The 67,584-nt window shown below is 44.7% G+C and overlaps 1 protein-coding gene across 1 annotated transcript; it reads left to right on the plus strand.

Annotated features, from left to right (window-relative positions):
• Window positions 1-8,031: 8,031 nt before the first annotated feature.
• On the plus strand, window positions 8,032-60,265 carry ntng2b (netrin g2b; the record flags this gene model as incomplete). The annotated part of the gene is made up of 7 exons (XM_080018210.1): window positions 8,032-8,244; window positions 21,897-22,540; window positions 39,720-39,892; window positions 42,838-42,867; window positions 56,479-56,646; window positions 58,916-59,050; window positions 59,969-60,265. 7 exons carry the CDS (start codon window positions 8,032-8,034, stop codon window positions 60,187-60,189), a joined length of 1,584 nt encoding a protein of 527 aa, XP_079874336.1. The 3' UTR covers window positions 60,190-60,265.
• Between the last annotated feature and the right edge of the window lie 7,319 nt (window positions 60,266-67,584).

Genomic DNA, 67,584 nt, shown 5'->3' on the forward strand with positions numbered 1-67,584 from the left:
GTGAGTTAGTGAATGGATGAGTATGGATGAGCGAGTCAGTGAGTCAGTAAGTGGGTCAGTGAGTGGATGAGTCAGTATGTGAGTGGATGAGTGGGATTGTGAAGAAGTGAGAGGGTACATTGATGGGCGAGTGAGTGAGTGAGTGAGTGAGTGAGTCAATCAGTCAGTCAGTCAGTCAGTCAGTGAGTCAGTGAGTGGGTGAATGAGTGGTTAGTTAGCAAGAAGTGAGTGTCTGAATGGATGAGTGAGTGAGTGAGTGACTGAGTTAGTGAGTGGATGAGTTGGATGGTGGGTGAATACAAACGTTAGTGAGTGATTTCGTGACTTTGTGGGCGAGTGAGTGATTAGTGAGTGAGTCAGCCAGTCAGTGAGTCAGTAAGTAAGTCAGTGAGTCAGTGAGTGAGTGGATGAGTGGGATTGTGAAGAAGTGAGAGGGTAAATTGATGGGCGAGTGAGTGAGTGAGTGAGTGACTTTGTGAGTGGGTGAGTTAGTGAGTGGATGAGTAGCAGCATCAGTGAATACAAAGGTTAGAGGGTGAGTGAGTGAGTGAGTGAGTTAGTGAGTGGATGAGTGGGATTGTGGGTGAATACAAAGGTGAGTGAGTGAGCGAGCGAGCGGGTAAGTGTTGTTACAGTAACCTTCGGTCAGGACAGGCTGCGTTGACTGTGTGAAAGGCACCTCCAGAGAGCTGCATCGATCACCAGATCACACGAGGACACTGAGGAGGTGCGGCGGAGCACAGGCAGCTGAGCCGAAAACAGGCCACGCCGCGCAGACTCTCATCCGTCTTCATCACGTGACCTTTGTTTTTGGGGGCGCCATATCCCTGGCTGCCCTTCACTACGACGGCAGGGAAGGGAAAATCAAGGCGTCACCAAGTATTTGCTAAAACTTGCGTTTGTGGGCATGCACATCTATTTAGCACACAATCTTTCCCCCTTACGCCGGTGAACGTCGAAAGGCGTTTAAACATAGCGGTTTAGGTTAGCGCTCTGAGCCAGCCGGGGGAGCTTACGTGATATAAAGTGTTTACTGCGCAGTCCAGAGCGTTCCGTCGGCTTCCAGTTGTCCCTTCTGATTGCAGCCAACCATTTTATGCGACGATCAGGGTCTTTGGGGACACAATGAAGTTGCATTTTTGGCAGCGTGGTTCGACAGTGACGTCAAATGACTCTGAGGAATAGAGCCTGCACACACATACACACACACACACACACACACACACATACACACACCCACACGCAGTGGAGAGAGACACAGGTATATGTCTCCGCAACTTCACAAAACTAGCCTTTGTTAACCTCCATCCAACGTATGATATGTGGGATATGTAATATACACAAGGAAACGGAACGATGTGATAATGCTGGCGATTGCGACACCGGACTTCTCCTTTAACTGGAAGACTCACATCCAGAGTCCTCGAGTGCTCCAGTCCTTCCAGCAAGGAAACTAACCAAGACAGGGTCAACTCACCTCACCAGTGAATGGGTATATAATACACAGGAGAGGAAAGAGAGAGCGCGGAGGAAAAACTGCCTTGTTATAAAGGGGATGGATAAGGGGGTTAGTCGTGCTTTGGAGGAGAGAGGTGAAATGTGCCTGTGTTTCAGGGTCATCACAGGGTTATGGCTTGATTCCCCAGTGGGCAAACACCTGATGAAAGTGAAAAGAGCATTGCTCCCAAGGTAGGGCCACAAACTAGGGATTGCTAGGAAACCATGTGGTCTGTGTGTGTGTGTGTGTGTGTGTGTGTGTGTGTGTGTGTGATTGTGCGTGCGTGCGTGCGTGTGTGTGCGTACGTGCATGCTATATTTGTGTGTCTACTCATTGTTTGTGGGACCCAGCTGTATGTACCTACGCCTGGAAGTGTATATGTCCAAAGGGACAGGTGTTCCATAGTTTGATGCCACACAAAGGGCCTATTGGCTTGAAAAAATAAATAGCAGGTGAACTCATCTACACCCATAAAAATATACATGAAAGATGAACACATGTTGACGGTCATATAAAAATTATGATATCTTCATCAGTAGCTCAACCCATTAAATCATTTGTTCCCCCAAACAGTACAAATAGTATACTGTATGTTTATGCATGTGGCCATAATTGGATTTCTACTTCCGGGGACAAACCATGGGGTTAGATAGTTCATATTTAAATGATGTGTTGCAAAATAAAATGTTTTGCAAGAATGTACACTATACGCTTAGAGCTTATTGTGCGTAACCACCAGGTGTCATGACATTTCACTGCATATATGTATGACCGTAATAATAAACACATAATACCATATGAGTAATAATAATACACATACGGACATCAACAGACAGATAGATAGATAGATAGATAGATAGATAGATAGATAGATAGATAGATAGATAGATAGATAGATAGATAGATAGATAGATAGATAGATAGATAGATAGATAGATAGATAGAAAGAAATAATCTTTATAATTGTCTATTTAATGTTTGTGTAAAATGACTCAATATTTTATTATTTACATGTTAACACTGTAAATAATTTATCGACTTTGTTTCCATGCGTTTCTATGGCGACACGAGTCACCATAAATAGTTTTTGGGGATCATACAACAGTCGTTGGGCACCCACATGAAGTTTGAAACTGATTCTGTCGAGAGGGTGTCTCCCGCACATGTTGACTTTTGTGTCACAAATAAAATCGGGAGAGAATAAAGAGCGACGGCAACAGAGGGAGCGTGACAAAAGAGACAGAAAGACGGAGATTGAGAGGGGGAGGGAGAGAGAGAGAGAGAGAGAGAGAGAGATGGAGAGATAGCGAGAGAGAGAAAGAGAGATGGGCCCTGCCCTGAACCTCGTCCAAACTCTGCAGGCTGCCACAATGAAGGGTATATGTTTCATCAAGGTCTGCCAGCCGGGCTACTTCAACATTCCCGTCCCCTGCCAAAATACAAACACATATAAAATGGGAGGGGGCAATAAAGTGTTAGTGAGAGAGAATGGCAGGAGGAGTGTTGTCATCTGCTTATGCCACTTACTGACGCTGACCATTTCGTAAAACTTTTACGTCCCTCCAGGGAGCCCCTCTTTAAAATAAACCGGTAGATTTGGACGAACAACACTTTTCATGATCAACAGCGAAATCAAATGAATGGAGGCTTCCGAAAGCTAATGGCTAGGTGTGCTCAGAGGTATCACGCATTACCACTTTCGGTGGAACGCAGTCAAATTGTTAATTCAGTGCAGATCTAGTGTTTTACTGCACAGCATGTACCGAGCTATTAGTGGGGACAGGCTGCTCTATTGTTATTGATGCTCCTGTTTAGGTTGGCATAATTTAATTCCAAAACGCAATATCACTCATTCATCATGTTCAGCTTTGACATTTCTACCCAGCTATTGACGCCCCTTTGAGTATATATGTATAAACTATATATATATATATATATATATATATATATATATATATATATATATATATATATATAAAACAGTCACCGGGTCAAATATTACTGTGATTTTAACCCATATCAAAGTGCAATTACTGAATTATTGCATTAAATGAGTTATGATTGAGATCTTTTTTTTTTTACATTTTTAAGTTAAGCTTTACAATTTCGATTAAAAAACGGAATCACATCATCATATCATCATGTGACCATCACTGGAATTTCCCTTTGGAGATTAAAGTATATTTATCTTATCTTATCATATCATGTGATGACTTACCAATTCCAATCAGCAATGAGCCTTAGTTCAGAACCATATATTATTTCAAGAAATTACAAACATAATAGCTGATATAAAATGACTGAAAACAATTTTTTACACGAATGCCAGTTGGAGCTTCTTTTTCTTTGGTCAAATTCCGTAATCCTCTTCTCTCTGGCCCTCTCCATAGTAAAGGCATCTTGTGTGGTACAGCAGGCCTCAAGAGCCGTTTATTGCATTTCATTGTGAGTCATTGCTCCCTGAGTGGATTTGTCTTCTGGCCTGCCCTCATCTACAGGTATGGAGAGAGGGATCTGTAGTACGACAAGGGTTAAAGCTCATCTCTACAATGCGAAAATAGAGAAGGCACGGCAAGGACAAACCATCGATCCGTTCCCTGGTGTATCGTCAGCGCCGAGGCCCACGGTTTCCCCCGAATGGTGTCTCTCTCCCTCAATCCATCTCAAAATTTCATGACAGAACACCCATGATGCCATAGGATCAATATAATAACACATGAGTGCAAAGTCAAAAAAATAACAAGTTACCAGTGTGTGTGAGTAAATTAAGTAGTGAGTCATTTGACACACACATTGAATGGGAAATAATTGATTGATTATTATCTATCTATCTATCTATCTCTCTCTCTCTCTCTCTCTCTATCTATCTATCTACCTACCTATCTGTCTGTCTGTCTGTCTGAACTGCTGAACTACTATGCTATAAGCTGCGTTATATTGTATATAATACATGTAATCTAAATACAAATATATATAGGCCTGTTTTAAAACCTCTATCTTGATATGGGCTGCTGTGAACTGCAATTTCCCACTGGGGAAAGAAAGAAAGAATGTATGTATTGTATGTATGTAACAGTCTATCTACTGTATCTATCTATCTATCTATCTATCTATCTATCTATCTATCTATCTATCTATCTATCTATCTATCTACCTACCTCTCTGTCTGTCTGTCTGAACTGCTGAACTACTATGCTATAAGCTGCGTTATATTGTATATAATACATGTAATCTAAATACAAATATATATAGGCCTGTTTTAAAACCTCCATCTTGATATGAGCTGCTGTGAACTGCAATTTCCCACCGGGGAAAGAAAGAAAGAAAGAAAGAATGTATGTATTGTATGTATGTAACAATCTATCTACTGTATCTATCTCTCTATCTATCTCTCTATCTCTCTATCTATCTATCTATCGATCTTTAAAGTTCCAAAATGTTGAGAGTAGTAGAGATTGACGTGTGCGCATGGGTGTGTGTGGGTGTGTGTGTGTGTGTGTGTGTGTGTGTGTGTGTGTGTGTGTGTGTGTGTGTGTGAGTGTGTGTGCGTGCGTGTGGGCGCATCAACGTGGAGAAAACCCCTTTCAGCACCATTGTGCACGAGCGAGGAGGAAGGTCCCGAACGCTGCTATTCAGCCCGTTCATCATCCTAAACGGGTGGAAATACAACCGACATGCCGACAGGATCCCCGCTGATCGAACAACGACCCGCGTTGAGATGTGCGGATTTGACGAGTTATGCCACACCGTTTGCATATCTACCAAAGTTAAAGATTGAGCCGGCGGTGCATCACTTAAACCGACGGTAATCTCGACTAAAAAGCGGCTTGTGTGTGTGTGTGGTGGTGTTGTCGTGGAAGGGGGGTGAGGCGGAGGGTGCATGCCCCATGACCTGTCCGCGGGTCCTTTAAGGGGGAAGCTGGACCCGGGCAGGGAGCGCGCGCCGGCCCGGTCCAGGGAGGGCGCAGGAGAGGGGTGGAAGCTTGCACCGCCCGGTCCAGGCGGCAGGCTAGCAGATAAAAGCTCAGATAGTGATTGAAAGTGATGGTAAAAGGATTTAGCCCGGGCATTAACTGGGGAGAGAGAGAGAGAGAGAGAGAGAGAGAGAGAGAGAGAGAGAGAGAGAGAGAGAGACGGGGAAGGGGGGGGGCAGGGAGAGAGTCAAAGGGAGAGAGAGAGAGAGAGAGAGAGGGATGGAGGGGGAGGGAGAGAGAGAAGGGGAAGGAGGGAGGGAGGTAGAAATAGTCAAAGGGAGGGAGAGCGAGAGAGAGAGGGAGAGAGAGAGGGATGGAGAGATAGAGGGAGGGAGGGAGAGAGGGGAGGGAGGGAGGGAGGTAGAAATAGTCAAAGGGAGGGAGAGAGAGGGCGAGAGAGAGAGAGAGAGAGAGGGAGGGAGGGAGGGAGATAGACATAGAGAGAGAGCGCCGGGGAGAGAGAGAGAGACACACAGGGATGGCGAGAGAGGAGGGAGGTTTTCCATAAAGCTGTTGTTTTTTTTCTTTTTTTTTTTCTTTGTGCCCTTGAGCATCCCGGGCAAACCCGAGCTGGTAAAGTAGCAGGGCGGGCTCCTGCCCTTCCCCAAAAACTCAGTCCCCTCCACTTTTCGCACTCCCGGACGGTGGATCCAAGCTCCCTCCTCCTCCTCCTCCTCCCCCCATCCGCCGCCGCCCCCCGCCGCCCCCACGAGCCGCTCCGCATCTAGGACACCGCTCCGCCCTGCCGCCATCCTCCGTGCGGTAAAAAAAAAAAAAAAAAAAAGAAAGAAAAGTAACGGGCGGAAGAAAGGAAATAGAAGAAGAAAAAAAAAAGAACAGCGAGCCGCTGCTGCCAGGAGAGCGGGAGTAGGCTCCGGTGCACCGCGGCACCGAAACCGGACCGGGACCAGCGGAGGAAGCGGGGCGTCGCATCCGAGGAGGGACGCCCGCGCGGCGGACAGCAAAGTGCCGCTCCCCTCGGAGGACCGTCTCAAGTACCGGTAAGTGTCTCATCTCGCCGCCACGGAGGCTCCGCGCTCCGGCGTAACGGGAGGTCTGGACTCGCGCCCCGAGCGAACGGCAGAAGTTCTCAACAGTCGCCGTCCCGGTGTTTGCGCGTGAAAGCGGATCAACGAATCATTTCGGGCGGAACGGAGTGGGATCGGACACACCCCTACCGCGGGAGAAGGGACGGGAGGCGGGTGTGTTGTTGTTGTTGTTGTTGTTGTTGTTGTTTTTTGTTTTTCTATTCGGTGAAATAACTGGAGACGTCAACTCAGTGATGGAGTGCGGGAGATGCACGGGATGATCACTAACACCATCCCATAAAAAAAAGACATGTGTCTGCGGAGTGAGTTTTGAGGCTTGGGATCAGCTGATACAAAGGGAGAGGGGGAGAGAGAGAGAGAGACAATTACAACTCTCCACAACACGTGTTTGTACGCATGGGTTTACCAACGACGCGCAGCCTTTACTATTTGACTTGTTTCTACTCGTATTTATTTTTACTGTTTTTTTTGTTTTTTTTACAGGTAACTAATTCAAATACAAACGTCATAAAATGTGTGTCTTGCGGGAATTAAAGGTCTACTCTTCACGAATTATTTCCTGTATGTCTTCGGTCAAGAAGTCGACATCGTTCACCCCATTTTCTTATTTCTAACGCTTGTTATTGCTTGTTGTCATTCATAAGGTTGCTACAAACGAATGGCTCAAATATGATTTCACTTTATATGATGAAAAGAAAAGAAATTATAGGGAAATTAAATTATTTAGAAGTATGCCACTGCAAAAAAAAAAGTTGTTCATGTTAGATTTAGTATATTATAGAAGAACAACCACACCACACCACCATGTACAAAACTGTTAATCAGATGCCATTTGAACCATTTGGCCACATTTCTGCAACAGAAAATGTAATGTTATTTACAATAGGTTCGAGTAAATACAGTAGAAAATACTTCAGACCACCTTGTTTTTTTAACTCAATTATTTTTTCCACCCTTTTTTCACAGGACAATCAAAAGACTTCGATCCAATGGATATACCTGAAGACTGTGTAACCCCTCTATCAGCCTTTCCGTCCAGCTTTACCTTCCCCCTGTGGGAAAACCATCTCAGAGACATGGATTTGTGTTAACAGCTTGAGCAGCCCCACGCCCTGCATCACTATGGTTAAAGTTGATGCAAAGAACCTCTCCGATATTTTATGCCTCCGCATGCACCACTCTCCTGCAAATCGGTTGTCGACGCATGAAAGCCCAGTCTCTATGGGAAGCCATAAATATCTCTAAAGAGAGACTTTTGAGAGAATAAGTAATACCGTTTCCTTTCGTTTTAAGGAGTTGTAAGCCCTGGGGCTCACTGTGCCATTATATCTTCACTTTCCAGTTTACTTGAGCGAAGGCCGGCAGCAGCATGGCGAGGCTACAGATGTTTGGCGTCTCCTTATGATCGAGATTTGCGTTCCATGCACCTCACTTCGCCTCTGAGTATTGTGGCCCCCCTCGCCCTGCGCCGGACCCCACTACAATCACTCCTGTGGCTTCCCTGCCTGCCATGCTCCTTCAGGCTGTGTTGCTGCTGCATTGCTTGGCCTTGACATTGGGCCAGTATGAACTGTGCAAATCCCTGGTGAGTACGGATGATGGCTCCGTTTGGGAACACTATGCCTGCCAGCCGAAAAACGCTTCGATGAAGGACTACATGCGGATCAAAGTGGATCCACCAGGAATCACCTGTGGAAACCCTCTCGAGAGGTTCTGCACCCTGGTAAGTAAAAAAAAGCACTTTTACACCTTTGGAACCGATAATCTAGTGTCAGAAAGTTTCTACACTGCAAACTCTGAACTGTGAAGTGTTTCACTAGCATCTTCTGATGTAATTGACCTAGTCCCGCCCGCTCATAGTCCACGGTACCCTAAAAACCTATGTCAACTTGTGTCAAGAGTTCCAAAACTCTTCATCTGAAACCAGTTGGAGTATTGTGTTGTGCATTTTTTTACTGGACAGTGACATTGTGAAAAGAACTGCACCGGATGCAATTCCAGCTACTGTATGAGTGGAGAAATGGAATTGATCCTATCAGGCGACCCCTGTTGTTTTTATTGGCTTCAAAAGGAATGACACTAACTAAATGTCTTGGCATGGCTCAGCTTCCTAGGGAGGGGTCTGGAGGTGTTGTTTACGTAGGTATAAAGTTGGCATACTTTCATCCGGTTTGATTTGGGTTTCCAGAGGCTTTCATATTCCATTTAATAAAAACGGCATGTAGCGGGACCTTTATAGTTCAAGGACACTCCGCTCGAGAGGGTGGGGAACCAAGGGACAGTCGGATCTACATGCTTGATTTAATATATTTTGGCCCATAGGCCAGGTCCCATCTCGGCTCGAGTAGTTTTAAATTGAAAAAAAAAAAAAAGTGCAATAAATTAAAATAAATGAAATTAAGCTTCTCTGTCCCCTAGTTCTGGAGTTTGACGCGAGGGTTGGTACACAATTATTTTTGAAAGACAGAGAATAACGTGGCACTCTTCCACTGAGGGTCCAGTTTGTCTATTTGATGCTTCATTTTCAACAATTTCCCAACAAGAAAGTAGTGAACTACCAAAAGTGTTTTGGGAAACGGGAGAGGGGCAAAAAGAGAGAGAGCGAGAGAAAGAGAGAGAGAGAGAGAGAGAGAGATATTATCACTTTGCAATAATAGTAGGATGGTAATTAGGTGTTTTGTTCTGTGTGTTTCATGTAATTTGGGATTTGCATGAAAGCTGACCTGCATCTCAACATGCATACAAATTTAGCTGTACACACACTGGCATATACTGCATGTGTGTATAGGCCCAAGCACACACACACGCATGCACGCCCCTCATACTTGCAAAAGCCTCGGTCCTACTCATTGAGACTAATACAGACTCTGGGTCATTGACAACAGGAACGACAACGATATCTAATGGTTAATGATTTGTTTAATGTAGAAGTAGCGGAAACCACCGACGTCTTGAGAAAGCCTCTCCAATGAGCGAAGGAGGGAGGAAGAGGGAGGGAGAAGGGAAGAAATACACTTGCTGCCATAACATATTGACGTCTGCCCTCTAATGGTCCTGGCCTGGAAACTTCTATAACTATGTTCCTGAGCGAGCAATGATGAAATATTGATGGGTCCATAATGGGCTTCCTTACAAGGGTTGGCCAGCGAAGCGCCGTCCAAAGGATCCCGAATGTGCTGCTCGACCAAAAGAAAAAAAAAAAACAAAAAAAAAAGAAGGTGGGGGGGGAGGAAGAGAGGAAGAGGCTGGGACGGGAAGACGTTCGGCCTTAGTCAGCACTTTCACCTCGAACAGCTTCCTTACAGCCGAGAGTTTCTGTCTCTGCTCGAAGGGTCGATGGCTCTGAGCATGTAGGGATTCAAGGGCGTTTAGATATCAGCTGGGGTTTCAGAGACTCGGGAAGTTTTTGCGATGAAGGTTTACTCAAGCGTCCCGTTAAAAAGGACGCTGAGAGGGTCGCAAGATTCAAATTGTCATAGGGCGCGTTCAAGTGGGAAGGGGGAGGTAAGGGGGAGCTGAAGAAATTAGTGTTTGAAAATTAAGATTTAACATTAAATGATGTTCCACAACTTTATGGAACAACACAAATAATAATAATATTGTATTTTGTGAGTTAATATATTCTAATAGTCCTCTTATGTAAATTAAGGTAGTTCCCTATGACAGTGAATTTGCCCGTCTCTAGGACGGTGTCTCTCCTCCTCCCTGGCTCTTTTCTTTCTTTCGGGCTGACCTAATGTGCATAAGGTTTGGCATAGTTATTGGTATACAGATCATACTTCTGCATTTTTCTCCCCTGTTGACTCTGGGTTTGGCAGCTTTACAGGAAAGCTGGTTTTCTTATCTAATTGGTGTAAATTTACATTCACTCATTCAGCAATCCCAGTAGTCAAGAGAAAGTCAGGCTACTCAAAAGAAAAAACAAAACAAAAAAAAAAAAAAAGACTGCATTCCCCCAATGCGCAGAGCTGTTCATCCTTAATAAGACTTGAGACACACTGCGGAAGTTGCAGGATCCTTTTTTCCCCCCCTCCTCACACAATATGAACGCCTCAGTAATGTTACCGAAACTATGGATCATTTCGGCGTTTGGCATGTCGCTGCTCAGGCACAGTTTCCCTCGGCTGCGTTGGTTTACAGTAGTTTGGTCCCACTATCTCCTGGGGGGGGGGATTTCATTTTTTTTTTTATACTTTATTTATCCTCCTGTTCCCGGGGAATGCAGCATTCTTTCTCCTCTGCCAAACAGGCCGGCGTGTTGGCTCCTTTCGACATGACGGGCCCCCGCACTCCACTTTGAGGATGATGCTACAGTCACTAGTTCTCTGTTAGGAGCATCTGTAGTTGGTTAGCAGTCCCCCACCCTCCCCTCCACTGAAGCTCCGTGGTTCTAGTGAGCTGCCGGGAACGCTAGAGGATGGGGGTTGGGGCTACAGAGGAACGTGTGTTGCAGAAAAGGAAAGCTAATGATGAGGGAAGGGTAAGGAAGATCCCAGCTTAGCTAAGCAGAAAGATGAAATCAGATCAGTGTTGCAAAGTAGTACACACGCTGTCTTCACAGGAATGCCGCATTAAAAAAAGGCCTCACGGTACCGTGCGTGCGTGTGTGTTTGCTTTTTTCATATTGAACCGAAACCATCAATCAAACTTTTCCCCTTTGTTTTAGAGCATACATTACACTTCGTAAGTGGCCCCATACATGCATGAAGGCATACGTACAAAAAACACACAGTGACAAAAGACCGATGAGAAATTGTGAGGCATAGTATGTTAAACATGTGCATTAATTGGCCCGAGTGTATGTATCAGTATGTGTACGGAAGACAACAAACGCACCTTCCTGTTCCACAACAGATTTGCCCGTTTTAGATGGTAGAAATCAGCCAGACCTAAAAATAGACATGAGAGAAAAGAGAGAGAAGGTGCAGCAGTGGAAGGGGAGGAAGATGGCAGCTGGTAGCGTGGATCAGTGCTTCCCAGACTGGGCCTATAGCCATGCTGCTACTCCCTACCCAGCGCAGCCCTGCCAGGCCTGGATGGCCTGCCCTGCCCAGCGGTAGGCCAGCCAAGGCCACGCGCAAGGGCTCCCCGCACCCAGCGGTGGCGGACCCCTTGTGCACCCTCGCCCGGGGTAAAAGAAAGTCGAGGTAGCCAATGTCCTAATGATACACCCTTGGAGGGGAATTTGGACTCAGCAAGAGTCGCGACGTGAGCGCGGGGGCATCATTAACCGAGGGGACGGAGAGAATAAAGGGGTTGGAGAAAGTGATATTCAGGTAAGGGCTTTAAGTGTGTTAATGGTACATAGGAGACGGGGGTGTGATGACGAGCACAGCCTTGAAAGTGAACAGAGGGTGTTTAAGACGTGTTGGCAGGACAGGAGGACAGTTATAAGTGAGACTTATCCCTGACGAAGGTGATACTAAGAGGGATTGGCCACAGGAGCTCAGACCACCCGGGGCGAACAGACAGCACGCTTTAGCCAAACACGTCGGTTCTCAAACTGCACCGTCTCTTTTTCACTCATCAAGCAATCATTGAGCGATACATGCAACGAGGGACGCATATCACAAATGACATTATACACATACACACAAATACATTACACACATTGGCCTGGTATAGTATATTTAAAAGCATAAAGACGGAACCTTTGCAACTTGTGACTGTGCCCACATTTGTCCATATGTGTGTATGTCCATAAGCACGGATGTACATACACACACACACACACACACACACACACACACACACACACACACACACACACACACACACACACACAGAATCCACACTCATGTACAGTATACTAACAGGATCGTCCGGTATGATGAAAAATACTTAAGACAAAATAAAAGATTAACGTTAAAAGTGAAAATGCAATATATCGCCCTCTCTTCCCCCTCGTGGCCTTTTTAATGGGGAGGTCATTTCATTTGATGGTTTCCCCCACAACAAAATAAATTGTGTTCTCGGACTGTGTGTGTCCGTGTCGCTCGCTTTATTCCCCTTGCTGGTAATATAACTTGGAAACTTCCATCGGTGGAAGAGGGGCTGCTGGGGAGGGAGAAAAGGGGGAAAAGGGGGGACGGGCGCCGGTGGAAAAGGAGGGATGAAGATATTTCACTTCAGTCTGAGTGTAAGGTGTTAACGAGCGTATCTAATGTTGTGCATGTTCCCTGGATTCTGCGCGAAACAGCTAAAAACGGCAAAAAGAAATATTGTGCTTGTAAGGCAATTTCAGATGGATTAAAGACCTTGCTAATATTTTGTTGTTTTCCCAAGATACTGCATAGATTACACAAATATGAATATCTTTACATACCCTTATGAGACACACTTAATTGGAAGACTTACTGATAAGTGCTCAGAGTAACACCGGGATCCTTTAGGTGTGTGTTGTTGTTTTGTTGGAGGGGCGAAGGGGTTCGCCCCCCCCCCAAAAAAAGTTTATTAAAAAGAATAACCGAGGCACCCACTCATCGCGGAGGCCGTTGTCGTGGAGACGAGATACGAGCGCGGATAATTGCTGGAGGGGCTTAGCGGTGCGGGCCACCTGCTGCAGCAGTTGGCCGGGATCTGTGTGTGTGCGTAGCCCGCGTGTGTTTGCGGGTGTGTATCCAGTTGGAATATGTGGGACAGGGCGAAGTGGAGTCAGGGAGCGGAGCAGGATAAAGTGGACAGGGAGGCACAAGGGGCTTAGGCGCGACCTCAAGTGCAAGCGTACCCACAGAAAATAAAATGTTTCCACCCTGCAGCGTATATCACGCGTGCGGTAATCCCACCGGGCTCAGAGGTCGGAGGGTCTGCTGCTATCAGCAGCACAACCCTTTCATTTAATCATCGAAATGCAACTAATTGATAATTACATGGGGGGAAAAGTAGCTACTTTACCGTATATATTGCACTGAGTTGGATGCACACACACACACACACACATGCACACACACACACACACACACACACACAGACACACACACACTCTACGGGTTTCATCAACTAGTCGACTAGTCAACTACTATAACCACGAGTCAGCGCCGTTGGCAGCAGTTGACTAGTCGTCGACCAGATTTACAACAATTTATTAAAATAGGTGGAGGCGCTGGATTGAACAGTGTCGGTAATGCCTGGAGCGAGGAGGCGCAGGCTGGTGACGTCAGGGCGAAGGCGACGACGTTGCGTGGAGAACGAGAGGATTCCCGATGCCGGCGGGAATGTATTTCTTCCCTTCTCCCTCCCTCTTCCTCCCTCCCTCGCTCATTGGAGAGGCTTTCTCAAGACGTCGGTGGTTTCCGCTACTTCTACATTAAACAAATCATTAACCATTAGATATCGTTGTCGTTCCTGTTGTCAATGACCCAGAGTCTGTATTAGTCTCAATGAGTAGGACCGGAGGCTTTTGCAAGTATGAGGGGCGTGCATGCGTGTGTGTGTGCTTGGGCCTATACACACATGCAGTATATGCCAGTGTGTGTACAGCTAAATTTGTATGCATGTTGAGATGCAGGTCAGCTTTCATGCAAATCCCAAATTACATGAAACACACAGAACAAAACACCTAATTACCATCCTACTATTATTACAAAGTGATAATATCTCTCTCTCTCTCTCTCTCTCTATTTGCCTCTCTCCCGTTTCCCAAAACACTTTCGGTAGTTCACTTCTTTCTTGTTGGGAAATTGTTGAAAATGAAGCATCAAGAAGACAAGCTGGACCCTCAGTGGAAGAGTGCCACGTTATTCTCTGCCTTTCAAAAAGAATTGTGTACCGGCCCTAGCGTCAAACTCCAGAACTAGGGGACACCCGCGGAACGCACCGGCGGTCGTCGGTAAAGATACCGGCTGTTAGACAGTGGATGTGTGCCCGGTCAACGCGACTGAGCTGAACAGCCGTCTACACCGTTGAAATTTACGTTTTTTGCCCCGGACAATGGATATTTGAAGTGCGTGTGTCATTGCTTTTTAAGTGTTTGTGATTCGCGCTGTCGCAACGGGAAAACGACAGTGAGTGCGTGCGCGTGACGTCGCCGCTGATCGGACCGCCCTTGCCCGTCACCTAGAACTCCTCCCTCTGCTTCTCTCTCACCGTAGATAACAGGTTGAAGACAACGACTCGACTTCTGTGATGAAAAACTTGGCAACTAGTAAAAATCAGTACACACACACCCACACACACACACACACACACACACACACCACTATGGAATCTATCCTACGTGGTATTTGCACTTACGTTTATCTGGGACAGTATGACGGTGTGATCATTTTCAATAGGATTTGTAGGTCGAGGGTTATCCCCGGAACAACATTCTACTAATCCATTCCCGTGTGTGTCTAAGGTCAGGGGCTGCGCTAATGGAGGACGGCAGCACAGCCAGCAGCGCTACTGTACGATTTCTCCGGACTCATTAGGGGAGCAGTTCCCCCCCCCATAAACATCGCCGGTTCTCATTATCAGCTACAATGTTGTGCTGTCTGATTGCCGTGACAGTGATCGCTCACTGTCACTCTCTCTCTCTCTCTCTAGCTGTGTGTGTGTGTATGTGTGTGTGTGTGTGTGTGTGTGTGCGTGTACATGTGTGTGTGTTGTGTCTGTGCTAAGGAAGCCATTGGCAGAGATAATTAGGTTATCAGACAGGGAACAAGGCTGCCATGTCTCTCCAGTGAGGAGAGAGATAGATGGTCTGTCGTCATGGTGCTAAGGACATTAGAGCTTCGCAGTCGCATGTTGCCGTATTCCTCCTATGCCCTGTGATTCCCCCTATACCGTGGCGCCGCTGCGCCGCGCAGCTTTTCTACCGCGCAACCTCAGCTATTGCTTATGTTTGGACTTTTACCCCCACCTTGCGATGTCACCATAAATCAGATGATTTATAATCTCAGGCTCGCAGGAATGAAACTTTTGCTTTTGTTATCGGACCACTAGGGTGGTTTTGAGTGACTGCTTAGTCTCTGCGGCACAGTTCAGTGACTCTAGTCAAACAGCAGCACCGTCTGCATATTGTCCTGCGTGGGCACAGAAATGGGGGGGGGGGGATTTTGCGAGGAAACCATGAAGCGGGCTCCACGCCGGCGAGGGCAACGATCTCATGCAGTGATTTGACGTCCCACCAAATTTGCATTGTATATGTAGCCGGTCTGGCCTGGCACTCCATTTTGCTACCAACTCTGCGTTGTGCTTATGAATGGTGACGAAGGAGGCGAGGACGACTGCTGCGTAAAACACAATAATATCAGTACAGCAACTTCAGCGACCGGGTTTCTGCATGCACAGCTCTCTCCGGCAGGGCCTGTCGCCGACTGACTGTATGACCGGCGTGCCGCTACATTTGCCACATTTGGTCTTCCATTAAATCAATAAAACAAAAAACATCTCCTTCTGATCGTATAGTTACAATTCCAAGTTTCCTTTAGCAATTTTTGTATTTCATGAATTAATATAAACTTTAAAATGTGAACGTCATGGAAATATGCACTATGTGTATGAAAAGAAATAAAAAGATCAATACAAAACACATTTACATCAAAAAATAACAAAGAGGGAGCTCACATACCTGTGCAAAACACAATAATATTGGTACAGCAACTTCAACGACCGGGTTTCAACGCACACCTTTAAAGGAGGAAGGGAGAGAACAGCGGACGCATGAGAAACCATCCCCGTGCTCCGTTTGAGCCTAGCTTGAGATCGGTAAGCTTGCATGTTACACAAAAGTGCTGTACACGATAAAAAAACGCATATATGCGCTGAAATAAACATTACGACAGCAAAGAACAGCATTTGTGACCTCTCTCCAGCAGGGCCTGCAGCCGACTGAGGAGAATAGCGCAAATCTACAGGAAGTAGCATGGCCAAAATGTCAAAGGTCATGCGACAAAAATAGAATTAACAAAATTAAAGCTCCCCGAAATAAATATACACAGAAACAAGTATATACAAGGAAAATAAGAATAAAATGTGAACAGAAATGTTTTGTTGAAATATAAACCTATTTCATGAATACACTGGTTCAGGAGTACAAATCCTGCCTATCATTTCTTCCAGTAAGTGTCCAAATTCCCAGGATCTTTATCGTTGAAACTCGATTAAAAAATGTACATGAAGGATAATCAGTTATGCTCTTTGGTTCAAAGCAATGTTTAATATCACAGGTTTTATTATATTTTCATTAGTTGAATGTAAAATGAGCTCTCTACACCAAGAGAAATCTCACCTACTGAGTGCATATTAATTATCTACCCGGTTTAACACCTGGCTGTGAGTAAAGCATAAAGCAGAATAAAATGTGTGTGAGATTGAAAAAAATATGTGAAAAAAAATCTGGAAAATATAAAAAGCGTGTATGTGTATATACATGATCAACCACAACATTAAAACCATCGCCTAATATTGTGTAGCTCTCCTTTCGTGAGAGAGCTACAAAAGAGCTTGTGCCGCCAAAAGAGCTCTGACCCGCCTAGGCATGGACTCCACAAGACCTGTGAAGGTGTCCTGTGGTATCTGGCACCAAGACATTAGCAGCAGATCCTTTAAGTCTTGGAAGTTGCGAGGTGGGGCACCCATGGATCGGGCTTGTTGTTCCAGCACATCCCACAGATGATCGATCGGATTGAGATCTGGGGAATTTGGAGGCCAATTCAACACCTTGAACTCTTTATCATGTTCCTCAAACCATTCCAGAACATTTTTTGCAGTGTGGCAGAGCTCATTATCCTGCTGAAAAAGGCCACTGCCATCAGGGAATAGAGTTGCCATGAAGGGGTGTACTTGGTCTGGAACCATGTTTATGTAGGCGGTACGTATCAAAGTAACATCCACATGAATGCCCGGACCCAAGGTGTCCCAGCAGAAACATTCCCAGAGCATCACACTGCCTTTGCCGGCTTCTTCCCATAGTGCATCCTGGTGCCATCTCTTCCCCTGGTAAATGATGCATATGCACCCAGCCATCCACATGATGTAAAAGAAGACGTGATTTATCAGACCAGGCCACCTTCTCCATTGTTTACATCGTCCAGTTCTTATGCTCACGTGCCCATTTTAGCCGCTTTTGGCAGTGGACAGGGGTCAGCACAGGCACTCTGACCAGTCTGCAGCTACACTGCTGCAGCAAGCTGCGATGCACTGTGTGTTCTGACACCTTTCTATCATAGCAGCATTAACCTTTTCAGCAATTTGTGCTACAGTAGCTCTTCTGTGGGATTGAAACAGACTGGATAGCCCTCGCTCCCCAACGCATCAATGAGCCTTGGGCGCCCATGACCCTTTCGCTGGTTCACTGGATATCCTTCTTTGGACCACTTTTGGTTGCTACTAACTAGGGACGCAACGGTACACGGAATGCCCCCTACAGGGGTATGTCCCCTACGGTTCAATACGCACACGTGAACCGCAGTATTACGGTATGACGGTAGAAGTCGACTGGACCTGCTGTACGTAGATGCTTACTTTGATATCCACTGTTGGAGTACCACTGGCCACGCCAGCTGCGCAGAGTGCGCGTGCAGCATTTCTCTATTATTGTGCAAGAGGTCGATTTTTTTTTCAACTGCGCCCGGCTACGCAAGCCTTATTAACAGAAACACATGCAAAAACTACATAGAAATATTTTTGTAAAGAGTGCAATCAATCAAGGTATCCAGTCGGAAAATAAACCCCTTGAATGACTGTGTCTCTCTTTATTACAAACTTCTCTTCAGACACTCTCTCACTCACTTCACTCGCACAAGGCACTTGTCTCACTTCCCTGTCTCTCCTCTCCTTCCACATTCTGACTCTCCACCGAGAACCCGCCCCCTAGACACCTGGGCCAATTACCCGTCATCCTGGGAACCTCCTCTCCAATCAGAAGAACTTATGCAAATTTAACTCACCAATGAACTTGAACGCCCCCCCCCCCCCACAGTTTTTCACCTTTTAGCTATTTTTTTGCTATTAATTTGTAGAAAAAAATACCGTTGCTATGGCCCCAGAACTGTGATACATACAGATTTTGGTAGGTACTAACCACTGCATACAGGGAACACCCCACAAGATCTGCAGATTTGGAGATGCTATGACCCAGTCGTCTAGCCATCACAATTAGACACCTGTCAAAGTGGCTCAGATCCTTACGCTTGCCCATTTTTCCTGCCTCGAAACACATCAACTTCGACAACTGATTGTTCACTTGCTGCCTAATACATCCCAACCCTTGACAGGTGCCACTGGTACGAGATGTGCAATGTTATTTACTTTACCTGTCATTGGTTTTAATGTTGTGGCTGATCTGTGTATATATCTCTATCTATACTGTATATAAACTGTAGCAGTTCCCCTGTCACAGGGGCTCCCTGACACAGAGACACAAGCAATGAAGTGAAGGACAAACCAGTTTATTGGCAAGATGTGACATGCTAGGAGCAGATGGAACGATGTCATGACAAGAGCTCCCCTTCATGTGTGTGTGGGGATGGTTGATTTAATCCATGCTCATTGATTGCTCTGATGTACAACAGGTGTGCAGCCACCCCTGATCCCGGGCCCAATTACCTCGACCCAAGACAGGTGTGGCGGCTTAACTCTCACCACCCCCACACCACGATAACATTATGACAATATAATATTTCACATTATTTTCTATGCTCAAATTCTGAAAAGAATGATAAAAACCAAGGATAAGGACGGAAGAAGGCTTGCATTTCAAATCCAACACATTTAAAACCATTCCCCATAAACCCTTTTTAAAGCAATTAGGCCAATGAGGACATTTACATAAGTCGTTGGAGTTTGAAAAGTTTAACATTTAAAGATGCTATCTGAAGGGCGTTGGAATATCCAATATCATTGTCTGTATTGAAACATTATTGTGTGTGAATATCGACAAAAGTTAAAGCAGTAATAGCATTCAGTAGCTTGATAAAGCTATTATTAATCACTCCCATTATTACATGTCTCAATAATTCAAGATTCAAGATTCAAGAGGTTTATTCCTCACATACATATACATACGTTCATACATATATGCAGTGAGATGTCATTGCAGCGCACCCGGAGATCATGCACAATAAGCTCTAAAAATACTAAAATGTGTGTAACGGAGGCGCCCAAGGGGCACTGCCACAATCACGATTCTAGGTTCTATAATTATCAATGTTTGATTTATATTGTTGCCCAATACTGAAGCAGCATTTCAGGATCCATAGATAGATAGATAGATAGCTAGATAGCTAGATAGATAGATAGATAGATAGATAGATAGATAGATAGATAGATAGATAGATAGATAGTGAAGCATATACTGTAAAGTTTAAATAAACAGTTAACCATTGAGCTAAGCTATTATAGTGTTGATTGAATGGACCTCTTTATGAGAGTAAAGAGCTGAACACTGGAGTGGAAACGTCTTATTTATGATAGCGTTTAGCGTTTATTATAGCGAGTTTTATCACAGTGGGCCGTAGTTAATTGGAACTAAAATAAATCTGAAACCTGAAAACTGTGCTCTTGGTGGTTGTAAGAAATTGAACAGAGAATTATGTTGGAAGAATGTGAACCTTTACTCTCCTGCAGATATGAATATTAGAAACATCTGGTCTAAGGGAGAAACAAGCATTTCTGGAAAACTTTGGCGAAGACATTTAATGACTTGCATTCATACGAGGGAAGGGACCTCGCTTCTCTGGAAATAGGGGAATCCGTCAGATTGGGGAATCTGGCATTTTGCTTTTGCTTTTTAAAAAAAAGGGGAATTGACATTCCTGAGTGGAGGTGGAAGGAAACCCAGTTATTTCTAAGGAGCAGATGGAATAGAGTTCTGATATCTATGTAAGGAATGTGAGACAAACAGACGAAACACATTTTTCGCTGCTTGGAGGTTTTTGCATTCCCCAAAGAGATCGTTGAGATCAAGGAGTTGCGTCTTTCCAGTTGGAAGGGGAGATGCTGGCCATGACGCAACATGATGCATGATCTTCTTGACCTTCACAATGCTCAGTCTTAGGTTGTTTGTCAACATTGAGGCTTCGTGTCTAAGTACCTTAGTTAGATAGGCATTTGGGGACCTCTTAATTAGACGAACAACTATGGAACCAAATAGTGGTCATTCATATTTTGAGCTCGTGAAATATTCCGTGAATGTGTAAAAAGTGTTCGTAGCTGTGGAAATATTTTGTGTGTGCTTAAGTTTGTGCAGGAATATTTTCAACGGTAGATCATTTTACATTTCAACCTGAACTGCGCTCTGATTGGCTAGTCAGCTCATATGTAAAAACAGGGTCAAAATCCATACTTGTAACTGGTAGTTTCCAGCTTGTAACTTCAGTGTCGCTTCAGTATCCATCTCTTGGACTTTGCGAAAAAACCTCACTATTAAAAAATATACCAGCACATTTTTGATTACACATACACTAAATCTTTCTACAGCTACCAATACTTTTTACATATGTGCAAATTATATCTGTGTGCACAAAACCTTTTTCACACGTGCACAAAATATTTCTTACAGCTTACAGCAAACTTTATTACACATTCACAAACCACCTCCCAAGCTCCAAATATGATTTGGATTATTTGATTCCATAAACAACACTCTTCATCCGTGGAGTATGTGGAGTTTACTTGTGGAGAACCACATAGGCACACATGGGAATGAAGGGCCATCATTTGAAATAGTGTTGTTACTTGCGATGATTAGGAGAAACAGTCCCAGACGCAATAGTCCTTATTTGACGCTTAGTTGAGAATTACATGTTTAGGCTTTACTGGGCTGTTTTTAAAGCCCAAAGAATGAAATTATTCATTAAATTACAATCGATACATTTATTTCTTTAATTTACTCTTAAGAGACTATACATCTTACTCCAAAAGCAAGAATCTCTGTCTGTCTGTCTGTATGGATGTATGTCCTTTGATTATCTCGTCAACCGTTCATCCGATCTTCACACTTGGCAAGTGTACTGCTGAGGACCCAAGGTCGTGCAGTGTCAAACCGGATTTGGTGCAATTTGGAACTGTGACACGTGCAAAATAACAAACTTTCAATAAACGCCCAACGGCGAGCCAGCTGGGGAGCGGGGCTTCAGGGCTCTGCGACTGAGTCACAAAGAGGGTCGTTCCCCGGTGTACGACTTTAACCCGCACTTTCATCTTCCGCTGTGGAACACGGGACTGAATCATTGACCTTTCGTTGAACTGTGCCATTAAAATGTCTTAGAAACTCTTACATTTTGAACAGGCAAGTAATACCTAATTTGTTATAAGCTTAATAAATGAGCATGCAAGCAGCAAATGTAAGGGCAGATCATGTGTCAAGTGTTGACTATTAGGCTATTCTCATTACTCTTTTTACCATTCGCTAACTGACCTCTTCCTGCTCTGTCTCTGTTCCTCTTATAGGAGAACCCGTACCTGTGCAGTGATGAGTGCGATGCCTCCAGCCCCGACCTTGCCCACCCTCCCCAGCTGATGCAGGACCGGGAACGCGGCAGCTTAATCACCTACTGGCAGACAGTCACGTGGAGCCGCTTTCCAGAACCCCTGCTGGCCAACATCTCCATGGCCTGGAACAAGAGCCTTGAGCTCACGGACGACATCCAGATCACCTTTGAATACGGCCGTCCCACCATCATGGTGCTGGACAAGTCCATGGACCACGGACGCTCCTGGCAGCCCTACCAGTTCTATGCCGATGACTGCCTCGACGCTTTCAATGTCCCGCCCAAGAGCGTCCATGACCTCTCGCCCGCCAACATCACACGGGTCATCTGCACCGAACAGTATTCCCGCTGGGTGGGCTCCAAAAATGAGAAGAACGTGAAGTTCGAGGTGCGGGCGCGCTTCGCGGTCTTCGCCGGGCCGCGGCTGCGGAACATGGACAGCCTGTACACTCGCATGGAGAGCATGAAGGGACTGAGGGACTTTTTCACCTTCACCAACCTGAGACTGAGGCTGCTCCGACCCGCCCTGGGGGGGACCTACGTGCAGAGGGATAACCTGCTCAAGTACTTCTACGCCATATCCAACATCGAGGTACCTGCCAGGTGAGGGAGTCACGGCGCTTTGAGTCGCAGTTAAGAATGGAGGGAGATTTTAGGTCATTTTAATGAAAAGAAAACCTTTAAGAACCCGGCCAATAATAAGAGGATGTACCTTAAAACCACTTCCACCCAAATTTCAATTCAAGGATTGTCTTGACACATAACAGATAGTGATATGCATAGAGTATAGAAAGATGGCCATAACCTTAAGGTACAAAATTGATATATGTTTATCCTCCTCCAAATGAAAGAGTCTTTACAACCAATAACAAAAAAGTATTCAACATTTTTAATACATCAGACTTTACATTCAGAACACTTTACAAAACACTCCCATCCACCCCCATCAGATATTTATAACCATAAAGGGGATGCCATGACCTCGGTTGTGGTAATTACTCCTTTACCATTCATGTACACACGGTAATAATATACAACCAGCCTAATTTGAGGGCATGGGCAGTGACCCTATCACTCTCAGCATGGATCCTGGTCTGCCTGTCATTGGCCCGCTAGCATGATGATTAACGACACCGACGCGCAGCCTCGGTGGTCCAACGTAACCACCATCCGCATTCTGCGAGGGGAGCCGGGAACCCTTACAAGGCAACTCTGTGACAGTGAAGGATGGTCGGTCTGTCATGCGCCTACTTAGCATCAACAAGCCATCTCTCCTACCTTTCAGAATTATTATTCCAATCAATACAGCAGGGTGACATTTGAATGGTATTTAACATCCTCGTTCGGAAGGCTCGGAATGCGAGGGGCTGGGGGATGAATGTGTGAGTGTTAGGGGGTGAAAGTGTGTGGGTGGTTAGAATGGGGTTGGTTTATGTGGCTATCTGTTGGTGGTGGTGGTGGTGGTGGTGGTGGTGATGTGGGGAGGAGGGGGAGGGGGTTCCAGGAGTGTTTGATGAGGTCCTGAGCTGATGCTGACACAGCACACACACACAAACACAGACACGCACGCACTCACACACAAACACACACACATACACACCCTCATGAATACACACCGACACACTCACACACACAGCCCTCTGGCACTGAGGAGAAGGCCTGCAGGTATTGATCATAGGCACTTTTTAGGCTCAGCACGAAATCAGAGAGAAGAAGGAAGTGAGCAAGAAAGAGGGAGGGCGGGAGGGGTAGAGCGATCAACCCACAACAGCCTGGGGGTGAAAGAGTCCAGGCCAGAGCCAGAACCTCCAATAACTTTAATGCTCAAGTAGACCCCATTGGTGATATCTTAGATTCATTTATTACTTTGCACAGCCTTCCACCACCCGGCGCTCCTACATTTAATATTCCATCAGCTCACTTAAAATCCCTGGTGTGATGATGTACTTGAAAGCCCCATCACCAGATTCATACTGTAATTCACTATAATGTTACTAGCACAGTGTTATTATTACATCTTTGACTTTCAAGCCCTTCTCGCTCAGAGGACTGTTCCGGCTGGTGGCAGCTGGTGACAGTGTCTGCATGCGCTGGATCTTGTATCACAGGATCCAAATATAGCCAAGTGGAGATGATTGAGGCCAGTCCGTCTTCCGCTCTGGCCACACACACACACCTCCAGTAACATAATCACTAATCAATAAGTTATTCTGGGCAGCCAGCAGGGATATTGGGTGATAGTGCTTGGGGGTCCTCAACAGTACAGTACAATCAAGAGTGTCTGCTCACGGCTGGGAAATTGATTTTGGGGGGCCAGGCGATTAGTCAATGTTCCCTGGACAAAGGGCTAAGCTATTTCATCTCATCTCATCTGGCCTTAGTAACATATTGGGATTTCCAATGCTTAAAATTTGAATAATGAATATTCCACTGCACTGGGTCTCAGGCAGGGATGGCGCATTGAAATGGGTTTTATATGATCAAGACCAAGCGGCAGTGTACTGTAGGTCGGCAAAGTAATGAGATACGCTGATGTTATCGATGGGAAGAGGTTTGTAGTCACTTCCTGGCCATATTGTATGTCCCCAGGCCTCCAGCCAATACTCTTTAGCCGAAACCAGTTAAAATAAGCGATTTATTAGTTAACTGAAGTCAATGAGCTATGTTTAGTACAGGCATGGAGGACATACAAAAAAACCCCTGTTATCATTACCCAAGATAAGATGAAACCTCTTTGGGCTCCTACTGTTTGATCTGACACTGCATTGTCAGAATGACTGGCTATGCTCTAAAGAGCTGGCGCAGGTATGTGGGAATCCAGGTAGTCAGGGCTAAATAGTGCTGCTTTATCAATAAATACGTAACCTGAGAGGCCATTAAGCCCAACGCAGGAAAGGGAGGTTTGACGGGATGGAAGGTGGTAAGTTTAGATTTGTGGATGCACAGGAATCACTCAGCAAACTGGATCTCAACTGGAGGTCACAGAGGGCAGAGGACAGCCAAGGGTGGAGCATGGAAAGATGGCATGTGTGGGAGGAATTAGATGGTGAAAGTGGAGTGTTGGTGGTGAGGTCAAAAGGGATGAAGTCAATAGAATATCATTATATGATTCAGCATTACTCTCTTTGTACAGCAAAAATCCCCAAGGTTACCTATAATGAGTTACAGGATAGCATACAACACAAAACTTTAGCCAAGGTGTTTTGGGGTCCAAATAAGTTGAGTGTGGTCGTAATTGTTTAGGCTTGAGGCCACCTTCGGATCTGGCATTTTCTTTGTCATAGACGGGCCATACCAAAGCCGGCACCAGGCATCGAAGAGAGTACCAATGCCTCAACTCTCTGTCATCATTTACATCAGCGAAATTAGATTCACTGGCAAGGCTTACCCATAAGCAGAGCTCCCAGATTCACTCTCATTCCATTGCACCCCTATCTCTTCATCCCCGTCCCCTCTGTCCCATCTGTCAGCCGCCCTGGCTGGACTGTGTGGCCGGCCAGAGTGGACTGCACTGAGCGTGTAGTGTGTATTATGGATTACGAGAGGGGTCATGGATTGGGTCTTTGTAATGAAATAAGCAGCAGGTCATAGAGTGGGCCTTTATAATGGAATAAAGGCCAGGATGTAGGCCTCGGGAGAGCCACCTAAATGGATTATGGCGTAGAAGGTGGAAAGGTGATAAGACGTAGAAGGCTAAGTAGGAAGACCAACCCAGGATTGGGCTTCCGTCCTTACAAGTAACCTCTGCAGCTTCTATGTTGCTTCATTGGTCTTCATCTGATTTGAAAAAGAAGCCAGACGCCCCGTTTGTGCCTTAGGACTGCAGCTCATAAAGCGCTTTTCTAATCTTGCGACCACTCAACGCGCCCCTCACATTCACCCATGCACAGACACATTCATATATTGATGGTGGGCAGCGACCGTGCAAGCCACACGCTTGCTCATCGAGCACACTGCCGAGGAGGAGCGGGGGGTCAAAAACAGGAACTCTCTGATTACCGGACGACCCACGTTCTACCTCTTGCGCCACACCGCCCCAGGTTTATTGCCCAAGGTTCCTCAATTACACTGTTTGTTATACAAGACAATATTTAATACATTTTGGCTTTGTATTTTTTTCATCAAAAACTACCAATTACTATGAATAACTATAACTATAACTATGTGATGACTTAAAAAGGCAAGATTAACATTAAATTCATTTCGATAAGTCTAGTCATGTCTTAGTGTAGCCTACCCTCACTGATCTGTAATTATTTTCCAGTTGTGAAACTTGCTTCGACGGGTTGGCCTCCCGCAAAACAAGAAACAACAACAAATAAATGCAAATTATTTTTCAAAGTGTTTTCACATGGGCGTGTTGTTTCAAGCCTATGTTTTATTTGTTGGTTCGGGTGTGTGGGATTGTTAGTATGTATGCCGGTGTGTGTGCACTAATGTGTTTTTGTAAGGGTGTGTGTGTGTGTGTGTGTGTGTGTGTGTGTGTGTGTGTGTCTTTCTCTGTGCCTTCCTGGCTCCCTACTGTGAGAACTAATGTGCTGAGAGGTTTAAATGTTCCATCTCAATTCATTGGGAGGGTGGAGTGGAATAGACTTGCATAAAGCTAATGTTTAATAATATGGTGGAGAAGTGCACAGCCCAAGCAGCATTCAGAGGATATTTTTTAAACAAATTGAAAACAAAATAAACAAAAATGCTTAGAAATGACATCGAGTGTCCCAGGGATAGATATACGATACCGGTGGTGATGATAAGACTTAATGAGATGCGTATACGCATCCTGTTTGGCCTGCAACTGCCTAAGATGTATCACTTGTGCTTATGTAAAGCTGCGTTGTTTGCCTCTGATCCTCCAGCCGTCTCACTTTTGCATATTGTGTAGTATTCCGATCATAACGCAAACCTGACGACCCTAAAATTTGAATTTCAAGATGTGTCAGCAAACCTTTCATTAAGCGTATTTTCATGTTATCAGACATGACATGAACGGATGTAGTTTACATTGTAATAACACGCAGAGAGTGCCAAACCTACATGTAAGTATAATTGTAAAAAATGGAGCCCAAAATACTGGACTAACTATGAATAAAGACACACTGAATATAAGAGCAAAAATAATTTCTATAATAGAAAATAATTAAAAATTATAGAGGCGAAGTAATGTTTTGCCTCTAAATTAGGACAATCAATTTCCATTATTTCATAAATACTCAAATACTGGAAACATCACTGGTAAACATACATAAAGCTTAAAAACAACTGATATACAAAGAAAATTAAAACTAAAAAATGATTTAAAAAAAATTAAAATAAAATAAGTGAAGGCGCGTTATTAAGTTAAGCTGAGCGGGGGCGGTGTGAACGAGTTAAAGGAGTGAGGTCCGTGATATGATGTGGGAGGGGCAGGAGTGATCATGACGGAGCAGTGAGCGAGCGCCCCCCCCCCCCCCCGGTCCCAAGGCTTCGCGCCTTCCCCTCCGCTGGAGAACGGGGGGATAACGGATGCCGTCCTCTGTTTCCTTTTTGGAGCCCAACTGTCTTTGGAGAGTGTCACACCGGTTTTGAATGATGCCAAAGTTTCCTTTTGTGTCCTTTGCGGAGTGAAGGTGAGCGGAGGGGACGTGTGAGCCTGGATCAGGTGGAGGGAGGAAGAGTGAGGCGGATGATGGATCAACTCGTAGTTCCATGGGACTAGCTTGGGGAGGGTGATTTTGTGATGAATGATGTTGGGTGCGAGGTCCCGTAAATATTATTCTGCGGTTCACCTGGCCACTGTGGTGCAATGTAACACATGCTGTGTCGCCGTTCCATTTCATTTATGTATGGGAAAACAAATATATATTATACTCATTGTATTCCATGAAAAAGCCCAGTCAGACCGTTCTCTCATCGATGATCAGAGCGTGATTTGTAATGAGCACTCAAAACAGAACCTTAGAACCTTGATGGAAACACGTGACCCCCGCTGTCCTCAGTCATTGCTATGTTTGTCAACGCCCTCGGACTCCGCCCCCTCCGTGTTATCTGCCTCCGAGACAGCTTAAGCTCGGAAACAGATCACTTTTTAAATCATTCATGAGCACTCCCCGGAAAAGAAAGGCATGCAGAAAGCTGGAGGAGCGCAATGAGAAATGTGTCATTGTTCCTCTCACGCCGCTGTGATTTATGACACAATGGTTATAACCGATTTGATAATCACTGTTTATTTCCCCTCAGAGAACAAGAAAGTTAAAGTCAGCAAATTTGGCATCCCCCACCCCCCCCCCTTTTATTCCTCTATTCTTGTTTCGCAGATGCACTTTCTTTTTTCTGATCTTAATTTTTCAAAGAAATTTCCCTTCTCCTTTTTTTTTTTTTTTTTTTTTTTTTTTTTACTGCCCTACTTCTCATCCTCAACCCATAAATATCATCTTAGTATCACAAATACGATAAAAAAAAAAAACCACTCAGTTGTGCACTGCGTCGGGCCTCACCCAGCATCTGGTGAGAAGGGAATCTCTTGATACCGCCAACGTGCTTTTAAGCTGAAAAGCATGCTGGGAATTGAAAGTGGGAGAACATGAGGTGGAGGGAGGGTGTCCTTGGAAAGACGGTTTGTTCTCCGTCAGCCAGATTAATTAGCATAATATTATTACAGACTTGGTGCATTCGAAACACAGGCCCGGCAGCTTTTTTCCCGCGGCGGAACGGTCGCTGTTGCCGCTTGCAGGTAGACGGGTACGAGACAGATACGGCAAACAAGTCGCTCGCCAGGAAGGCGAACCCGGGCTACGTACGCGGTAATTACACGCCGGAATCGGTTACAAATCCACGTTCTCGTTCTTCTGAGCGCCGTTTTAGGGGTTATTTGGTCATTCTTAAATGAGATTGTTAGGCAAAATGTAATTACTGAATGAGCGGCGAACGCACTCCTGCAGCTCAGGGCGCCCGTGAACAATGTTCTAATAGTGTATTATTTTTTCCGCCAGACCCCCACCACCACCAAAGTTTTAGTCCTTGCACTAATTGTCTTGCAAAACTGTGTTTTGAAGCTCTCCTTCCCTCTCTCCCCCACCCCTCCCCTTCCTTTCCCTCCCCTTCCCTCCTCACCTCCTCTCCTCTCCTCCACTGGCCTAGGGCTGGGGTAGCTCTCTCTTCTCGCTATGACTAATGATGTTCTCTCAGTCTCAAGGTTTTAGCTGGATAATTATATTAACCCTTGTCCTCTGGCTGATCCCAGCTCAGCTCCACTTCCCCAGGCGGGCTCCCTGCTACCGTCTCGCTGGATTTATACGCTAATATACAAACAGGGGATGCAGGAGGGCACACGCGCGCGCGTGCTGTCCGGACAATATGTTTCTGTGCGTACGCACGTGCACCTCAAGTGGCTTCGTGTCCACTAGTTCATTGCTTTGATTGAGACGAAAGGAGAGAATGGAAGCTGGTTAATCGACTGTGTTGGTCTTAAAGCAGCACTTTTGCTATTTGCGCCCCTACAGTGTCTGCGTGCAATTGCACTTTTATACCAATGTCGGTAAAGAATCTATTTTACTAGACAGATTTGAACCTTATCGGTCACGTTTCGATAACAGTCTACGAATTTTACAAACGCAGATACAATGTACACCTAGGTTACAGCGCCCCTCGCACGGCCCTCGGCGCTTAAGCGAGCACTCAGTCCACGGCTCCGTTGCTACAGGTATAGGTACCAGATGTGCTCGGCCTGGCCAGATCGGCTCACCCCCGCGACTCAGAGGGTGAAACAAACCCCGTGGCGCAATGAAAGTGAGGGCGCACCACTGGCCCGTCTCATCCGGCCCGTCGGGGAGGTGAACGTTTTGTACCAGCATTATTACTGGACATTTTGACCGGCAAGTTTATAATTTATCCCCCCTTTTTTTTTTTTTTTTTTTTTTAACATGCAAAAAAACTGTAATTGCTGTGAACTTACATAGTGCAAGAACAGGCGTTCGAGGGGGGAGGGTGGAAATGAAAGAGGTTCCATTCTCCATCTTACAAGTCAGCCTAACATCGAAACGATCTTGGAGGTATAAAGGTAAAAAAAAGTTGCATAGTGTTGCTTTAAGAAGTCTGTGTAGGAGAGCATTTTTAGACTGGTTAATGTGTAATGTTTGTACACGTTTTTCCACTGTTTTTACAAATCAGCATTGGAGCTGTTGCACCCACGTTAAAATTGCATCTAAAAGTGAATCCGCGGACAAAATACTAGCGTAATACTCGCTCCCGGTCCCGAGCGTTCAAGCTTAAATGCAGGTATAGACAGCATGCAGCGACCCGCCCGAGACGCTCACAAGTTCTGTCTTGGGAGTCAAGTCTCAGATCTTTGAGCGTGAATTTCCAGTCATATCAAGTCCTTGGTCACAAGTCTGAGTCAAGTCTCAAGTCTCTTCTGGTGGAATAATGCGAGCCTTCTGTCTGCTGCGCGCCAGGTGTTCTTAGATCTCTACAGAGCTATTTCTAGGGAATTCACTGCATGCATCACTCATCACACATTTGTCTATTAGCATATCAGTGTTGATGAGTTATTCAAATTAATGTATCGATGAGGAGTGTACGGTATGAAGCTTGAAATCACATTATAATACATGGGAAAAACACAGCAGAGGCTTTACTTTTTAAGTTCATTATTGTCTTGTACCTTGTTACATCGACTTACAGTACAGGCCGAGTGCGCATGACAACGATTATTACTTGAAAACTCAACACAATCCAAAAGCTTGAAGCCGATTGGATCCGTGCAAGAATCTCTCCTCTGATTGGTAGACTGTGGTGGATAGTGATCAAGCTTCTGATGGGCTGAGTGGGACATCGCCCGCTGTGACATCGAAGCCGTTGTGATGTGCTTTGCCAAAAGCGAGGACTACCCAATAAAATTAAATGGCGCACGTGATTTCACCGGGAAGTAAACGACAAGGAGAAGCGGCGCGTTGTCGGCGGCGACACGCTGGGTTTTAAAGCCTGTTCCCAAAATCTCGAGTCCGAGCCAAGTCGCACACGCAGGCACACACACACACACACACACACACACACACACACACACACACACACACACACAAACAAACATATCCGCATATTCACACATGCAGACGCACAACTCCAGTGAGTTGATAATGCCACCCTGGGGGCTCTGTAGGGGACCAGACAACAGGAACGCCCCCCCTCCATCAAACCTCTGCCATCCTGGTGTTTCTGTTGTCTCATCACATTTTCCTGCTTTAATCCCCCCCCCCCTCCCTCCCGTCTTTTCTCCACCTTTGTGGCTATCCACACATCTGAAGCCAAGAGACGGTGGCTTAGCTGACGCTAGCCCTCCCGATTTCCTGTCTCCGCGCGCCTTCCTCCCACCCGCGGCCGGTGTCCCCTCTTCCCGCTGTTCATTAAAACATACGAAGCAGCGGCAAAGACCTCGCAGAGGGCACGAGCGCGGCGTCCGCAATATGGAGACGCACGGCGGCACCGGCAGTTAAAAAAAGCGGCACAAGATGCAGAGGCATCAAAGAAGGACGGCGCCCACTTTCCTGCAATATCATGAATATTACAGTATGACCATGTGATCCAAACTTCCCAAGATAGAACCCTCCCTCTCTCTCTCTCTAATTCTCAAACAACTCGCACATTAACACACACACACACACACACACACCCATACACAGATATATAATATATGGAGTGGAAACCTGCCTGTTAAGTTCTATTATTTAGCTATTTGGCCGTTTGCATTTATACTTCAGTACTTTATAGCCAAATGCAGGCCTCTCTCCTCAGCTCAACCTACCCAGTCAGCAAGCCGCTCTCAGGGCTCAGCGCGAGCTGTGCTCTTGCACGCAATAGCCATTTACCGTATCCCGTGTAAATTATTTACTCAGGTAAACTCAGGCACACCCACACACTCCCTATCTCTTCCTCTCTCTCTCTCTCTCTCTCTCTCTCTCTCTCTCTCTCTCTCTCTCTCTCTCCCACTTCCTCTCCGTGCATTCACCCCTCCCTCTTATTTTCCCTCCCCCGTCACTCCCATTGTAATGTCACCAACATGCTGGAAGACACACTTTTTCATCCAGCCCACAAAGGCAAATCAAGGTCATCCCATTGTTTTGAATAATTGAAGACGTTCTGTGCCTGGACACTCGCCCTTTTTTCCCCAACCCTGAGGACGTTCGTCGGCCCCCTGCTCGACGTTGACACTCTTCAGGAGAACTGGAGGCTCAGCCCCAAGCACGCAGTCCCCCAGGCCACGTCCCATACTCCCTTAAATGTGTGTTTTTCGCTTTTTAGACAGCTTCCGGAATACGCCAAAACATTGCAAAAGTGAGACAGGAAAAGCAGGTCAAAGACCTCTCATGGTTTTTTTTTTCCCTTCCGAGCCACGGCGTTTTGTGCGTTTGGGTGGAATGGCTGGTTTTCATCAGTCCAGCTGTACCCTATTCCTGATGATGCCGTTGCCGTTATGAATTGGCGCACCCTGTAACTTCATGCTATCAGATCATTGAGGGGCAGTTCGGCTATCGATTCCCTGTTTAGCCTGGGGGCGAGCCTGTGTCTGCATGAAAGAGAAAGAGGATGCGAGAGGATCGGAGAGAGAAAAAAAAAAAAGGAAAGAAGGTAGGAAAAAGGTGAAGTTCAGTGATGTGGAGAGAGAGGGAAAGAGGGGAGGGGAGGGGGGCGTGGGGGGTGGGGGGCATTTGAAGACACTCACACTGTACTCTCACCCACTCTGGGAGGCTGCTCTCCAGGAAAATCGATCCTCTCCCTTCAGAGAAAGAAATTTATGAAGCCGGAACATAAACGCAGTCATGTCCAATTAGCCGCTCTGAATTTACGAGGCAAACTGTGGGAGGACGTGGGAGGGGACGCGGCGATTAAGTCTTCAGGATAAGCCAATAAGGCGTGCAGCTGATCAATGGTCCGGCTCCGAGCGGCTCACGCCCCTCGCCAGGTCACTCGCGGCACAGGGGCTTCGCAAGGGGGGGGGGGCGCGCGTAGGGCTCGGGAAAAGCTTTGCCCTTCGCCGCAAAGCGCGGCGGTGGGTTGGGTTGTTCTCTCGCATTCATAATAATGAAGGGAGCGAGCAGGCTTGGGGAAGCTTTGGGGCCCACGATGGATATGGAGAGGGAATGGCGGTCAACTATGGATGCTTGTCTGTGTGGTGCAATCTGATGGCAACCTACGTCTTTGCCGCAAATCACACCCGATTCCGTATGAAAAATAAATGAATATCCCGTATTACCCGGCGAGTTGTGCATTGTTCTCCGTGTGACACACATTCTGGAAGGAAACCGGCGTCGAGGAAGAGAGAGAGAGAGAGAGAGAGAGAGTTTTTGCAGGTGCCGCGTGGAGCTTCTCGGTGACGGCTGATCGAAGAGGGCGCGCAGGAGGGAGATCTCCTGTGGACTGCCGTCGCAGGTTGCACGGTCAATGCGGACCGTCCTCCTCCTCCTCCTCCCGCTCCACCCAATCGTATCCTCGGAGCCGGAGAGAGGCAGGCGTGTCATCGGCGCTTCATGACAACCGCCCCCTATTCGCCGCTCCAACTGGTGAACCCTCCGCGTCCGCCTCCCTCGCCTCTCGCGGCCATCCCGCCAAGCCCAATTTACCCCCGTGCGCTTTTTGAGGGAGCGCTGGTGCATCATGGGATGGCACAAGACACTGGGCTGGGGTGTAAGAACGGGGTAATCAGATGAGCGAGTAAAGACGGTGAGAAAGACGGACCGGAGCGATGGGACATTTAGGGGTCAGGTTTTGATGCGGAAAAAATATTGACGAAGAGTGGAACGGAAAGGGGGATTTTTTTTTTCCGCTGCAAGGGAAAAGCTATAGTGGGTGAAGGGCTCAAACGCAATGTAAGGGAGAGGGAGTGATAGTTGTGTCCCCGGAGAGGGAAGAGAAAGACGCGTCGAGTGCAAAGACAGATAGATAAAGTCCCATTAACTGCCGCTTCCAGCTGCTTTCTCAGTCTCTGCCGCCGCATGACTCCCCTTGATGTTTGTTTATCTTACTCTTTATTTATTCTCCTAATTGCCGCTCTTCTGCCGTCTAAAAAAAGGCATCCCTCGTATCATTAAGTACATTCGGCCGCGTCTACTTTGCAGGGACAGACCGCGAAGAGTGGACAAGGAGAGAGACACCGAGCCAGACGGCTGCACGGGCTAAGACAGATATGAAGACAGAGAGGTCGACTCATATTGTATCTATTCGATAAATGGCAAGATAATTGGTGGGGCGCACGAGTAAACACAGTGTAAACATAAATTACATGTATATAGATTGACCAGTGATTAGATCAACTAATCAATGCATCGGCCTTTGTTATGAGTTACTAATGGAGGACGGAATGCATTTGCGTCACTCATTCCCCGTCTACCTGGATCGTCTAGCATCTCTTTCCCTTGGCCCCTTGCAGTTTTCACTGTGACCCCCACAACACACACAGACACACACTACGCTACACACATATACACGCACACACACACAAACACACTAAGTAAATAGACAGGGCTGTGATGGATCCAGCTGTCCCGTCTTAACTTTCTTCAGCTAAGAGCTGCTGCTACTCCCACTTTGATGACTTTGCAGTGAAGGCAGACATCTTGCACATTAACATATGATTGTGCCCATGTATTATTTGTGTGTACAGGGACCCGAAGAGAGGGAACGGGAGGAATCCCAGTGCAAGCTGTCATCCAAGAGAGAGGGGGAGAGAGAGAGAGAGAGAGAGAGAGAGAGAGAGAGAGAGGGAGAGGGAGAGAGAGGGAGGGAGAGACTGAGAGACAGCGAGAGAGAGACAAAACGAGAGAGTGTGCTGGCAGTTGAAAAGTCTTGAGTGTCACATCAGTCATGCGGAAAGAGTGCAAAGCTGAAGGTGCTCTGGTCGCTCTGTGCTGCGCTGTGCAGAGGGGATGTCACAAAATCAGGTCAAGGGGATGCAGTGTCCGCAAAGTTGAGCATGCAAAATCTGACCCATATGTGTTGTAAGATTAGTAATAATCATAAACAATAATGAGAAAATAACTATAATTATTATGATGATTATAATAATAATAATAATAATAATAATAATGAAAACATTTTATTAATGATTCACAGTGCAATATAAAACATTTTACATTTATATTTTATTATCATTATTCATTCATATCATTATTATTATTATTATTATTATTATTATTATTATTATTATTATTATTATTATTATTATTATTATTATTATTATCATAAATAGAAGTATTAGTAGTAGGAGTAGTAGCAGTGGTAGTAGTAGCAGTTGTAATAGTTGTAGTACTAGTATTTGTACTGTAGTTTTAGTCGATGTACAGTAGTATGCAGTACTATGATAATGAGAAAAATAACAATAATAATAATAACCTCATGCCCTCATGGCGCCAAAACAGCTCTGATTCATCGAGGCATGGACTCCACAAGACCTCTGAAGGTGTCCTGTTGTATCTGGCACCAAGACGTTAGCAGCAGATCCGTTACGTCCTCTAATACCGTTTTCACACCAAAATTAGCTCGCTAAAAATAGACGATTGACACCTTCCCATTGCCAAGAGAAATTACGTTTTTTTCTGGTGCGTAACGCTCGACGTCATGAACGTGTCGGAAAAGGGGCGTGTCACGGCGCCGGCGTGATTGGCAACAAAACAGTAGAGGAGAGAATAACTTGAACAAACAACATAAACATGGAACTGTAAAACTTGAAAATAAAAGTATTTTGAGCCGTTCAGAAGAATGGGATGGTGCATGAACGACCCAACACAACAGTAGAAGCAGCATGGTGCTTCTACTGCACATGCTCATGCTACTGGTGCACACCCGCACACGGATACTCCGCTTGGGGCGGTGCTGGAGCGGCTCGGAGCCCGGTGGGGAGCGCCGGGGGGGTCCTCCGCCTTGCGATCCCCACACTCACAACATTTCACGGTCCCTCCATGCAGGACAAAGTCAGTAACTTCTGACTTTTGATTTTGGATTCTAAATAGGATATTAAATGATGGAATGATACACGGATATTCCTGTCTATTTATGCGCCAGCGTCCGGAACTTCAACGCGCGTCGCATCGCGCAGGTAAAGAGGCCAAAATGAGTGGGTCGACCCGGGTGTCCTGTCCACATCAGAGCCGATCGGAGGCGGAGCCGATAAAAACCCAGTTCTATTGCTGGGTCATTTGACCCGGGACTGAGACCTGGAATTTTACCTTTCCCACTGGTGACAAATGCTGGATGTTTGCAGGTGTTACTGGGTTTCTGGTGCACCGGGAAAGGAGTATAAGTTTCTTTTGATTTCTTTCGGCGGTGGACAGGGGTCAGCATGGGCACTCTGACTGGTCTGCAGCTACGCAGCCCCATACGCAGCAAGCTGTGATGCACTGTGTGTTCTGACACCTTTCTATCATAGCAGCACTAACTTCTTCAGCAATTTGTGCTGAAGTAGCTCTTCTGTGGGATCGGACCAGACGGGCTGGACTTCACTCCCCACGCGCATCAATGAGCCCATGGGCGCCCATGACCCTGTCGCCGGATCACCGGTTGTCCTTCCTTGGACCACTTTTGGTAGGTGCTAACCACTGCATACTGGGAACACTCCACGAGACCTGTCGTTTTGGAGATGCTCTGACCCAGTCATCTAGCCATCACTATTTGGTCCTTGTCAAAGTGGCTCAGATCCTTATGCTTGTCCATTTTTCCTGCTTCCAACACATCAACTTCACTTGTCAGTAGTTTATAGTGTACAGTAGTATGTATATACTGTATATATATATATATATATATACACAGTATATACAGTATATATACTTTTTGCAATTTTTATTCTTCTTATTTATTTCTTATTGTCTTTATTTTTTAATATAATATTATATATATATATATATATATATATATATATATATATAAACACATTTTTATCCCTTCTTAAAATGAACTTAACAGACAAAAAACAGTGGCAGATAGTGGATGGAGGTATTATTATGCCTTGTTAAACTGATTGATCCAGAGCCTCCTCCTCACACAGCCCTAATGTCAGGCTGTGTACGTCTGGCTGATAACGCAGCTCTAATTGACTTGGGGAAGGCCATTTCCTCCTCTAGAATGCGGCCCATTAAGCCCAGCCAAACACACACTGCATCGCAGCACACCTAGAAAATCACTTTGCTCTTGCGTATTGATTTTAAACTACAAGTTAGATCCTGTAGTCAGCTCCGTATCCACTTTACAGACGTGATTTATGGGGTAGGATGAAAGAGATGAGAAGCGGTGATATGTTCCTCACTGTCAGTCACTGAACAGTAGCATTAGTCACACTGCCTCTTATTCTTCTTTTCTGATCCGTTGTCTGTCACCGTCTTCCCCCCGACAAATACATCTGAATCAAAGTCGTGCTCAGACACACACACACACACACACACACACACACACACACACACACAGGCGCACACCCACACCCACACACACCTGTCTCGTTTAACACACGTTCAGGCCTTCCCATGAAAAAGATGTTTCAATTTCCTTCTTGGCTAAGTGGACAGCTCGCGTCCTTCCAGGAAACAAGGCCTTGTCGGTGGAGGGAGCCACGTCCTGTCAGCGGGCCGATCAGAGAGAGGAGGAGCCGGAACATCACTCAGCGCTCTGCGAATGACTTTACAGGCTCACACTGGGGATGGGCATGATTAGTCGACAAATCGATTAGTCGACTCGGGCGTAGACGTCGGCCATAGATCTTTCCTTTTACACAACATTTCTTTCCGGACTTTATTAAGCGAAGCTCATGCATCGCGTTATAACGGCAGCGGACAGCCAGGTGGCTGGAGTGGAGGGACAGAAACTACCTGTAGGTTGACCTCGAAGAAAGGGCTTGTAACTGAGATAATGATGGCGCGCGAGACGCAGTGAAGTGTGGTGTTGTTTTAACCAAGTTGAGGACAAAGGGGAGCGCGTGGGACAAAGCTGTCTCGCCACGGTTCCAAAGTATTAAACTGTGTACGTGTACCACTGCATCCCCAGTAGTTACGTGTGGTCAATGGTGTATATGTTGGGGCGGGGGTGATGACACGGCTAATGATAAATCGACTAATCGACTGAATTCTTGTTCGTTGTCCACCACAAAAAAAAATAAAATGCCCATCCTGAGTTGACACATGGACGTCACTGTCTTTTATATAAAGCTGACTTTTTGAATCCAGTATCGAGGTCATTAGTAACAAACCACCCCCCCCAAAAAAGAGTGAGAATCCAGAGGTGATGGGTGGGGGGCGGACGAAGATTGAAGTAGTCATTTTGGTGACGTACAGGGCCATTCTTTGAATATTTGATGCAGACGGATTGCTGTTCACTCCAGTGGAACAAACTGGATTGGAGCCCAGTCGCTCATCTGGAAAAGGCCATAATTTAAAGTCGCCGACGCCGAGTATCCCAGAGATGCTCATTTCCTTTCCATCATAACTTCTGGTGCTGGATCAGACCACTGGGGTCACCTGGGTCACTGCTGACTGACTGAACGTCCACACACACACACACACACACACACACACACACACACGCACGCATGCAAACACACACGCACACATACACACACACACGCACAAACACACACACACTCACATGCACATGCATAATTTCCAATGCAAATACTGTACATGTTGGTTAGTTTCCTCACAAATATTTTTATTTTTACCCTTTTCCATCCCTGCAGTATCCTTTGTAGATTGTTATCTTGCAAATTATCAAAAATTGCACTGTGGACTCCAACGAAGCTACAGCACAGGTTAGCATTAAAAAAGCTTAACAGTCTGAAAACATGTAAAATAAAATAATAACAAAATAAAATATAATAAAAAAATAAAGATAATAAGAAATAAATAAGAATAATAAAAATTGCAAAAAGTATATATATATATATATATATATATATATATATATATATATATATATATACACAGTATGTATATACTGTATTATATCAATACATTTATCTTCACTCTGCCCCTTAAATTACACCCCATAAATTCTCTCTGCCCCTTAAACTTCACCATTGAAATGAGTTTGCTCCATTTTTTCCTCTGTTTGCATGTGTGTTATACTGTACAAATTAAATCAGTTGTGTTTTACGTTAACATCGCTGCTGACCAGTATTTATGAATATAATTCACTTCACTTATTAGGTGAATTATGTTTATAACATTGGTTTAATGTTGAGAAAGTGCACTGAAATTTTTCAATAGTGAATGATCAGTGATTTGAAATACAATGTAAAATTGTGGAAGGAGAATATTTAGAATTGGCCCTCAGCTCTGGTCTGCACATTCTACGTACTGGCGACCACATGGATGTATAATCTAGTCACTGCTGCTTGCCTGGGTCAGTTGCATTGAGTACGTAGACACACACACAATGCACCTTTGGACGTTATTTTGTATATTCTGCTTTAAATTGAATCAAATCTTCTCAATGAGCGAGAGCACGTTCTCAACACATTTCCTAAATTATACAAATTCTCCCCTTGCGTGTCCTTGTCATTTAACTCTCCAGGGGTGCGTCTTCTTCGGAGGTGACCAGCCTTTCACTATGTCAGGAAACACACATTTATGCACAAACACTCACACACCATCACTTCTTCCCCCGTCCAGCTCCATTAATGACGGCGGTTAGAGGGTGATAGCTCCGCTCTTCAATGGTGGACGTACACTTGGTTACCGTGACTACATGCCACACACACACACACACACACACACAGGCACACGTACACACACAGGCACACGTACATCATCTGTCCATTCCTCCCTCTGCTCAGGTGCAAGTGCAATCTTCACGCCTCCCAATGCCGACTCCAGGACGGGAACCTGCAGTGCCAGTGTGAGCACAACACCACAGGCCAGGACTGCCAGCGCTGCCGGAAGGGATTCAAAGCCAAGTCCTGGAAGGCTGGTTCCTACCTACCCATACCCAATGGATCCCCCAACACCTGTACGTTCTAATGTGTTTTTTTTTTTTTTTGTTTGCTTTTTTTGTTCTTAAAGCTCAAGCCAGGTTCAGGAAAATGTTTTGTTTTTGTTGATCTCCTGTGTTTCTTATAGAGTTTTATCGTTGGGCTTAATTGCTCCCTGGGACCATGCGAGATTTGACATTCTCGATTGATTCCTGATTCCTGAACCCCTCAATCTTTTGAATCCCCGATGGACGAGTTTATTGTTCATGCACTTGAGATAACACTGGCGATAATCCTGCAGGCTAAATTAATTACCGATGCACGTGGAATAAATACCTTTGGACATGAAATCTTGCAACATACAAGGTGTTGTGATATTCAGATTCAAGCCTCAATCTTTAAACTACAAGCATGGAACTGTGTTAAAACATAACATAGTGTGAAATTGGTTTGTGTCATGTCATGTAATGTCAGATAAAAAAAATCTGAAGTTCTCCTTGATAGAGTACTAAGGAAAGTAAATACAGTAAATAAGTAAACGCAGAAGGGAGGTTGTCATAGTCTGGTACTATTGCTGCCTTGATTCTTGTTTCTCCTTTCGTCCGAAATGGAAACCGGGGTCAGTCAGGTGATTCAGAAAGCAAAGTGAATGGATGACAGTATTGCATGAAAGGCTGAATTCTGTCAGTAGTCTTCCCCCGCCAACAATCCAGAGCAGATCAGAGCCGAGCGGTGTAGAGGGGGAAATCCTCTTGGAGAATATCGCCAGCTCGCTAGTGATGATAAAATAATAAACTAGGGCAGCCCCTCCCCGGATTTTTTTTTTCCATGGACAAAAAAATAAAAGAAAAGATATACCGAAATTATCTCACACACTGACACAAACACTCTCACTCATACAGACACACACTCACCCACTCACACACACACGAATACTGCGGAGAAAAATGTTTCTTTGCTGAAGCATTGACAACCTTCCACATCATCCTGTCACCCTAAACTTCAGCACCGAGACCTAGTTCAGCTTAAATTTGCATTTACATTTTAGCAGAGGCTTTTGTCCAAATGGGAGCAACACCAAACTTAGGTGCATGATCTCCTGCTTCTAAATTCAACCAGATACACGTGCAAGATGCTGTAAATAATCAGTATAAAAAAGTGTTTTTTTCATGTTCATTAATATTTCATATTTCATTATGTCAAATAACAACTTAGCAGCTGGACAACATCAACAACTCATGTGTTGTTGGTGTATTGTCAATACAACAACTTAAAGCTAGTCAACATCGTCAGAAACAACAATAGTTAGTCATGGCTAAGATAGGATCGGGTATCCAGGTGTTCCTGAAAGAGCAGGGTCTTCGGTTGTTTCTTGAAGGTTTAGGAGTCTCTGCAGAGAGTAACAAGCCGGGGAGCTCCTTCCACCACTGGGACACCATGCATGACAAGAGTCTGGATTAAGAACTAATTCTAAACTTAGTTCCAATAATAATAATAATAATAATAATAATAATAATAATAATAATAATAATAATAATAATAATAATAATAATAATATATAACCAATATAAGAAATCCATAATTATTATTATTATTATTATTATTATTATTATTATTATTATTATTATTATTATTTTACATTATGGCATTTTTAATGGTATAATGGCAATAACTCCAGTAAACTTTAGAGAAATGCACAACAAATAAGAATTGCATTTGCACATAACAACAGCATAACAAGCTGAAACCATAGACATAATTACTAACACTAAGAATCATGGGTTCCAGAGGTTTTTCATGTAATATCGAATTGTTTTCTCACTCAGTCTCAACCAACAACAAATCCTTATGTATCTAAAGCCAATTTTGCAAATGTTAAAGTGGACCTATTATGCTCCTTTTCACCAAGTTAATATATGTATGGTCTCTGAGGTCCCCAAAACATGTTTTTAAACTGAAAATACCGCTCAGATTATGCATTCGAGCCATTCTAACATGCGTCCAATCCACCCTGTCTGAAAATTGGCTGTTTCAGTGGGAGGAGCCTCCCACCCAAGGCCCTTAGTCATGTGAGCCAATGGGGCTTGAGCACAAGTTCTTGATTCTGTGAGTCAATGGGGTTTGAGCATTGCTTTTGGGTTTCGCTGTCTTTACAGTTTACATAGCTTACATTTACACAATGTTCACTGATTTCACCTCATCAGTACATTAGAATCTGTTTCTGAACAAATTTTAGGCAAGAAATAAACAATCCAGTTGCTGAATCTTCACTCATATTAGATCTACAAGGCCTCATTTAAAGATTTGTTCCCACTTTCACCGCAGTGTCCGGAGCAGCGTGGAGCTTAGAGCACCGCGGGATACAACGAGGCTTTGGGCTTTTTTGTTTCATTAAATTACGGAAAGGTCAGAAAATAAAATAATTCATCTGCAGTTTCGTTTGGTGAAACGCGGAGCGGATCGTGTGGCGCAGCCCAGTACAGTACAGTAAAATACTTTGATTTCCCTCATCTCAAGTTTTGTCACAGACAGTTGGTATTAATTCCTTTTTCTTTTAAAAGATTTGTGCTGGTCTCTGCAGCCAACAGAGCCCTTCCCATGCTTAGCTCTTAGCTTGGATGCTTGCGGGTCCGGTGCTGTGCAGCCGTGGGTGGAGTTACTCAGAGGGAGGGTGGTTCTAATTCTAATGTGTCTCAATGATATGTAGTACTGAGACACAAAGCTGAAGGGCTCGCTTGAGGACATCTTCTGAAACAGACAGCTCACAATAAACTGACTGGGTTGTCTTATTTCACAGTTTGTGTGTTCGTAGGCCGTTCGGAGACCCAAATTTTTTCATTTCATTTCATTTTCATAATAGGTCCCCTTCAACATATGTAACAATGCAAATGCTTTACACGTGTTACATATACATTTATACTTAATTTTGGCTAATTGAGTAAACAAGAATTAATCCCCTCTTCCTTTTGTTATTCCCTTTCAGGTGCTATTGCTGGTTCCCCGTCTGGTTCGAGTAAGTAACACGCAAAACAAAGCAAAAGAGGCGGCATCCCCATTTTCTCTCATCTCCATCTCTTGTACATTCTTTCAGTTGCAAAGTTAGGTTGAATTCCCACCACCCTTTTTTTTTTTTTACCACGCATGCGCTCTCTCCGCCTCCCTCCGGTGATGTTCAGCTGTCTCGCTTCAGCTCCTCAGTCACTCGTCTCTCCACCCAGCCTCCACCGTTTTTACCACTACAGCTTTGGTCCTGGTCTGGTCCATTATTAATCGCACCCCTCTGTCGCCGCGGCCTTTCATCACCACTACACTAACCTGCATCCGAGGAACTCTTCCACAGCTCTGCCTTTCGCATTTAAGGCTCGAGACAGTTCCGTAGATGGATGGAAGAAAGACAGGATTAAAGGGACTCGTAGTGAATGCTCGGGATGGGTGGTGAAGGGAAGAGCAAAGGAAGGGAAAAACGAGGGGGAGACTCAAGACGGCTGCAGAGAGAGAGAGAGAGGGAGAGAGGGAGAATGGAGGGAAGTATGTGGTAATGTGTTTGCGTGTTGTAATGCAGCGTGATTCTGGGTGAGGAGCTTGGGGAGGCAGGAATAAAAGGGAATTTGATTAGGGATTCTCTCTGTGGAGGGCCTCTCAGCCTTGGAGCTGTTAGACAGAAACGATCGGCAAAGTGGCAACATCAACCCTGACAGCGCCCGGTTCTCCTCCGCGTGGCCCAGTGCGGTGCCCATGCATGGCAAGACTGAACAATTGGCCTGTTGCTTGTGGAAAAAAAAAAAGCCTCCCAAAAGGCAATTAAATTGCACTTGCTGGATAGCGGGAGAAATTGTAGACAAATTACAGCTGTGGTTTATTTTTCGTGTTTGGGCAAGTGCAGATAAAGCAATATTCCCACTTGACCCCCTGATGCTGATCAGCCATTATAGCCACTAAATCCACAAGTATCCCCATGTATTGTCCCCGAAGCCGAGGAGGATGCTGAAGGTGAGGATGAAGGTGAAAGAGAAAATGAGAGTGGAAGTGAAATGGAAAAGAGCCGCCACCATCACAGAAGCAGAAGGGGTCGACCGCCGTTACCATGGAGCCGTACCGAAACCCCTCGTCAAGGTGCCAAGCTGGAGTGGAATCGTCATAATGAATGGTGTTGGTGGATAAAGTGTCGATGCACAGCTCCCACGACAAAAAATAAGCGTATGTGTGCGCGCGTGAATACGGGTGTTTGTTGTGTTAATGTGCTCATGTGTTTGTGCTTTTGTGCACGTCGTCCATAATTTATCCAGCAAGAGGTCCGGCGTCTGGGGACGTACGGTACATCGGCTGATGCCCGGCCTCTATATCTCTGTGACATTAATGTCAGATGTTGGGTTGTCCAGGCTCAGAGTGTGGGCGTCAAGCTATTATTTGTTCTGACTGAGTGACTTTAAGCAACCCAGAACGGACACGAACACATTCTGTCAGTAGCTAAAATGTAAAGTGGTCTTCAAAACCCGCTCAGCCTCGTGCTAAATTTAAACCTGCCATCTTGGCAGGCAGCGGACCTCTCATGTTCCACCAGAAAGGCACTTAGGAGGTGGGAGGAGCTGGAATTTCGGGACCAATGCAATGTCACAATGTTTTTTTAATATTTTTTTTTTGGTATTTTAAGGGAACACATTAAGAGCTTTTGTTGAACAGCACAGCACTTTTGTTTGTCGTGCTTTGCATCAGGAATCAACCGGAACGATCCGCCGAGCGGCTGCGTTTTAGGGGGACCGAATAGAGGCTCGGCAGAGCAACATTTCGAGCTCAGGAAAATATGTTGGACTTTACAGAACATCTGAGGGGGACAAAGATACAAAATATGAAAGTCAATTTCAAGCCAACATTTGTAATTGTTGTCTGGTACTAGTACATAGGATTTGTTTTACTCATATGCCTGTATTTTTAGGTCTATCACATGACTTTGTTGGCTTATTTAGCTTGGACCTGACCCTGATTTGAGAGATCTCGCTGATACCTGAGAGTGTGAGCGTGTCTTTGTATATGTGTTGTTCTCTGTGTGTGTCTGTGTGTGTGTGTGTGTGTGTGTGTGTGTGTGTGTGTGTGTCTGTGTGTGTGTGTTTGTGCACATGCAGGCCTTTGTACGTCGTGTGTGTGTGTGTGTAGATTTATGGTTGGCATATGGTACAGTTCAGCGAAACCCATAAATCATCTTCATCCTCCCCTCTTCCTCCCGGGGATCTGAGGTACCACGCTCATAGAGGCCGTCCCCGGTGTTTGTTTTTGCATACACACAAACAGATATGTATCAGAATCACAGACACATATGATGGTATGAAGGCAATACATACATTACAGTTCTCTGGCATCATGAGCTGCCAGAGCATTTTTCAGGGTAGTCTGGGGTAGTACAGGGTAGTACAGGGTTGTCCGGGGTGGTCCAGGGTAGTCTGGGGTAGTACTGTGTGGTCCAGTGTAGTACAGGGTAGTCCAGGGTATGGCAGGGTAGTCCAGGGTGGTCCAGGGTAGTCTAGGGTAGTACCGGGTTGTCCAGAGTAGTACAGGGTGGTACAGGGTTGTCTGGGGTAGTACAGGGTAGTCCAGGGTGATCCAGGGTAGTAGCTGCCATCGGCGTGTGTGTGTGTGTGTGTGTGTGTGTGTGTGTGTGTAAGACTCAAATCTCTCTCAATATGAGCCCAATCGGCCAGGTCACGATTCAAGGGTACGCAAGGGTACTTTTCAACAGCCAATGAAAATATTGTGTTTACGAAAAAACCAAAGATGCACCTGCACGATGAAGAACTCCCTTCTCTATCCACGGCTTAAACGGTGTTGTGGTGTCTTCTGAGTTGTTGTTTTTTTTTTCTTCCTGTTTTGTTTTTTTCTTTTATTTATTTTTTCATGCATTGTGACATCCATGTTTGTTTTGGTGTCAAAACAATTGCGAGATATTTTGCCCGTCGCGAGAATCTCACAAGAAAATGCATTCTTGCGAGTGCACGAGTACCACACAACGGGGTCCGTCTGTTCTCCGTCTTCAGATTTTGTGCTCCTCAAAGACCGGGGTTGTTATGTGTGGGCACAGAAGGGGCTGAAAATCTGTAAATCGGTCAGTCGTTCCCGTGCTCAACCTTTTCGTTGTCGTTTACAACTGGAAAATAATTGCATAATGTGGCCCTAGCTTAAGGCGGCTTCATATCCATGTCTTCGGAGTTCGAGACGTACTACAAGTACAGAGTTAGCAAGATTGTGCAAATACGTGATACATTGCGATGCGTACACGTGGGCATTACAATCACCCAAAATCTCAAGTTTTGATTATGATGGTGGGTGTGTTATTTTGTCGACCCCTTCATTCATAATGGGGCACGTTTTATGGAGTATGAGGCGTTATTCAAGGACACCTGATTATTGCCCGATCACGGGGTCAGAGGAGGGGCTTTCTCCCTGTAGAATACAGTCCTCATCATCTCCCTCCCCCAGCCAAGTTCACTGAGCTGAGCATGCTCAAATGGGGATTAGTGATCCATTGGTGGCAGAGTCTGATCCACAAAGCCCTTTGCCCATTGGCCGGCTGGAGAGATGGGCAGTAGCCGAGGGGGAAGGGTGGTCAGAGAAGCAAAATCCCAAACCTCGCTCTGCATCGATCCAGCTGATCCTCGATCCCAACGTCCAAAACCTGAAATACTCTATTGGCGAGTTGGGAAAAGGGAATTTTACATTACAGTACATTCTCATCCTTCAGCCCAGTCGAATACATACAGACGGACGAGCACACAAACACACACACACGCACACACACACATTCACACACACACACACACCACACACACACACACACACACACACACACACACACACACACACTCACACACACACTTACTGACTAACAGCTTAACAGATGGAAACTTGGCCAAACACACGCACACACACACAGACACACAGACACACACACACACTCTCACAAACACACAGCACTTACACAAAAAAACACCACACTAAACACCACAAAGGACCATGCAGCCTTGTACTTGCACAAACAAGCCCATTCTCATATCCACCTTGGTTCAAACCTTGTCCGGGTCCGCTCTTGTTGAAAGGCTGTCTTGAAATCCTTGCATCTGATAAAGACATGGACGTGGCCTCCGACTGGCACAATGGATCATGTCTGGAAAACCATGTGACACATTAATAGCATCCATGCTGTCACTCAGCTCAGCACCATCAGGTGTTCTGGCAATCGCTCGCTGCGCCTGCATTACAATGGCTTCATTAGCGTGTAGTTAAATCACCGCCTGGTAATAGATGATGGGGATGCTTGGACTGACAGGTGGCATTAAATGTTATTGTCAGGTTTATTTATTTATTTTTTGTACCTGAATTAATTCAAGTTTCAAATGATCTGACTCCATGCAAATGTGTTTGTGTGTGTGGAAAAACCAGGAACTTTTTATTTTATGTATGCGGGTGTGTGCACGCGTGTGCGTGTGCGTGTGTGTGTTTGTGTTTGTGTGTGTGTGTGTGTGTGTGTGTGTGTGCGTATGCGTGTTTGGGGGGGCTGCATACACATGTCTATGCATTTGAGTGTGTTTTAAACGAGAGGGAGTGAATGCACATAGCCCCCTTTTTGCATGCCTGCTTGTGTGTGGCAGTGCTTATGAGGGTGTCGTCAGGGGACGGTTAGTGAGTCCATCTGTGCAGACGGACCGGCACATGTCACAAGATTATGTAATAATTCAGCTGAGGTTGTCAATGCACCGAGTGACCGACTGCGGTCGCACGGCTAAACATTATACTTACCCTCTCTCACATAGAATCCACTGGGGTAGAGCACTCAGAGTTCAGGCCTCAAACCACCACAGGTAGGAACAAGATGATTAACGATTAGAAACAGCGCTGCTTCCCTGCAACTAGTCATGCTTGTAACACATATATGTTAATATAGAGCGATGCACATGTAGATGCTTAATCATGACAGTATTGCTCTACAAAACCCTGCTCCATCCAGCTTCCCGTCAAAGTGCTGTGGCCTTAATGTGATCCCAAAATGTAATTCCCTAACAGTAGACTGCCAACCCTTCGAATAAATTAGTGTGTGCCGCTGTTTTTCTTTTTACTTCAATTGAAATGTTGCATTGTGTCGGGTTATGTCCGCTAAATGGTAATAGTAAACCATCGCAAAATCAAACCGACAAAAAATAAATGAGAGTGATTAGGCTTTAGTGCTTTAGTGGTCGTGTGCTGTACTGTAATTGTGGCGCTTGTGTTTGCGGCTGAGAAAGAAGCTTTCTCAGTGTGTCTCTGCTCTGGTGTGTGGTGTTGTGTCGCCGCTTGGAAGAGTGGAACCTCTAATTCTATAACAGTTTACCTTCAGAGTGAAACTGTTTTCTAGCAATTACGCATTTATAGCACCAGGACAAACTAAAGCAAATTAAGCATGATTAATGTATATACTTATAGACTGTTTACTATTCTTAACATACAGTAACTTGACCAAAACACTTTCTATGCTGTCCAAAATTCTTTACAGTTCATTTTTACATTATTATTATTATTATTATTATTATTATTATTATTATTATTATTATTATTTTATTTTTTATTTTTTTATTATTATTATTATTATTATTATTATAATTATCAAGTTTAAGTTCAAGAGATTATTTGTCACATACATATACATACGGTCATACATATATACAGTGAAATGTCATGACACCCGGTGATTACGCATAAGCTCTAATGCGAATAAGCTCTAAAAATACCATTATTATTATTATTATTTTTATTTTTATTTTTTTGTTATTATTATTATCAGACAGTAAACTCTAAAAATGTTGGAAATTGAATCATGAGAAACCAACACTTTGTATTTTGTGTTTGATTCAAATTTGGCAACTCACCCAATATAAATTCCCGATAAAGATAAATTAGTAATACACCAGCAACTTTAATAGAGAATATTCTGCTTAAACACTATGTACAGCTGATGGAAATACATTAACATCTTTGTAAAGTTCCTAGGCTATTAACGTATTGACCCGAATATAAGATGACCCTGATTATAAGACAACCTCCCCTTTTCAAGCCTCATTTTTGGAAAATTACTTTTGAAGACCAAATCTCGAGATTTACTTTCTTTGAAAATATCTATAACGCAGCATGCGGTCGTACAGGGAGTATACGCAGTGGCCTACGTGGGAGGATTGATGAAAATGATGCGGAACCAAATTTCACCGGCGCAAGTTCCACCCTGAAGCCCAGATGCTCAAGCTTAGCTGCCGTCCTACCGAGTCAGTCCCACTGTGGCGAGTGCAAATGAGTTCCCAGCGAACTACGACAGGAATAGTGGATCAGACGAGGCGCGTGCGTCGCCGTTGACAGTTGTAAGGTATTTGTGCGGAAACAAACTGAAACGCTCCTCCTAACGCACGCGTTTTATTTTTTATTATTCCACCGTGCATTGACATTTAGTCTAGACCCCCAATATAAGATGACCCCACTTTTTTAGACGTATTTCTGGGAATCAATTTTCAGGTCAATACGGTAATGACTGTCCTCAAGATGACAAACAATTCAGATGTTGATCATTTTCCAATTCATTGGAGACGACAAGAAATGAGCGTGTGCAAAGACACACATTAAACAACGACTCAAGTGTGAAACTGCGAATAATCCAACTTGATCAACGCTCCAATTTCCTCTTCCAACCATATTCACAATAGTCACACTTTTAACAGACATTATGTTATGCAAAAAAAAAAAAAACATTTTGCAGCACACAAAGGGTTGTGCGGCTGCTTTTGAGTTTAGCCTGTCTCAGCAGTGTGAAATCACACTTCCATTGTGCGCTCTCACACGTGTGTGAGAGAGAGAGTGCGCATGCGTGCACACACACACAACAGAAAAAGGGAACGCTAGGCTTCCTCTAGAGAAACAATCTGAGGCAGCATCTCTTATGCTAATGCACTGGCCTGCTCATTCCTCATGGCGTTCACATTCTCTGTCCTGAAGAGTCTTTCCCTCCCACTCAACCAACAGACGACAGGACGTTGCCGACGGAAACCGCGCGGAGGCAAAGGACCACCTCGCCTCAAACTGACACCATAACTGATACTACTTTGGTAGCTGTGACAGAATCTGCCCATCACACCTCTTTTCCAGGAGAGGAACACCATCATGTATTAAAACCACATGGAGAAGTAGTTCCACATGCAGAACAAGTCCCACACCCAGAGAAAGTCCCACATGCAGAGAGAGTCCCCCAGGCAGAACAACTCCCACATGCCGAACAGCTCCCACATGCAGTACGACTCCCACATGCAGTACAACTCCCACATGCAGAACAACTCCCACATGCAGAACAGCTCCCACATGCAGTACAACTCCCACATGCAGAACAACTCCCACATGCAGAACAACTCCCACGTGCAGAACATCTCCCACATGCAGAACAACTCCCACATGCAGAACAACTCCCACATGCAGAACATCTCCCACATGCAGAACAACTCCCACATGCAGAACTTCTCCCACATGCAGAACAGCTCCCACATGCAGTACAACTCTCACATGCAGAACAAGTCGCACATTCAGAGAGAGTCCCACATGCAGACAGGGTTCCACATGCAGAAGTCCCACATTCAGAGATATTCCCACATCCAGAAGAGGTCCCACATAGAGGAGAAGTCCCACATAGAGAACAACCCCCACATACAATGGCAGTCCCACATGGAGTGAGAGTCCCACATTCAGACAACGTCCCACATGCAGAGGAAGTCCTTCATGTAAAAGAAATCCCACATAGAGGAGAAGTCCCACGTAGAGAAGTACCACATGGAGAAGTCCCACATAGAGAAGTCCCACATAGAGAAGTACCACATGGAGAAGTACCACATATAGAAGGACCACATAGAGAAGTACCACATGGAGAAGTCCCACATATAGAAGGACCACATAGAGAAGTCCTACATATAGAAGTACCACATAGAGAAGTACCACATAGAGGAGTGCCACATGGAGAAGTTCCACATAGAGAAGTCCCACATAGAGAAGTACCACATAGAGGAGTACCACATGGAGAAGTACCACATGGAGAAGTGCCACATGGAGAAGTGCCACATAGAGAAGTCCCACATAGAGAAGTCTCACATAGAGAAGTACCACATATAGAAGTACCACATGGAGAAGTTCCACATAGAGAAGTCCCACATAGAGAAGTACCATATAGAGGAGTACCACATGGAAAAGTACCACATATAGAAGTACCACATGGAGAAGTTCCACATGGAGAAGTTCCACATAGAGAAGTCCCACATAGAGAAGTACCACATAGAGAAGTACCACATGGAGAAGTACCACATGGAGAAGTGCCACATAGAGAATTCCCACAAAGAGAAGTCTCACATAGAAAAGTACCACATATAGAAGTACCACATGGAGAAGCCCCACATGGAGAAGCCCCACATGGAGAAGTCCCACATAGAAAAGTCCCACATAGAGAAGTCTCACATAGAGAAGTCTCACATGGAGAAGTCTCACATGGAGAAGTCCCACATAGAGATGTCTCACATAGAGAAGTACCACATGGAGAAGCCTCACATAGAGAAGTACCACATGGAGAGGTACCACATGGAGAAGTACCACATGGAGAAATCTCACATAGAGAAGTCTCACATAGAGAAGTACCACATGGAGAAGTACCACATGGAGATGTACCACATGGAGAAGTCCAACATAGAGAACTCTCACATAGAGAAGGCCCACATATAGAAGTCCCACATATAGAAGTACCACATAGAGATGTCCCACATAGAGAAGTCCCACATGGAGAAGTACCACATAGAGAAGTCTCACATAGAGAAGTACCACATGGAGAAGTCTTACATAAAGAAGTACCACATGGAGAAGTATCACATAGAGAAGTCTCACATAGAGAAGGCCCACATGGAGCAGTCTCACATAGAGTAGTACCACATGGAGAAGTACCACATAGAGAGGTACCACATAGAGAAGTCTCACATAGAGAAGGCCCACATGGAGAAGTCTCACATAGAGAAGTACCACATGGAGAAGTACCACATAGAGAAGTACCACATGGAGAAGTCTCACATAGAGAAGGCCCACATAGAGAAGTCTCACATAAAGAAGGCCCACATAGAGAAGTACCACATAGAGAAGGCCCACATAGAGAAGTCTTACATAGAGAGGTACCACATGGAGAAGTCCCACATACAGATCCAATCACAGATGGATCCCACGCAGTCCCTGAGGAACACGCTGAACCTCCTCATGTGGTCACTCATCATTCTCAACCGTCTTCACCTATCACCAAACATCATCAAATTCATGAGAAGTCAGTGCACACACCACATTCTAAGAATCCAGCTCCAGCCCTAAACCTACCAGAACCCAGGCATACCGGAGCAGAAGGTAAGACACGTCCATAGATCAAGATGACCGTAGACGTAGAATACAAGCCCCTTTTAAAATAGAATAATAGATTACCAGCATCTAGAGATTATTTTCATTTTGGATCAATTCATTGTTTTTTTATGTCGTACTACCCCTTGTATAATGGACAATTTCAAGACTTGAAAACAGATCACATGCCTTTTGGACTATACATCCTGTAGTCATGATATTGCATTACAACACATCATATCGGATAACGGTAACTAATTCAATCAGGATAGTGACATTGACATGCAGTTAATGTTTGTGGGTAAGAGCCACTCCACTGGGTCGAGAAATATCAAGAGTGAAAGGCTAGTGAAGCTCCCGGTCCACTTACTGCCTTTTTTTCCATGGTTCCCAGACACCCAACCCTACTTAAACGTACACACCTCCAAGTGCACCTACATACGCACACACATACACACACCTCTTCTCACTGGCAAAAAAAAGTACATGGAGAAATCCAGTGCTCAGGGTCCAAACATCTGGTGTCAGAAAACGTAGATTCAGCTGATGAGGTTCTATGCCTGGAGCGGTTTGAATCCTTCCCACCGCCAAGTCACTGTGGCTAGCCCAGAATACAATGATGTAAGCTGCCTCCTGTGCTACGCCGGCCTATGGAAAACACTCTTCATGGCGAACCCTGCTCTGCCCTGAGAGAGTGTTTTGGTGTGTATGAAGGTGTAAGGGGGTGGTTCCACGGGGACTGGAGGTCGGACACGAGTAGGGATGGTGAGGTTTTTATTTTGATGGGATGTGAGGATGGCATGATGCCAGTTGTGTGGAATGTTCCAGAGGGGTGTGCGAACAGCTGTTGGCACGCCGTCTCACCGGAGCCCCAGGGAGGAGGGAGAGACGGAGGATAGCAAGTGGGCGGCGCATAGCCTGAAGGGGTAAAACTCCACCGGGGAGGAGCAGGATGCGGGCGGGATGGTTTGCTCCCAAGACTTAAAAATCACGATTCAAATGCGCCTCGCGGGACACCAGTGATATCATCATCATACAACACGCAACTCCCCAGGGGTCTATTAATGCTTTAGCCCCACAATGACATACACAGGATGGTCACTTTGCCAGATGTATTTATATGTTGTTTTTCCGGTATAATCTGTCAGGAAATGCAGATATTAAGTATTGAAGAAATGCTGTTTCCGTTGCTCTACAAAGTCAAGTCGTTTTAGGGTCGTGTCAGAAGCCCGGCATAGCCCGGCGGGAGCCCAGCTCCGGGTTTGAGACGAAGGCAGCTGAGACAGGGCTGCGCAGGGGGAAAAAACACAACCTCGTGGCGGCACGGTGTCCAACAAGACTGCGGAGAACTTGAATGATGACATCGATTTTTTTTTTTTTTTACACAATCGTAGTCACACCTCGCAGTCACAGTCGTGCGGAATAGGCCCCCCTTTGAAATGAGTGAGCCCGGGGCAGCATAGCGTAGAATGATGAGATTTGAAGGATGCATGATTCCCTTCCACATCCATCTAAAAATAACAATAAACACTGTTCATACCACATCTCTACATAAAGTTATCGCCGGGTGCTGAATAATTTCTCGATGGCAAATAAATCCAATCTGCCGCGTAGGAAAGCTCTGACGTTCATTTCCATATATTCAAATAACCCGCTGCAGCAGAAGTGAGCCGTCGTGCCGGTATTTGGGACGAGCAGACCCCGCATTCTCACGGGACAGTGGAAGAAAAGGAGGAGGAAGAGGACAGTGAAGAAGAGCACGAAAGAGATAAAAAGAAAGGTAGAGCTGAAATCCAGCGATTCGTACAATCATAGAAGCCCTGGCTAGTTTGGAATCACCCCTGCTCAATTAGCCGTAGTATACTCCTCGTTTCTTTGGGATTTTTCTCGGAGGCTTGCGCTAGAAGTTGTGAAGCGCTGAAAATGCGGGACCCCGATCCCTCGCAGGTTCCCGGGGTAGGATCCCAGTAGCGCTCCCGCCCACTCAGTCTAGGTTTCCCCGCGCGGTAGCGGCTTGGATGTGACCTCTCCGATAGTCACCCATAGGCGGTAATCGCTGAAAGCCGACTCTTAAACAAAGATTCCTCCATCCCTTAAGGGCTTCTGAAACTCTTGATCTCAGGAGAGCCCCAGGCCAGGCAGTTGTTTGGGATCATATACGATGATTTCCAAGGTAAGACCAACCAGTACGAGCGGGCCCGGCTTCGGGTTCTTCGGGTTGATCGCTGGATTTGAACACCTAGAGAATGATGTTAAAAGATACTTTTCGTCCGGAGCTGTGGTGGAATCTAAGTGGATTTTTTTTTTGTTCCCATTCATTCCATATGTCCCCGTCACCCACCCCGCCAATCATTTGTTTGTTGTTTGTGGTGCGTAACTAAGGTGAGTATCCAGATGCTCAATTTTGCATTCAGACTGTTAATTATAGACATTGTCTTGCCGAGACAAAGGGTTAGACCTGCAATATGTGTATCCTTTTTAAGAATTATGTTCATCGGCTTATTCCATGTATCTCATGAAGCTGGTTCCCCTCAGTATTACCGCCTTTCACCGTCAGCAATTAACCATTAAATACCGATGAAGTAGCATCTTGACTGTGTGCGTTAATTTTGTGGAACAATGTCTCCGCCATTCTCGCGTGTGAAGTAATTGAACATTTATATTTCATTAGGCAGTTCTCTCCCCCACTGCTAACATGGCTCCCTCAGTGCTGGGGGAGGCACTTTATGGGACTCTCCTCTCCTCACTGCCGTTCTTTAAACCGGCCCATTAATATTTCAGCCGGCATCATCAACCAAACAATAATAAAATAATAATGTGACGGCTGATTAAACAGCTAAACTCCGACTTTTTAATGTGCCTTTAAATCTGTATTTGCATAAACATGCCCGGTAAACGCCTCTTTAGAGGACAGTGATGCCTCGCAGCACACCAGCGCTTCTAAAGCTTTAATAAAACCTTAATTAGGTACCAACCACAGCCAAGATTATCGGAGGAAGGAATGTAGAGCAACCCCCCCACCGCCACCTCTCTCTGGCCCCTCGTGTGGCTACACCACACTAAAAATAAAAATCCAAAACTAACATACTAATGATGCCGGGCTTATATTTATTTAATTTGACAAATCGCCTTTTCTCGCACCATTTTTCATGGCATTACTACAAAGTATAACTCTCTCTCTCCGTCTATCTATCTATGTATCTAATCTATCGAGCAATACAGTGCATGTACTGTAGATATGGAAATACTGTATATGTAGATGGGAATAGATACAAATATTCATGTTATGAGTCACATCTGTGTTTACTGCCGTAACACCCGTATCAAAGCCTATATGGTAATCTGAGACAACTTATTATCATTATTTCACACGGTAATTTATTCGGCTCAGTCAACAAAAATTGTTTGTACACATATACAGTTTTAGCAAGTGCAGGCAAAAATAGCTGCTTACATTAATGTGTAAAGCAGAGTGAGACATATAGTGAAAAATTAATTGTTGTTATACTGTATATCGGTACTCATGGGGCGGCTCCTCTTGTTGTATAATGGTTGTTAATATATATATTTTTTTATTTGATAAATTATATAACACTAAAATAAAATAAAATAAAAATAATCATATGTATAAATTAGATCTCAAATATATTTTTTTAATAAATACTGAATAATAATAAAAATAAGTTCTTTGGATATGCCACATCAAGATGTGGACTGGTAATCTGCCATTTTCCCAGTGGGCTGACGCAGCTTGGCGCAATATCATTTTTAATAAAAATACAAAATTTTAAAAAATAGTCCAACGGCCGGCCCATAAAGCAGGGAAAGAGGCCCCTTGGTCCATTTTCTATACTGACACTGGATACTGCCCAATCACGTCTTACTAAGTCCCACCCCTCCCCCCGTCCTCCGAGCTCCGCAGCGCGATCAGAGTGATTTTTTAACGGGGAAGCCCCCTGCTGGGCCATCTGGGCCAAAAATGCAAGGGACAGTTTTTTGTCCCAGTCCAGCCCTGGCCACCACTGCTTATGTTGTCTTATTATCACCTCAATCCTCATCATCAATGAGCATCGCTTGAAACATTTTTATCACCATTCCTGACCCCAATGCACGACCGCCACTCCCGAGCAAACCTATTTCCGTTGCACTTTTTGGTGAAAACCTTGGTCACCACCACACGCTGATTCTTATGTTTCCCCGTCTCTACCCCCATCAGACTGTGAGTGCTACGGTCACTCCAACCGCTGCAGCTACATCGACTACCTGAACATCGTGACGTGCGTCAGCTGCAAGCACAACACGCGGGGACAGAACTGCCAGCACTGCCGCCTGGGCTACTACCGCAACGCCTCCGCCGAGCTGGACGACGAGAGCGTCTGCATCGGTCAGTCCCGAGTTCTATGTCATTGTTTGTTTTAAGTGGCTGTCTCCACTACTGTTTTGTTCCCAATCCCAAAAACAGCATTTCTCTTGGCAATGGGAAAGGTGTCAATCGCCTATTTTTATTACACATACTAGGAATTTGACTCTGGTTTTCAATGGCTCCTCCTACTTACAGCACAGCAGTAAAAAGGCAGTCAGGCGAAATTTTTCGACAAAAACAAATAGAAACAGTTTACACAAAACTATGTACATACTGTAAAACATCTAACTATAAAGGCAGGAATCTCTGTCTGTCTGTCTGTGCTTCGATTATCTCGACGACTGTTCATCCGATCTGCTTCACACTTGGCGGGTGTATTCCTGGGGATCCAAGGACGCCCGGTGTCAAATTTGGTGCTGTTTGGACATGCAACACGTGTCACATTAATAAAAGGCACACGACTCAGCTCTGTGTCTTTCCCCGGTGTATGACTGACCGGCAGCGTGTCACCAGAGTTCTGCCTGAACATAGCCCTGCCAAGCGGAAGCGGCCGTGCGAGGAAAGTCTTACATATTGAACGGGCATGCACTCGTAGGAATAAAAATATCAAAAACGTAAAGATAATTGTAATAAAATATAATAACAAGAATATGAAACAATCATTTTTTCTAACTTCTATATGGCTTCTACTGTATATGTCAAAGATTTTATTTAATATCTGACAAGTTTGAATAACATTTTCAGATCTCACCTGGTATTTATTATTATTTATTTATTTATTATCATCTATTCTATATTCATATTTTTTATTGATTATATCTTTTGTGTGTGTATGTATCTATCTATCTATATATATATATATATATATATATATATATATATATATATATATATATATTTATTCATTTATTTATTTATTTGTGTATCAATTAATTTATTTTAATTTTAATTTTAATAACTGCTCTTTACTGTGCTTTAGTATTTAATTACTGCTCTTGTCAAGATTGTGTTTTAGTGGTGTGGTAAAATTGTCAAGTGCTTATTTTAGATTAGAGGTCATTTGCTGGGATATGTTTAGCTTGTGTCAACTTCTGTGATTTTTCTCTTTTTACGCTTTCAAAAATACAACCACTGTCTCGGGAAAAAAATAAATAAATGCAATTAGTCTACAGCCTTACGCACAATGATATGCGTGCCCATGCAGCGTTCATTCTGTATTCAAACAGAGAGCCCCGGGTGGGTGTCCAGGTACATTTCAACAATTCTATTTTTTTTCCCTCTGATTAACAACGTGGCTCGCGGTAAAATCGGGTGTTGCTTCGGTTCCATCTGTAGGTGGACGGCGGGGGGTTGAAGGGTAAACTCCCCTCGGTTGGGGGACGCAGAAGGCCAGGCCTCGGAGTCAGCATAATTGAGGCCCCATTAGCTTCTCTGCCAGCAGACTGGCAGGCAAACATGGCAAAGAAAAGAAAAAAAAAATCAGTTCACACCGGTAACTCCAGCACATGGAGCCACGCCTTCACATGCGTTATCACATTCTTACATCACAGCCCGGACGTTCCCTTCCCCTAAACACGCCGGACTGTGAGGCTCGTTATACATGCTGCATCCTGATCCTACGAGTGAAATGTCGCATTTTGATGTTGTATTTAAGTGTTGTACCTATTTACTTTTTCCATTTATTAACTTCTTTTATAGAGAGTAAATGGAGATATAGAGACCAAATCAACTTCCGGTGAAACAGCCGGCATGCAAATTATCTTCGCTAAGTATCTCTTTCTGACCCCGTTGTTTCTGGAGAACACTTGTGTGTATCCTTAATGAAAAATAAATTATAGTTATGATTATTTGTCACGGTTTGGGTCCATTTATATAATCAAAGGCACAGTAAAATGTAATATAGTCAGCGTCAAAGTCTACAAAAACATCACACAACATTGCGGTATTTAAATCATAATATAAATGCTGACATTTGAATTCCACAACCCATCATTCTACCACGGACAATTTATTAGACAAAAAAAAAAAAAAAAAAAAACATGGCAACTCTATTTGAAAGGGCCACTGACGCCCAGCAGAACTTAGAATTGAAATTTGAATTGAATATGAATAGCAACACACCTTTGCTTTGACACCCGCACGCGATGTGCTGACTCAAGTCTCCATCCCCAACAGCGCCCTGTAATTTAATAGATAGGGAAGACATCCGTGAACCTCCGCTCTTCTTACCCCCCTACCCCACCCCTCCACCCCCGCCCTCTTTTTTCCTCCCCGTCCGATCCTCCTTCAGAGTGCAACTGCAACCAGCTGGGTTCTGTCCACGACCGCTGTAACGCCACCGGGTTCTGCCAGTGCAAAGACGGGGCGACCGGGCCCAAGTGCGACGACTGTCTCCCCGGCTACTACTGGAAACAAGGATGCTACCGTGAGTGTGTGTGTGTGTGTGTGTGTTTGTGTCTGTGTGAGTGTGTCGAGATTTCCCTTTCCCCCGGCGCCGTGAGGGGTGGGGATCACGTAACTCATTAGCAGCATCAGTTGTTGCTTTAATTGATGACCCTGTCCCACCTTAACCTCGTTACAGGAGACCAACATCTGCAATCTAGTCAGGGAGACACACACACACACACACACACATACACACACACAGATGTGGGGCACACCAAACACCTAAAAGCTTGACGCACACTCTATTTTAAATGCCTTGTTAATTACAGAAGTGTGGGGTTAAAATAATGACCCCATTAGGGTTTATTTATTTTTAGATCGATTTTAATAGATTTAATGACGCTTTGTTTATCTTGTGGTGATAAACCATTTGAGTAATCTCCTTTTTTTTCACCAACACATTTCTCGGTCCAGTGTCTTGCGCGGTGCAAAATATTGAAAAATAAAAAAGGAAAAAAGTTTTTGTTTTCTTTAAAGCTCGTCGAAAATCATGATGCACTGACGCGCGAATTTTGCGACGGGAAATCACAGCGCGCCAATGCGAGGAGGCGAAATGCATGAGAAGCGAAATGGAAAAAAAAAAAAAAAAAGTAAAGAAAAGAAACCCAGGTGCTACCTGTTGTTGCCGTCGTCCCCGAGGCAAAGGTTTGAGAATTTCTCTTCCCCCACCCCCTCCCGCTCCCTCTCCCCTTGTTCTCCTCGCCCCGGATCCTCCGCCTCCCGCTTCACGTCTGCTCCCCGTCCCTCCCACCTCCCTCCCCCCAACCCCACGTCTCTGACGCCTGTGTCACCTTGTCACTTTCGCTCCCGACTCCCCTTCCGCCATATCCTCTCCCTCCCTTCCTCTCCCTCCCTCTCTCACCCTCTCTCCCCTCCTCCCCCCTCTCTCGCCCCGCAGCGAACGTGTGCGACGAGGAGCTCCTCCTGTGCCAGAACGGCGGCACGTGCAGCCAGAACCAGAAGTGCGCCTGCCCTCCGGGGTTCAAGGGGGTGCTGTGCCAGCACTCTCTCTGCGAGGGAGGCCGGGACTGCAACGCCGCCCCCTCCCCACCGCGCGCCCCCGCGCCCGCCGTGCTGCTCGCCCTCCTCCTGCTGCTGGCCACGCTGGCGCCTCACTGAGTCCCCCCCTTACCGAGCAGTGTGTGGGTGTGTGTGTGTGTGTGTGTGTGTGTGTGTGTGTACCTGTGTGTGAAGTGACGTGACGTGACGTGAAGAAGGCGGGGGGGGGGGGGGGGGGACCCAGAGCTGGGAAGGGCCATCAAGGTCTCGGACACTATGAACAAAAAACACTGCACACCGGTGCGAATGTACACACCTCCACGCGCACACACACACACACACACACACACACACACACACACACACACGCGCACGCACACACACGAACACACACACACACACACACACACACACACACACACACACACACCTCCCAGGACTGTTACTGTTATGGAATGCGTGCCCAGATGTGAGTTTCTGTCCAGAAGAAGGGAGGAAGGAAGGAGGGAAGGAAGGAAGGAAGGAAGGAGTGACCCCAGAGGAAGAAAAAAAACAAAAAACTAAATCATAGCAAACCAACCACTGTCTCTTTCCCTTTATTCCAGAGCTGGAGCAATGTGCATCATACCAAAAAGCATAAACAACAAAAAAAAAAAAAGAGAGAGAACACTTAAGTCACTACTGTTTCACTTCAAAAAGGGGTGAGGGGCAGGGGGAGGAGCGCTGTCGTAACACGGGGACGTTTTATTATTATCATTTTATTTTTTTTCTTCTTTTCCTCTTTCCGTTGAGGATCCTCTCTCTCGCTCAGCTTCGGGGTCGGATCGTGTGTCTGTGTTTGTGTGCGTGCGTGCGTGCGTGAGAGTGACACGCCAGGGATATGACGTGGCGCGAGGGGTGCATCTCATTCTGCTGCTGAGGCCTAAATAGAATATTATACCAGGTTTAATTTCTCCCTAAAAAAGATGAGACGTTTCATATTCATATTCTATTTCTGCTGCATTTTGTATTATTATTATTATTATTATTATTATTATTGTTATTATTATTATTATTATTATTATATCTTCTGTCATTGTATCTACCGTGCCCACGAACAGTCGCTGAGATTATACATATTATAATATCCAGAGGAATTATGAATAATAAAAAAATTAGTCACTATTATGGTTGTTATAGGAATGAGTGATTGTTGCCACACTTAGCGAGATTTTATCTTCACACAGTATTCAGGAAACAGAATTTACCTTATTATAAGAATTCTAACGGAAAAGCTATCGACAAAGTATCAATATTATATGACATTATTTGAATATTTTTTGTAGAAATTATTTTTGTTTGGAGTTGACAATAAATGATAACAAAGTACATTTACAACTATTACAGGTGAGCATTTTATTACACTGAGTGTAAAAAGCTGACAGTAAAGCTGACTGTTATTTGCTCTCGCGTCTACATGATTCATTCATTACGCCTCTACCCATGACGCTACACAACCCTGGGGGGAGGGGGTTGGGGAAACCCCCCCCCCCTGCAAATGGAGTGAGAGGATGAATAAAAGTATTTTGAAATACTTCAAGGCGCTAAAGATATCACTGACCCTGCAATCCAATGTCTGTTTTTCAGGCCGGGTGTTCACTTTGTCTCGAATACCTTTGAACAAAAACATTGAAATCGAGAAATGTCATTTTTACGACGGCTGTATCCATCGGGGATAGAAGCTACAATGCGTCTGTAAGGGCTGACAGCCATGCAAAGTGGTATGCGGTGTTAAGGATTCTGTCTTTTGGGGACGGCCCTCCGGCTTTGACCTTCAGTTGCAAAGCGAGCGGGCTTGAGAAGTGAGATGTGAGAGATTATTTTATGAATGACAAATTTTGGGGGGGTGACGCAAGGGGAATATGCGGTCTAGTCGGTGTGGCAGTTCCGTCTATCTCAAGCCACTCGATTGGCTTTTTCAGGGCCCTCCGACACGGAGACACAGGCAGAGATGTTGCAGACCCACCGGTTTAGTGAAGAGCGTGGGCAAGATGTAACAAGCCAGGAGCCGATGGACACGTGTCATGACAGAGGCTCTCCCCGTGTGTGTGTGTGTGTGTGTGGGGATGAGTGATTTACTGTACCTGTTTCTAATTGATTTCTCTGATGGGCAACAGGCGTACAGCCACCTCTGATCCCGGGCCCAATTACCTAGACAGGCCAAGACAGGCTGGCTGCTTGAACCACACCACCCCACACCACAGTAGGATTCTATACAGGTCTGTTGTACGCTAGTGTACATAACCAGAGGTGGAAGGAATACTAAGTAAAAATACAAATACCTTGACAATATAGTAAAAGTGAAAGTACCACATTGACGTTTCGACTTACGGAAGTAAAAGTGTAGAAGGACTTGCTCTTAAATAAACTTCAAGTATAAAAAGTAAAAGTACTTATAATATCCAGTGTCGTGATATAACAGGACCTAAAATATGCCATAAATTATGAAGTGAAGGATCCATACTCTGGGCTCGGGACAAAGCCAAAATTGGGAATGTAAGGGATAAAATGCGTCTGAAATTGGACAGATGTATAGTTTAAAAAGGTTGTTAAAAGATTATAAGATTATTCCCGGGGTCAGCTGAACATATAAAGAAAAAGAAGAAGAAATCCTGTTTTGTTTTTTTTGTTTTTTTGGTTTTTTTTACGAAAACTCTATGACTGTAATGTGAATGTGTGGTTGAAATGCAGTGGAGTTAAAAGTTGAAGGTCTCCTAAATGGAATATACTTAGGTAAGTACAGATATGAGAAAAATGTGCTTAAGTACAGTAACTAACTCCTTTCCAGCCCTGTACATGACATATATTTTTGTCAATGACAACAAGACAAGGGATTGCGGTTGACAGGCACATTCTTTAGCATCCAGCGGCTTAATGCCAAAATCAATAACTACGAGAAAGAAAACATTGAAAAGGTCACAAACTTCTTTAAATCTACGATTTAAAACAAAAAAAATCACTTCTGATTTTTGTTTTTCCTTTCTAAGATGGAAAGTCCTCTAGGTATTCATTCAGACTCAACATTACACTCCCTGACTTAGAGTCAAATGTGGTCTCACTTGTTTCCCCCAAATTTATTTCAGAGATGAGATTTGAATCAGTGATTAGAAATGAATACAGGTTCTTTTTCTTTTTTTCTTTCAGGGAAGGTACATCTGTATAGACATCGTATTTCAAAACCAAACAAAAGAAAATAGTTTGGCAGTAAATGAATAGTAATTTGCGTGAAGTTCATATAAATTGGAAGAAGCTTGACCCAAAATGAAATGATCCTAAATGTGACTCTGTCTGATATGATGGTGTTGTTATCTCTGTTGGGTTTTTTTTTCCCCACAATTTTGTTCATTCCTGCTGTATGAATTATCTACAGATACATGGCACAACAAACCATATCGCCCACTGGTTAATCGGCTGAATTCAAATGATATAAATGCCAGCAAAATGTTTTGCCAGCAACCGGTTTGGACTGCGTGTTTGGACAGTATTGACCAAGTCCTTTCTCGTGCAGATCTGATCAAATTCCGGTTACACTGAACCATAGTGATAACCCAATAACCACCTGTTTATGGGTTAGGGTTAACCCTAACCCTAACCGTCACCCGAACCCTAACCCTCCTAACCCTAACCGTCACCCGAACCCTAACCCTAATTTCTGGTGATTACTAAAAAAAAATGGAACCATATAGCTTTATGAATCTCACACCTCTCCCACGTCTCTGTAACTCTGTCCAGTGTAGTTCTGGCTTGTGTCTACTGTACGTGGTCGGTCCACACCCTTCCTCTGAACCGGCCTGAACAGATGACAGAAGGAAACTGCCTTTCATCGTCTCCTGGAACCCACTCCCGCCAGCCCACGTCCACTCTGGCCGTGACAGACTTCTGACGCATCACCAAACTTCTCGTGTGAATCAAAGCAGGGATCACAGGAGTTTTACGGCTTTTTTTTTTACTTTGCTTGTTTTGTTTCTGTTACACCTCCAATAGGCTGCCATCCCAGGTGGGGCAAAAGCGGAACCATGGTGATTTAGCGTTGTTTGGTTACAGTCATACTACACCTGAAACCCCTTACGGGTCATTCGAATATTACAATCTTTAATAATCACTATTATTATTCCATTATACCAAATAGTCTGATCAATGAACGAACAAGCAGGAGAATACTGGCTGGTGTATAATTTACTCCAAAATTTATGAAACCCCCCCCCCCCCCCCCCTAAAAATGAATCAGAGATATTCACTGTTGTTCCTTCCTGCAGTTGTTATTTTGAAACTCTCCGACTCTTTATGTGTCAGTAACAGAGGCGCCAGCGAAATAAGCCTGCGATTACTCTCATTTTACGGCTTTGACAGACATGTGGCTTATATAATCCACCACTACGTCATAGATCTTTGGTTTAATTTAATAAAAAAAACAACTCATAATAGAATACCAGAATTTACATTTACCTGTACACGTACTGTACAAGGAATTTGCCATGGTTATTATTACAGATAATTAGCATTTTAAAAAGCTGGACAGGCTGAGAAATATTATTATTATTATTATTATTATTATTATTATTATTATTATTATTATTATTATTATTATTATCTTTATTATAAATGGTATATATCATATAAAATTGATTATTAAAAAGTAAAGCAAAAATAAAATTAAGTAAAAATAAAACATGATATTTTATATGAATATGAAAAATTGCCAAATATGCACAAATACCAAAAAAATACAAAACATAAAAAATCAATTACATGAAAATATACCGAATATACAAATGTGATTCTGTGCACAGGATAGATTATTGGTATCTGTAATTCTAGGTAAGTTGTTACAGTTTGTGCCGTGTTATTGCACGTGTTATTGCACAACTATTGCAAGTATAGATGGAGGGCATATGAAATATGGTGTGAGTGAGGATGACAGTATTACATGCTAATTCAAGTTCTGACGCACAAGCCCACAAGTGACTGGTTCGACTGAAACGCAGCCTTTTTGGGAATCAATGACCGTCCATGTGTCACATGGAAATGTGTTCCAACGCTGCATTTTCGGGCTGCGGTGTACACAAGATGGGACAGCTGTCTCCTAAATGGTGATGAAAAATCAAGTTCATCAGCTTGAAGAACCAAAGCCATTCCACGAAAGGAGTGCCATTTGGGTCCACAACATTGAATTAAATCTATAATACACAATAATCCGCCAACATGTTTTTTTTAATTACTTTTTCAAAAGAGCACTGTTAATTTTCATGTCCGTGCATCATAAAGAGGACGTGACATAATTTAAGCTTCCAGAGGAGCTCAACATGACAAGCTGGTGAATTATAATATTATTTATTAATGATAATTTGATGTGTTATAATGTTTTAGGGGGTCGTTCAAGCATTACCTATCCACCCCGGGACTTGTAATAGATGGAGAAAACAGTTTTTAAATAAATTGTTTACGTGATGTAATTATATAACATTTACTGTAATTTACTGCAGATGTTTAGCTCATGAATTTAACCCGAGCGTGGCCTTTTGAAGGATGAAATGTTCCACCCTGTCATCATACACCCCCGAAACTTCACAGCACATCAATCTAGGATGGCCGTTATACGGCGTCTCCCATTGAAGACGTTCCCAATGACCGGCATAACCAAGCGAGGAGGAGCTGTGATTAGGTCCACTCGTGTTTTTGATGGTTTCAATAATGAGACCCGGGTTGGATCGGCAGGTCAGAATCAAAGTTTCTTCATGATCTTTGAAACCCTTGGTGGACCAGATTGGGGAAATGCTTTCTGACAGTTATAACAGCATCTTTAAAGTGGTAATCCGTGAGATTATTTCAAAATCCCACATTTGATACTTGTTAAGCTGTCACCTTTCCGTTCAATGTATCTGCATTATGCACTATGTGCTGTTTGGAATTGTTGGTGGCGGGGTCAAACCAGAACACAAACACAAACCAGAGTAGCTAGTTGTGGCCAGTGAACTGTTCATATGGATGAAAATTCTCAAAAAGGAACAGCACCCACAGATAAAAAAATATATATCCCAACCACCTCAAGCGACCAAGAAAAAACAAATCAACCAATCACAGGAAGGCGGAGAAGCCCGATACAGACGGTGCTATCCTCCTTCAGTCCTGCCCGGTTAATTAAGAGCTAAGTTCCATTTATTTCATATCACAAGTTCTTCATTCATTTTCTTATATTATTTGATGATTATATCCAATCGCTCGCCATTCCCGTGCCGTCAGTAACAGTGATTGTCAATTAAAACACGACTCGTTGCTACACAGCATCTGCCTCCGCTGCAAATCCTCACGGGCGCCCATATGCTTCGGGACCAGAGCCCTGTCAATATTGCACCTGATAACGAAGAGCGTCCGGCCCCACATGCGAGGAAGTCAAAGTCAGCAGGCATGACTGAAACGCTCCCTCGATATTACAAAGTAATGACCTAATGAGTCAGAGTGCCAGTCAGGACTCTTTAATTGGCCCTAATGGAGTTCCCCGAACGCCGAGGAAAAGTTGCCGCGCTCTGTGAAGCAACTGACATTTGAGTCAATCTGACTTCTATCCACCGCCATTTTAATGCAGCTATTGTCACGGCGAGATAAATGGGATGACAGGGGATACCGCTTGTTCCTCACCGTCCCCCCGCCTCCGCCGCGCAGCAGTTGGCGCCGTCGACGACGACGTCATGAAATGAATGCGAAACGGGCAAATTCCACTTATGCCTTTGTGTCCAAACAAAGGGGGAGGTGGGTCCAAGGAAAGAATGTGTTTCGTAATGTCCCTCTCTCTCCGTCTGGTTGGAGTTCTGTGCTGTCTGGAAGCCTTTCCCCCCCTTCTGGAAGACTGACGGACAGACTGAGTGGGTCAGCGGTCCACGTCCCGACACCTGCGCTGCTCAGCTTCCTAAGCCGGTGGGATCAGGCAGTCGCTCGGTCTCTCCCTGGGCATCTGGTCCGCTTTACTCTCGCGCTCTTTACTCTGGCTTCATAACAGTACGGCACGAGAACATTTTCCACTTCGTCTCCACACCTCAAGATAATTCTGTTTGTCCTTTGTGAATCTTAATCATAAATTGGCGGAGTTATGTGTGCCCCTCCTATTTGTCGTTCCCTTGAGCCGGGTGATCTACCTTAATGGAGGCTGTATTGGTTATATATAATAAAGATATCCATCATGATTTACTAGCTTTTGAATATTATTAGCCTCATTTTATACAATCTATTCTCATTTGATTTCTCACTCATGTGAGGCAGGGTCCGCTTTGTGGAGGTTTCTGCGATTTAATCTGCATCAGAGTATATATATATACCGCATTTTTTTTTTTTAACCTGTGCTGTCAGCATGCTGGGCATACAACACAGAGTATTTGTATGCCATTGCATCTAGGACACAGTTAGTCTGCAAGTGGAGTTCAAGTTCTCAACCTGCAATGCAACTCTTTATTCATTCTTAGATCATCAAGAACTGCTGCAATA

This window comes from Zeus faber (assembly GCF_960531495.2).
Source record: "Zeus faber genome assembly, chromosome: 17".
In the NCBI taxonomy this organism is placed as follows: domain Eukaryota; kingdom Metazoa; phylum Chordata; class Actinopteri; order Zeiformes; family Zeidae; genus Zeus; species Zeus faber.